This window comes from Staurois parvus, unplaced genomic scaffold, assembly GCF_062004578.1.
Source record: "Staurois parvus isolate SC_StPar_1 unplaced genomic scaffold, SC_StPar_1.0 ptg001190l, whole genome shotgun sequence".
NCBI lineage: Eukaryota > Metazoa > Chordata > Amphibia > Anura > Ranidae > Staurois > Staurois parvus.
Window position 1 is genome coordinate 331,390 of NW_028318986.1, and position 72,089 is coordinate 403,478.

The window sequence follows — 72,089 nt, forward strand, 5'->3', positions numbered from 1 at the left end:
TTCTTGGGTCAGTGCTTCCCAATTCTCTGAGGAACACTGGCCTTATCATGACTTAGGTGAGGAAGGCTACACTTTCGCAGACTGCTCGGCACCGAACTAGGGATGCCTTGCCCTGCTGTTGACCCATAACCAGCACACACCATCTGTCACTGTGCCTCTCAGGAAGGGAGGGGGAAGGAGAATAAAGGATTGAGGAATACTTCTAATAAAAAAAAGGGAACTCCGCGTTCAACTCTGATGAGCAAGTTTGCTACAGTGCCCTCTGCCAGAAAGTTGGCAACGGGAAGAAGGTTCACCTTCCAACATGACAATGAGCCAAAGCACACGGCAAAAATGAGCCCACAGTGGTTGGAGGAGAAAAAGGTGAATGTCCTTGCACTGTCTATCATATTATTGTCATTTTTTTGGGCCGGCTGACACCTATCAAGGCTTAATCCAAGACTATACTATACTTAGCCTGCCCTGTTAGAGACGTGCCTCTCATGATTCTATGGACAGATACATACTCAGATGGAGCAATATGGCGGGACGGCCTTAGAAGTATATTACAATACTTCTCATAGTTTACCATTCTATAACTTATTGGCCCCATGTAGCCCTGCTGGGACATCATTGTCAGGACCGGTGCTAGACTATTTTACACGTCCTAGGCAAGACTTGAAGTAAGGGACTGAGTCTGAGAGAAACACTGGAAGGAGCCGCAGCTCAGCTGCTACACTGGCCCCAGACACCCGGCATCTTCCTCTGTCCTTTCTTCCACAACTTAGCTGAAAGATCATTCATGGTGTGATGGCGCCCCACACGATCATTCAGTATCCGCTCCCCTCTCCCCGACCATTGTCCGCCCACCTCCTCCTCCTGTCACCTCCATGACCCGCTATCCTCTTAGGCTTGGCTCACCATTGATGGCTCCTGCCGGGGTGCGGAGTCCAGGCTGTGGCTCTCATACACATTGGGCCCCAATCATCCTACACATGTAGGGTCAACCCTGCAATCAGAGCACACCTTTACCTATTGATTGGCTGTGTACAAGAAGGTGGAGCCAGCGCTAGACACACCCCTTTTCGGTCACTAGCCGGCTCCCTGTTACAGTGGCTCCCTAAGTGCCAGTGGGTGCACCGGAGATATATGGGCTAATCCTCCGATCAGAGACTGCTGACCACCTCGGGTCCGGGGCTAATGTCATCACTTCCCATCCTAGGGGGAGCCGGCACTTCACTGCTACATGGAATACTATCATGTGTGTGTATGTACTAAATGATCATGTGTGTGGACAGGCTGTGAAACAATTGTGCAGAGTAAAGATACCATCATTCCCTGTGTATGAGGAGAGCGGAACATTGCAGAGAAATAAAGAATTCATGCAAGAGGTCCATAGGCTACACAGAGAGAGTGCTGCGCCCAGGCACCCCTAAGTGGCAGTGTGCCCTAGGCGGCTGCCTAGTTTGCCTAGTGGAAGCTCCAGCCCTGATCATTGTCTAAGTGTATGTAGTACCATGCTTTATGTATGAATGCAGGTTGGATGAGCAGCTTCCTGGGTGACAACACAACATTGTCTTTTTAAATGTAATTGTGGAGGTGGATATTGGTTTTAGCTCTTTATTATATATGTATTCTTGATATGCAGTATATTACTTTTTTCTCAATAAAGCCATATATATATATATACGTATGCTGCTTGGTCCCTATTGAAACTCCCTTTAGGGTTACCATTTACCCTGGTTTGTTTGATTAGCATTTTGTAGAGTTTCGGTGACCACACCAATTTATATAAATGGTGAAGTCAACGGTAGAACGGCTTTGGGTATGGTTACAGATATAAACTGCTTTTGAGACTGTGTGGTCCTCAGCGCATTTTTGTGGGGGGGGGGGGTTCTGTGAATGTCCTTGCATGGCCTAGTCAGAGCCCAGACTTAAAGTGTTCCTAAGCCCCGGAACCTGCATTCACTATATCTGCTCTCCCTGGACCCTGCATTCACTATAGCTGCTCTCCCCGGACCCTGCATTCACTATATCCGGTCTCCCCGGACCCTGCATTTACTATATCCGCTCTCCCCGGACCCCGCATTCACTATATCTGCTCTCCCCGGACCCTGCATTCACTATATCTGGTCTCCCCGGACCCTGCATTCACTATATCTGCTCTCCCCGGACCCCGCATTCACTATATCCGCTCTCCCCGGACTCTGCATTCACTATATCTGGTCTCCCCGGACCCCGCATTCACTATATCCGCTCTCCCCGGACCCCGCATTCACTATATCCGCTCTCCCCGGACCCCACATTCACTATATCCGCTCTCCCCGGACCCCGCATTCACTATATCCGCTCTCCCCAGACCCCGCATTCACTATATCCGCTCTCCACAGACCCCGCATTCACTATATCCAGTCTCCCCCGGACCCTGCATTCACTATATCCGCTCTCCCCGGACTCTGCATTCACTATATCCGCTCTCCCCGGACCCTGCATTCACTATATCCGGTCTCCCCGGACCCCGCATTCACTATATCCGCTCTCCCCGGACCCTGCATTCACTATATCCGCTCTCCCCGGACCCTGCATTCACTATATCTGGTCTCCCCGGACCCCGCATTCACTATATCCGCTCTCCCCGGACCCTGCATTTACTATATCCGCCCTCCCCGGACCCCGCATTCACTATATCTGCTCTCCCTGGATCCCACATTCACTATATCTGGTCTCCCCGGACCCTGCATTCACTATATCCGCTCTCCCCAGACCCTGCATTCACTATATCCGCTCTCCCCGGACCCTGCATTCACTATATCCGCTCTCCCCAGACCCTGCATTCACTATATCCGCTCTCCCCGGACCCTGCATTCACTATATCTGGTCTCCCTGGACCCTGCATTCACTATATCCGCTCTCCCCGGACCCTGCATTCACTATATCCCATCTCCCCGGACCCTGCATTCACTATATCTGCTCTCCCTGGATCCCGCATTCACTATATCCACTCTCCCCGGACCCTGCATTCACTATATCTGCTCTCCTTGGACCCTGCATTCACTATATCTGCTCTCCCCGGACCCTGCATTCACTATATCCGCTCTCCCCGGACCCTGCATTCACTATATCCGCTCTCCCCGGACCCTGCATTCACTATATCTGCTCTCCTCAGACCCTGCATTCACTATATCCGCTCTCCCCGGACCCTGCATTCACTATATCCGCTCTCCCTGGACCCTGCATTCACTATATCCGCTCTCCCCGGGCTCTGCATTCACTATATCCGCTCTCCCCGGACCCTGCATTCACTATATCCGCTCTCCCCAGACCCTGCATTCACTATATCCGCTCTCCCCGGACCCTGCATTCACTATATCTGGTCTCCCCGGACCCTGCATTCACTATATCCGCTCTCCCCGGACCCTGCATTCACTATATCCGCTCTCCCTGGACTCTGCATTCACTATATCCGCTCTCCCTGGACTCTGCATTCACTATATCTGGTCTCCCCGGACCCTGCATTCACTATATCCGCTCTCCCTGGACCCTGCATTCACTACATCTGCTCTCTCCAGACCCCGCATTCACTATATCTGCTCTCCCCAGACCCCGCATTCACTATATCCGCTCTCCCCGGACCCTGCATTCACTATATCCGGTCTCCCCTGGCTCTGCATTCACTATATCCGCTCTCCCCGGACCCCGCATTCACTATATCTGGTCCCCCCGGACCCTGCATTCACTATATCTGCTCTCCCTGGACCCCGCATTCACTATATCCGCTCTCCCCGGACCCTGCATTCACTATATCCGCTCTCCCAGGACCCTGCATTCACTATATCCACTCTCCCCGGACCCTGCATTCACTATATCCGGTCTCCCCGGACCCCGCATTCCCTATATCCGGTCTCCCCGGACCACGCATTCACTATATCTGGTCTCCCCGGACCCTGCATTCACTATATCTGGTCTCCTACAGTACACAGAACATGGAAATTTAATTATTTTAGTAAATATAAACTACTAAATCCCTTTTCACATCAGCAGTCTTATGACTGCTACCAGTGTTCAGCAGAGCACTGGTTAAAGCTTGTAGGAGGAGTTTTCTTTCTGCTCTAGGAGGATGCAGAACCCCTGACCCTCTGTCTGGACAGTTCTGATTGGCCCTGTGCTGATCACATGCACTCTCCCCCGAAAAAAACTTCCTAGCAATACACACCAAACTGAGCATGTGCAGAGTGTCTCCAAACTATATGTCTTATCAGGAGATAAGAGGGGGGCACTAGAAGAAGGGGAGGATCAGAGAAGTCAGGATCAAACAGCTTTTTTACACAATGCAGAGGATTAACCCCTTAGGTTCCACAGTGAGTATAACAAGCATGATTTACTGCATCTACAGACTGATTGTACTGTTGGGGGTTCAGTAACATTTTAAAGCCCACTAAAAATCGGTGGAATGACTTGACGATATGTGGTCGCCATCAAATGTAACCGAACCTGAAAAGTTCAGCAAAGAAGATCGGGTAAATATCGCAACGGCTAGATGTGCGAAGTTAGTGGAGACATCCCAACAGACTAAACGCTGGAATTACAGCAAAAGGGGGTCCAACAAAATACTGACACAACGGGGAGGGGATTCCTTTTTCCAATTTTGTATTTTTTCTGACATGTTGGTGTCATATCTTTCACTTGGATGTTATAAGTCGTAAGGTAAATACAGCTGGATAAAACAAAAGCTGTGTCTGTCTTCATTGCAGGCTGCAAAGCAACAATATGTGATTATTTTAAAAGTGTGTGTATGGTGGAGGGGGGGGGGGGTTCAAGGACCCACTGCATCTCTGTCATAGTAGGACCTGACAGAAGATCCAACCTTTCCACCCTCCGGAGTTGGGCTTTAGCCTGTGACAGAGTCCCCCCCCCCCCCCATCTGAAGACATCCTAGCTGGATTTTCTGTCTACATCTGTCTCCAGTCTGTATGATTGCAGAATCTCACGTAGTCAGCTGCTTCCTCATGATAACGTGTTATTATTTGTCTGCAGGACGGCCCCTGGCTTGAATTCTTCTACAAAGTCGATCTGTGATTGCCTGAGGTCGAACATAAACATTCCTGAATGCTAAACCAATGTGGTCAGACTGGATTTTTAACTCTTTTTAACCAAAAGTGTGACCTCCACAAATAAAAATGGGGGTACTTACTAAATGGTTCGAATCTCAACCACGGCACCACCTGCCTGGAGTTTGTATGTTCTCCCTGTGCCTGCGTGGGTTTCCTCCGGGTACTCCGGTTTCCTCTCCCACACTCCAAAGACATGCTGGTAGGTGAATTGGCTCCTGTCTAAATTGGCCCTAGTATGTGCATGTATGAATGTGAGTTAGGGACCTTAGATTGTACACCCCTTGAGGGTTAGGGACCTTAGATTGTACACCCCTTGAGGGTTAGGGACCTTAGATTGTACGCCCCTTGAGGGTTAGGGACCTTAGATTGTACACCCCTTGAGGGTTAGGGACCTTAGATTGTACACCCCTTGAGGGTTAGGGACCTTAGATTGTACGCCCCTTGAGGGTTAGGAACCTTAGATTGTACACCCCTTGAGGGTTAGGGACCTAAGATTGTACACCCCTTGAGGGTTAGGGACCTTAGACTGTACGCCCCTTGAGGGTTAGGGACCTTAGACTGTACGCCCCTTGAGGGTTAGGGACCTTAGACTGTACGCCCCTTGAGGGTTAGGGACCTTAGACTGTACGCCCCTTGAGGGTTAGGAACCTAACCCCTTGAGGGTTAGGGACCTTAGACTGTACACCCCTTGAGGGTTAGGGACCTTAGATTGTACGCCCCTTGAGGGTTAGGGACCTAAGATTGTACGCCCCTTGAGGGTTAGGGACCTTAGATTGTACACCCCTTGAGGGTTAGGGACCTAAGATTGTACGCCCCTTGAGGGTTAGGGACCTTAGATTGTACGCCCCTTGAGGGTTAGGGACCTTAGATTGTACGCCCCTTGAAGGTTAGGGACCAGGGGTGGACTGACCATTTGGAAACTCGGGTACTGCCCAAGGGGGTCAGTAGGGGGCCCCAAGAGATGCCCCTGGTACATTTTTTATAGGCTTTTTTTGAGTTTGGGCTGGGACACAGGGGCCCCATGATCCCCTATTGCCCGGGGGCCCCATGAGTTGTCAGTCCACCCCTACACACACACACACACATATATATATGCACATGATTTTGCAGTTCCAAGTAGGGGGTGTGGGCCATTACGACTTCACCGAGTATCACCGATGGGGGAGAAGTCTGTATGTAAACAATACAGATCTCTCCCCTGTCATCTCCAGCACACTGCTTTGTATGGCTCTGCATAGCACAGCCATACAAAGCAGTGTGCTTATGGTGTAAAGCACACACACAGCACACATAGTAAAACACACAGCACACGGTTAACCCTTTCATTGTCTCCAGATGTTAACCCCTTCCTGCCCAGTGCCATTAGTACACTGTCAGGGCTTTTTATTAGCACTGATCACTGTATTGGTGTCACTGGAGATGTCAGTGACACCAAGTCAGTTCTCCCCCCAGTGTCAGAATGCCCGCCGCAGACCCGCTATAAGTCGCCGATCACTGCCATTACTAGTATAAAGATTTGTTTTTTAAATCCCAGTGTCTATACCGTCATTTGAAGACTCTATAACTTTCACGTAAACCAATTCATTTACACCTATCAGGATTTTTGTTTAACAAAACACGGAGCAGAATACATTGTGGCCGAAATTTATGACGAAATTTGATTTTTTAAATTTTTTTACTGGACACGTTTAATGGCAAAAAGTCAAAAATACTGTTTTTTTTTTCTCAAAATTGTCGGGAATTTTTTGTTTATAGCGCAAAAAATTAAAACCGCAGAGGTGATCAAATACCGCCGAAAGAAAGCCCAATTTGTGGGAAAAAGGAACGTAAATTTAATTTGGGCGCAATGCTGCATGACTGCGCAATTGTCAGCTAAAGTAATGCAGCGCCGTATCACAAAAAATGGCCTGGTCAGGAAGGGGGGGGGGGGGGGACATCCTTAGGAGGGTGAGGGGTTGAACACGGAAGTGTGGCGTATGCGCATATTTGTGCGCATATGTGCTTTTAAGTATTGCCTGGCAACTCAGATTTTTTTTTTTAAACTGACCTACATTTTATATATATATATATATATATATATATATATATATATATATATATATATATATATATTTTTTTTTTTTTTTTTTTTTTTTTTTAATAAATATTTTAAAATGACATATATATATATATACATATTTACATACCTGTGAAAACAATGATCTACATTTACATAAGAAAACAAAAAAGACTATGAGGGTTGATTTTCAAAAACTGGAAAGTGCAATATCTGGTGCAGCTCTGCACAGCAACCAATCAGCTTCCAGGTTTTATTGTCAACGCTTCATTGAACAAACTGAAGTGAGAAGCTGATTGGCCGCCACGCACAGCTGCACCAGATTTTGCACTCTCCCATTTTAGTAAACCAACCCCCGGTGTGCCTGAAAATACAGCTTGGTGCAGGGAATGTATTAAAGCCGTATTAAACCCAAAAGCAAATATTTATTATATCGCACCTTACCAATTCTCAGGCGTGGTGGCTGCATTCATTTTCCTTTTTAGTTCCTTATCATTCCTTCATTCTCATCTGCTGATCTGGCCAGTAATACCGGTTCAAAAATCGGCTGATTTTTCAGCTGAAGAAATAAAAAAAAAAATATCGGCCGATTTTCGCACTGTTAGTGGGTTAATGGTCGGCCATTTTTCGGGTTTTTTTGCACTTTGAGATTTTCGGTCACCTTGGAAAATTCGCGGCCGATTGGGCGATCGGCCGATTTTCCCGGCAATGATGGCAAAATCGGCCGGTCGTTTTAACGATAAAAAATCAGGCAAGAAGAAGAAAAAGAAGAATTCCAGTCGGCTATTATATTCTATATGAAAAGTCTTGGGGTTGCAACAATGTATCCATTAGTATCCGAATAAAATCATCTGTATCCAAAATAGATACAAATGGATACAAATGGATACATTGTTGCAACCGCAAGACTTTTCATATAGAATATAATAGCCGACTGGAATTCTTAGGGACAGAAGTAATTATGGGGTTAAAGGCCGGCAATAGACGGGACGAAAATCGGCCGATTTTTTTTACCATTGGTGGTAACGTTGGCCAATCGAACGACCGATTTTTCATTTTTTTTTTTAAACGGACGGTTTTTGACTCATCTATGGCCTGCTTAAGTCTGCTATTTTGCAAAAGAACAAGCTCTCTTCCAGTTACAGAGATGAGACAAACCATTTACCATTGACGGAGGGGGGCTTACAATAATCGGATTTTTATGTAAAACCGTTACTCAAAAGAAACAAGACTGTTTCCTCTAACCCTAGGTTCACGCTTACGCGTTTTATGCCGCGTTTTTTGCATTTTGCAGAAACGCACAGCAGTCCATTTAACATGATTTCCTAAGGGACGGGATCACATCTCCGCCTCTCTCTGGGACGGGTTCACATCTCCGCCTCTCTCTGGGACGGGATCGCATCTCCGCCTTTCTCTGGGACGGGATCACATCTCCGCCTTTCTCTGGGACGGGATCACATCTCCGCCTCTCTCTGGGACGGGTTCACATCTCCGCCTCTCTCTGGGACGGGATCGCATCTCCGCCTCTCTCTGGGACGGGATCGCATCTCCGCCTCTCTCTGGGACGGGATCGCATCTCCGCCTCTCTCTGGGACGGGTTCGCATCTCCGCCTCTCTCTGGGGCGGGTTCACATCTCCGCCTCTCTCTGGGGCGGGTTCACATCTCCGCCTCTCTCTGGGGCGGGTTCACATCTCCGCCTCTCTCTGGGGCGGGTTCACATCTCCTCTTCTCTCTGGGGCAAGTTCACATCTCCGCCTCTCTCTGGGGCGGGTTCACATCTCCTCCTCTCTCTGGGGCGGGTTCACATCTCCGCCTCTCTCTGGGACGGGTTCACATCTCCGCCTCTCTCTGGGACGGGATCACATCTCCGCCTCTCTCTGGGACGGGTTCACATCTCCGCCTCTCTCTGGGACGGGTTCACATCTCCGCCTCTCTCTGGGACGGGTTCACATCTCCGCCTTTTCACCCGGTGCGTTTTTTGGAAAGGGTTAGGGCCAGTTCACACTCCATGCGTTTCAGTAGCTTTTTTTCTGCCTCCACAATGCACAGAAAGTAGGTTTTATGGTGGTCAATGTCATAGTTCACATCAGAGCTTGCAGTTCGTGCGTTCCAGATGCAGAAAAAAAAAAAAGTAGAACAGGCGCCATTTTTTCTGCACAGTACTGTACTGGAACGCGGTAAACGCATCAAAAATGCACCAGAATGCTTCTATAGGGTAAACAGGCCCTTAGGCTCAGTTCACACTCCATGCGTTTCAGTTGCTTTTTTTCTGCATCCAAAACGCACAGAAAGTAGGTGATATGGTTGTCAATGTCAGAGTTCACATCAGTGCTTGCAGTTCCAGTTGTAGAAAAAAAAGTAGAACAGGCGACATTTTTTCTGCACAGTACTGTACTGGAACACAATAAAACTCATCAAAAATGCGCCGGAACGCACCAAAAATGCACTGGAACACACGTCCCAATTTATATTGAAGAAAAAGAGCTGAAAAAATTAACTGGAATGCATAAAAAGCATAAAAACGTACTGGTACGTGCCAAAAACACATTTAAAAACGCACCGGAACGCATCAAAAACACATTAAAAATCCCACCGGAACATGCCAAAAACACATTTAAAAACGCACCGGAACATGCCAAAAACACACTGGAATGCATATGTCCCTATTTAAATTGAAGAAAAAGAGAGAGGGGAAAAATGAACTGGATTGCATAAAAAACGCACCGGAACATGCCAAAAACACATTTAAAAACGCATCGGAATGTGCCAAAAACACATTTAAAAACGCATCGGAAGGTGCCAAACACACATTTAAAAACGCATCGGAAGGTGCCAAACACACATTTAAAAACGCATCAGAAGGTGCCAAAAACACATTTAAAAATGCATCGGAACCTACCAAAAACACATTTAAAAAAACGCATCAGAAGGTGCCAAAAACACATTTAAAAACACATCGGAACGTACCAAAAACACATTTAAAAATGCATCGGAAGGTGCCAAAAACACACTGGAATGCACATGTCCCTATTTAAATTGAAGAAAAATTAACTGGAATGCATAAAAACCGCATGGAACGGATCAAAAACACATTAAATAACACACTGGAACATGCCAAAAACACATTTAAAAACGCACCGGAACATGCCAAAAACACACTGGCATGCACATGTCCCTATTTAAATTGAAGAAAAAGAGAGAGGGGAAAAAATAACCAGAATGCTTAAAAAACGCACTGGAACATGTCAAAAACGCATCAAAAAATTGCATGCAAAAATCTGATCCAGTTTGCATCTGTACCGCGTTTCTATAGTGTAAACCGGCTCTCAGGGACTTTTTTGAACGCAAAAAGTTGCATTTTAGGTTCTGTAGACTTCCATGGGAAGTGCGTTTTTGCCGCATTTTGCATGTTAAACCCGCCTAGCAACAAGAATAATTAAAAAAAAAAAAATCAAAATGTGTCAAAAACACAGGCGCAAAACGCACTGCAAAAACGGATCAAACTTCAACCTGCGTAGGTGTGAACCTAGCCTGACCCTTTCCATAAAGCGCGGCGATGTGACTGCGTCCCATAGGAAATCCCATCGGTGTGGCCCTAGGGTCAGCGACTCCACACCAGTACTGACTTCCTCCCATCGGCGTGGTGTGTCCCTTTAAGCCATGATTGCTGAATGCCGGACACACCCAGTCCTCTATAAGATCTCCTGCAGTCCTACAGTCGCCTCTTCCCTGTGCAGACATATCAGAGAGGAGCCATTGCCTGCAGGGGAGCCGCCTGACTGCTGCACACAAGGTATGTCCAGGGGGGGGCCCTGAGCCTAGGCACACAGCTGCTCCACATAATTTTTCAGAAGACCCTGCATAGGTGTGAATGGAGCGTGAGCTCGGGGTCACCCTGATGCGGTGTGGAGTTCTCAGTGTTTTCTGTGCAAATTCCATACTGCATCAGAATCGCACCCCATGCATGTAAAATGATATGGGTGTGTCCATTAACACCCTGAAATCGGTCTGCAAAATGCGATGCGCAGAATTGGATGGCATCGGTGTGAATGTCCATGTGATCCGATTCTAATGTGGACCCAAAAAAAGAGTCCTGCGCCTTTTTTGAGTGCGGTGTGACTTGGGCCATACAAAATGTACGGAAGAAATCGCACCGCACAGGATTTGCGTGTGATTTACAGAGTGCAGCTCCTGTGTGAATCCCATGCAATGCACAAGTGTGAACCCGGGCTAAGTGTTTGACCCTTTCCAAAAACGCAGCAGCGCAAAACAGCATCAATGTGAACGTGTCCCATAGGGAACCATGTTATGTGGACTGTAGTGCGTTTCTGTAAAACGCACTAAGAAAATGCATTGGTGTGAACAGAGCCTCAGGCTGCATTCATATCTTGGTGTATTGAGGATGCGTTTGTGGTTTTTTTGTTTTTTGTTTGTTTTTTTTTATTTGGAGGGGGGGGGGGTGTTTTTGTTTGGGTTTTTTTTTGGGGTGGAGGGGTTTGTTTTTGTTTGGGTTCATTTTTGGGTTTTTTTTGGGGGGGTTATTTTTGGTTTTGTTTGGAGGGTGCGTTTGTTTTTGGGTGGTTTTTTTTTTGGCTTTTGGCCTTATATTTGTGGGGTTTTTTGTTGGGTTTTTTTTTTCTGGGTTGATTGTTTTTTTTTTGGGGGGGTTTGCTTTTGTTTTGGGTTCATTTTTTGTTTTTGGGTGGTTATTGGGTTTATTTTTGGCTTTATATTTGTGGGGATTTTTTTTCCCCCATACATGGATCAAAACTTGGCCGTTCCCTGCTGAAATTTGATCCATACATGGCCAACTATGCACGCTTCCAAGCTAGGGTGACAACACTCCTTGTACTGTATTCTATGGAGGGGCGGTGTTGTCACCTTAGGACAAGACTACAGAATACCACCTTTTCTCATCTCCATGTCATGGCGGAGGGAAGGAGGTTCTGTAGTTCAGAGCTGATCACTAAAAACTTTAGGGCACTGTTGTCCGTTCACTACAGGAAACTCACTGGGTTTCTGATCGAACGATGGCGACGATTCCATGGTTGTAGAGTTTTTACAGACAGAGCCTGGGGGAGCAGACATGTATTGCAGAGATGCACTGCAGGGGCTCGATTACCGGACATATCCTGTTTAGTTTCTAATGGAATTTCGGAAAATATTTCACACAAATGTATAACCTGCACCCTACAGCTGAATCTCTTGAATAAAAGCTGCAAACAGGTCCCCGGTGTAACGTGTAGGTTTTTTTTTTTTCTTCAGATGTCTGAAAGCCTGCCATGCCAGCAATGCTGCGGACTCCTAACGAACAACAAGTTGCCTAGTAAGTTCTCTCTTCTTTGTTCCCAACTTCTCATTCGGCAGGGGACGCGCCCATGATGGGTCAATGGGTCGCAGACCTTGACACTATTCCCTGGGGGGGGCGGACTGACAACTCATGGGGACCCCAGGCAATAGGGGATCATGGGGCCGTGTCCTCACCCACACCCAAAAAAAGCCTATAAAAGGTACTGGGGCATCTCATGGGACCCCTTACTGACCCTGAGCCCGAATGGTCAGTCCGCCCCTGCTATTCCCATAACTAATGGACTATTGGTCCCAGGCCCTGGTGGTGGCTGATCAGGTCCCTGCAGATGGACAGGTCTCATGTTCCTGGGCTAAGAATGGGTGGGACAGAGGTAAACCAGCTTCCAAGGTCCTTTCTTGGGCTAGTATGGGAAACCCTGGGGCCCCATGCCCTCCCTTTCAGGGTGGGGAAGAGCAGATGGATGTTTCCTCTCCAGACTGACTAACTTTCCTCTCTAGGTCCTTCCTAGTCTCCCAGCCTTCTACCAAGGACAGGAGGTACCTTAAAGGGGACCCCACTCTACCACTTGTCTACACTCACTGTCTTGGGAGAGTATTTGTAATTCAGGGGATTACAAATCATGCCTCTGCCTTTGGGAGTCATGCTTGTAGATGTCAATCTTGCAATACCTCATGGGACTTCTAGTTTGGTAACAGCTTGAGGGCCCCCAATCATTCTGGGTGGGTTCTTGTGGTGATGGCATACATATCCTCAGGTCAACTGTTTATTTCTGGTAGACCAGGTGAGAGATCACACCACACCCTGGAGCTCCCTTAAGCCTGCACCATGTTGGGGTCTACTGAGGTCCTCTGGCTTGGCACAGCAACCTGGTTCATGGCCAGGGGTGGACTGACCATTTGGAAACTTGGGCACTGCCCGGGGTCAGTAGGGGGCCCCATGAGATGCCCCTGGTACCTTTTTTCATAGGCTTTTTTGAGTTTGGGCAAGGACACAGGGGCCCCATGATCCCCTATTTCCCTGGGGCCCTATGAGTTGTCAGTCTGCCCCTGTTCACGGCACAGTCTTCCTCGTACCTCCCCTCGACTTGTTCCCCTTGCAATCTGCTCTACCGCTTGGCAAACTGTCTGGAGCTCAGCGCACAGCAGCAACTCCAGTGTTGCTCAGCAGAGTTATGGTTCTCCCTTTTCTGAGTTTCTGGATGCAGTGGTGCTCACCCCTTCCTTCCCCTCCCAGGATTTCTGCTGTTGCCCGTCCATTCTGCTCATGCATCAAGTGTGTAGAGCTCACCCCTGTAGGAGCCCACTCTTTAGTCCCTAGGCTCTTTCCTTGTAGTTGCACCCACAGCCAGGCTCGCAAACAATCACTCGTTTTGGCTCAGTAATCCTTCTAGGGCACGGGTGTCAAACTGGTGGCCCTCAAGCTGTTGCCAAACTAAGTCCCTTGAGGCATGTCGAGATTGACAGTTACAAGCATGACTCCCAAAGGCAGAGGCATGACTTGTTGCTAGTTTGACACCCCTGGTCTAGGGGCCTTGCTGGTGATGTCACACCAGCAAGGCTCCCATCCATCCTCTACACATCTGCATCAGAGGCTGGTCAGTAGCTCTGAGGAAAGGGATTTGTCCCTGAAACGTGTTGGCCATTTGATTGCACTGACAGTTGGAACACCTTGCTTGCCATTGTGGCCATTGTCATTATGCAAATGCTTTTTAGATACATGCTTTGTGAGTTTTTTTATTCACTCCTTTCAATAAACCTTGGATAATGCGCTAGGAGTGTGCGCCACTTTGTTCTCTGTTTAGTGGCTGATCTCCCAGTCTGAGGGCTGCACCCCTGAAGCATTTCCTTTTGGTTTTCGCTGTCCTGGTTCCCTTGGCTTCCCTTTTGGCTGTGCATATCCTGAGGCGCTGGAGAGTACATACGATACCCCTGGTCTAGGGGTATGCTTTTCTTCTGCTTTATTGCAGAATTTGAACTTGGGTAGGTGTAGGATAACTGTGCTATCCTAAGCAACTTTAAGAAGCATGACTACTCCAATCTTCCTCGGAAGGGCAGCAGCCCTCCAGGCTGGGGTCTCCTCCTCTAGGACAAGATCCCCTCTGTTTCAAGCCCCAGGCTATTTATGCTCCCTCCCAGCCACCATCTGAGCACCTCACCCCTGGGATTGGCCAGGGCTGCATTAATAGCTGCTGATTTGCATCTCCCAGCTCACTATCCTCTAGAACTCTTCCAGACAGGTGGAAGCAGTCAACCTTGCAGCCAGTGACATACAGAACAAACCAAAACAGTCACATGCATCTCAACTGATTACAGGAGAGCTAATTACTACATTTGCCTAACCTAGAACCTATCTAGGAGGGTGCTACAAATGGATGGGGTTAAAATCCGGCTGTGGGATGCACTCAATCCAAACCAGTCTCAGGTCCCTGTCTCCACCTTCTCCATTGTCCTGTCTCAATGGAGAAGCAAGCTGCTTGGTGGCCATAGGAATGGCTGGGCGCTGACTTGTGCAAGCCATAGACGGTTTGTTTATAGGCCAATTTTTCATCCAAAAAAGAAACATCATTCGTTCTGTAATTTGATGTTGCCACCAATGATTTCAAAAATCGGTAATTTTTCACAAATTTTCCAGCATGACCAATAAACGAAATGAGGTGGGACCATGACAATTGGCCGATGCCATTGCCCCACGAACAGTGCGAAAATCAGCAGATTCTTTCTGATGAAAAATTGGCCGATTTTTGAACCATCTATGGCCTGCATTACACACCTTAAAGGGCCTCCAGCCAGAGCTACATGCCTAATTTCCTGTCTGGCTAAAACTTAATTTATACAGGAAGTAAAGGGCAATCTGTCAATTGAATATTTTAGTTATGCGTAAAGTGGTGGTTTAAAGTTTGATGGCCAAAAAAATAAAAAATTCTCTAAATGTAGGATACAAGTCACTGGGCGACATCAGATTTTCCTTGTAATAGCAGCAGAATGGAAAATACATTTAGAAGACTTGGTGTTCATGTGGCAGTGGTCCTCAGGACTCTTCAGGGTGAAGCCAGAAGAACATGGAGGCCTAAAACAACCTGGGGGGTTCCACTGAATAAATGGGGAGATGCTGAAGAATCCTTTTAGTGTATTATGTATATAAAAAAATGTGAACTGTGCTTTAGATGTAAGATGAACATAGTAACTTGTATTTAGCAAGGTTGCGGTAACACAACTGAGTAGAACACACAACCTTCCATGGGTGAAAGTCAAGAATATCAATGTCTCCACACAGTTGACCACTCTCGGTGTCTCAGGGATCCACATCTAGGTCTTCATAAAGGATTCAAGGAGGTGATCTTGTTGGAGAGAGTAAAAAACTTGGAGAAAGTAGTAAAAAAAAACTGTTGCTGGTTACAACAGTGAAGACTCCTCTGCCATTTGAACCAATGACAATTTTTTTACTTTCCAACAACATTTAGGAGACTTGCACCAGTGTTGCAACTACAGGCTGGATGAGGGTATGCTGTCATGATTTGGTGGCAATGCATTATTGTAAGGGATTTCCGGAGAGACTAATTGTGAATAGAAACGGCCGGAGAAGAGTGATCGGTTGTGCACACACGGCAAAGATTGGCGCCAGACGGACTATTTAAAGGGTGTCTCTGCCCATGTTGAGTGCTGACTGGTCTTCATTTCCCCCGTGTCCTGCTTGTTCCTGTGTGATTCCCTTGTTGCTGACCCGGCTTGTTCCTGACCGGACTCTGATTGCTCTCCTGATTGATACTGGTTCCTGACTTCGGCTTTGCTTCTGATTTTTGTACCGTGCTGTCCACCTGTTGCCCCTGGCTATTCCTATGACACTGCTCCTGTCTTACCCTCACTACCTGCCTTGTTCTGGTGCACGCCTGGCAATCTACAAGACCTGCTCTGCTTGTTACTACTGTGCCTGAATCGGAGGATCATCAGTCTTCCAAGGTCATCTGCAGGAGCTGCAAACATCTACTGGTGCTCTGGTCCCCCTGGTCCCTAGACACCCTCTGTTCCAAATCCAGTGGGGTCAGGGCTAGTGACACAAGTGAGGCCGACCTCTTTTCAGTCTCCCATCAGGTACGTGACAATTCTAGTACAGTATAGTGAAGGAAGTAAATGCATGTGCTTCTGTATGTCCAGTCCCTCTGCAGGGGATCGTGGCTGACGTCCAGGTGACAGGCTTTGTGGCGGATGTATCGGCGACTCTCAAGTATAAGAACAAGGAAGAAAATGCAGTGGAAGCCATCTTTGTCTTCCCCATGGATGAAGACTCCGCTGTCTACAGCTTTGAGGCCACAATAGAGGGGAAGAAGATTGTAGCCGACCTTCAGGAGAAGAAACAGGTAATGGACACATTGCTAGGGGTGTAAAACTGCATTCCAGGAAACATCACAATGCTCAACAATTCGCTAATTAACTGTCTCTTATGCAATCCCAAACATTGCAGATCTTGACCTGTGCAAAAGTTGTAAGAATGGCTTGTTCCTTCCTGCAGCTCCCTGTTGGTCTGTACATTTTGTCTGCCTCCATGATCAGTAGGATGTTTCTGGAGGCAGGAAAGGGGCAAAACAGCTTTTCACTTTCCTTGCAGAAGTCAATGTTTGCATACTGGCCAATGTATGGAAGTAGGTGGTGGTACCTAACGGCTCTTGCATTTAATCCCCCCCCACTGATTTAATAAACTGATCCAGAGCACTTTTACTTCAAAATGACTGGTTCCAGCTTTACCTCTCAAATTTCAGTAGTTGTGGTTTGGAGAAAATGAAACTGGGCACCACAAGTAACAATTTAAATAATTGTCAGCACTGTATGTCCACGATGTCTTGGTAATTACACCTTTGCATGAGGGAAGGGGGGGATTGGGTCCAATTAGACTGGAGGTCAGACAATCATCTGGTCCATTCATGGTACAAATGGTTTCCTATAGGCTAAAGAACACGTGCCATGCCACTGGAGTGAACAATAGACATGGCTGAAGGTGTTGTCTTGGGCAGGCATCATGCTGGAGAGATGTTTGATGTGCATTATGCCAGAAGTTGGCATGTTGTGTAAAGGCAGCCCTTTCATTTGAATGGGCTGCCCAATGCAATACAAAAGGTGATTTTACTTTGCCATTACCATGTACAGCCCACCACAACGAATGGTTGTGGCAAAGTGTGTTGGGGTGCCATTAGGAATGAACAGCACCACAGTACACCAATGTGAATTTGCGCATTTTCATACCCTGTCCCACAGGTTGACCTAGAGGGCTAGGCTCAGTGTATGGTGGAGTGGAAATTATCAGATTGTGGAAGAGGAAAGTTTAGCACCATCCTCTTGGGGGTTAAGGATTTGGGCCCCCCTATAGTCCTGCATAGCCAGGCAATTTGCATTCTCCACACAAGCTTGCATCCAGAGTCAAAATCAGTCCTTGAGCTTTGTTGTGTTTGGTTTTTTTTGTTTTTGGGTTTTTTTTTTTTTTAGGTTTATTAAGGGGGTTTAGAACTGGGATATGGTAAGGGGGTTATCAGGGGAACCTACAACTGAGGACAAACTTCCTGTAACTATTCACAAGCTTTCTCTCTGCCACAGTCTGTTGGAGGGGGTAGCCAGCATCTCCTTGATGTACCACCCTAGATAAACTTCTCCTCTTCACCCAGCAATCCAGAGGTGTCCCTGAGCAGGAGATCAAGGTCTTATCCCTTTAAATAGGTGAACATTCACTAGTAGGGGGCTAATCTGGTTTCCCACCTGAGTGCTCCTTCCCCTGTTTGCCCAGGGGGGTGTAGGTGTATTCAGATAATCTCCTGTACTGCTTGTGGATTGGTCTGCTCCAGGCAGGCTCCATCCCATTAGGCCTCCTGGCATTCTCCTTCCTCAAAGCCTCAAATCTTCCTCTTTTGCCCAACTTCAGCATCTGAGCCAGCTCCAACACTTTAAGTGTCTCCAGCCCCTTGTCAACCTCTTGTTGGGGATTGGCTACAACCCATCAAGAGTACAACCAGCCACTCCTCATATCCACCCACTGCCTCTAAGGTTTTCATCCAAAAGCCTTAAAGCAGGGAAGATATTCGAGGGGCTGGCCTGCAGAGCCTCAGACCCAACCACAATTTGACCCCTCTCTGGCTATTACACACAGCTGGGGGCTGAGGGGCAGAAAGAACAAATGGCTCCAGAGTCCAGAAGCAGAGCTTTCAACAAACTGGGAGGGGAAAAGGGTACAAAAACTGGGAAGGGAGAAAAAAATATTTACATTTTTACAAATTCTTTAGTAGAAAAAATAAAGAATTCTGTATATGTATAAATTTACATCCTGACTGACTAGACTAGCAGCAGAAAAACCCGATCATGGCACCATAACTGTATGGACAAACCAATATTGGCATAACCATATAGCATGCCCCCCAAAAAGGAGGCCTTCATCATCCAACAAGTCTTGTTCTTCAATGCAGGGGAGATGGCTCTCCTGAGAACTGCAGAACAGGAAACAAAGCAAACTAATTGCACAGTGCAGTCCTGACACTGACTAGGTTATAAGGCACAGCAGCATATTAACAATGACAACATTTGGGCGTGGGTTTTTTTTTTTTCCAGTCCTTGGTTGAGGAGCCCTGCCTTCAGGGGAAAAAAGGCGATTGCAAAAATGGACCCAGACCAGCATATCTGAAATGATGACATAGTCTGTATGCAATACAAAAACAAGCAGCCTACTGGACTGAGATCCTAATACTTCCAGGGGCTGTGCTGTCAGGGAGCCATCAGGAGGCCATGGAGTAGATGCTGCTTGGCTGTCCTTCCTTCAAAACTACCATCTGTTTCCTGTAAATGGCCCAGCCTTTTCTCTACTATGTCCTGAAAGTGGGCCCAGGCTCCTTCCAAGTGAGGCCCTCTCAGGTGTTTGAGAACATGCATATGGTCCCAGATAAAGTCCTCTTCCCATTGTACACAGGATTCCTCAATGTCCATTATGTCTTGAGGGACATATGGGTAATCCAGCCACCACTCTTCTGTTGCAGATGGAAGTAGCTGAGCAGGTTTCTCTTGTGTATTCCCCCCCCCCCCCCCAAATCCAGATTGCACACAAGACTGCGGTGAACAAATGACCCATTCCTGCACTTCAGTATCTCTGGTCCTGGGCCAGGGCGATAAAGTGTTTGGGTGGTGGGGCTTGGGAAGGAATCCTGACAGGCTCTGACCGACAGGAATATCTTGTCAGTGAATCCAGGTCTTCTTTGGTACCCCTTCAGTCCCATTCTTCCTCTGTCTTCTCCGAGAACCAACCCTCCTGCTTAATCTCTAGGGGCCCTAACCTTGCTAGCAGTCTGACTCCCAATCTACCTCCCCACTGCAAACGCTCTCCACTGCCTCACCTGAGGACTGGTCATCCCCTGCAGCTAGGCTCCTACCAGGTAGACAGATCAGGGCAGGTAAGCAAGGCTGGCTGATCCAGGGCATCAACTGGCTTCTGCTGAGTAGCACTTGTTGGCACCAGCCCTAAAGCATCTTCTGGCAGGCAGGACGTGGAGGTGTGCAGCCCTTCTCAAGCTGAGAGGGTCTGCAATGGTTGCAGGGGAGATGTGGTTCTGGGACTGGACCCCGCTCTGTATAGCAGGCTCTGTATAGCAGGCTCCAGACATCCATGGATTTCCTGCAGAAGTAATGGGTCTGGAATGTGAAGTGAAGGAGGCAGACTGAATTGTAGAAGTGGGCAGAGAAGGGTCTGGGTGGTCAGCGTTGAATTGTTAAGATACACTTGCTGCTTTGTGGAACTAAAAACACATTTTTAACCTTTAGCTGTATGAGTGACCTTCCTTCCACTTGATAATTAGTTGGCTTCCTCCAGACCCTCTCCATACATTGTACAGCCAAATTTGTGTTCACCTGGCCATCACACCTACCTATAGGACTAAAGGTATGAGGACCCCATAAAGTGTTTCCAATAACTGGTATTGCTGCAGCATACAAAGATGTTTGAAACAATTGTGTTTTTCCATCCTTGTGGTACCAGTTTGTACACAGGCTTTGTGAAGCAGAAAAGGGTCTTCAAAGTCAGTTCCACATGGTTTGGCCAGTTTCTGTGGAGAAACGTGGATGGCCTTCAGAGCCCTGTTCTCAGCCCAACTGAACAGAGCTCTGTCCTAAATCCTACTGAACACCTTTGGGATCAGTTGGAACCCTTGTGTGCTGGACTGTTCCAGATGTCTTCATACCCATAGACCAGCTCTGGACATGAGAATGGCAGGAACAGTCCACCACTGGATGTGGGGGGGGGGGGGACTCTTTTCTGAAGGATTGAAGGATCAGCTGGGTATAGACTCTGTGCACCTCCTGGACAAAACAAGCCGTTTACTCAGTGCAGGCACAGCCCTTCTGCATTCTGATTTAATGGCATGAATTACAGAACCTAAGGCTTTTATGGGTTTTACAAAGCAGAAAGGATGAGTAGAATCCTCGAGGCCTGCATTCATTGATAACCTTTACTGCCATCATTTATCTGTCAGGCTAAAGAAACCTACGATGAGGCCATCAGCCAGGGTAAACAAGCCTTCCTTCTGGAGGAAGATGGGAGTTCTGGGGACATATTCAGCATCAGTGTTGGGAATCTTCCTCCTGGTCAGGAGGCTGAGGTCACCATGAAATATGTGAGGGAGCTGTCGGTGGAGGCAGATGGAGCCGTGCGCTTTGTTTTACCTGCTGTGCTCAACCCCCGATACACCCCTAAAGGTAGGAGCAGATTTCTGTGAAGTTTAAAGGTAAGGCTACCAAAAATGTATTCCAAACCCCAATAAAAATCCTTTTAAAGTCTTACTTTTTTTTTTGATTTGTAACACCTTGAAGCGGATTTACTCTGTATGTTCAGAAGTAAATTCAAGAATACTGTAACTACTCTAGTGAATGGTAAGTAGAGGCAGATTATGGACTGAACTATCCAGTTACTTTTTGTGGGGCAGCATTAAAGTTGAACTTCAGATATCTCTATATAGCTGTTCTCTTTCTAATCTAAGCATTGAAAGTGTGATCTCTGTAACTTACAGTTGTGATGAGATGGTGATAACTCCAATCTTGGTTGAATAACACAGGCAGTGACTCGATCCAGATGGCACCTTGTAGATCTTTTGATGTTTATTCCATAAAATGAGAATCTTACAACAATGAACATTTGATAGGTCAAAAGATCATAATGTGATCTACTTCCATAAGACATGAGGCTTGACGCTGAAATGCATTACTGGGGAAAAAGGGTGGGCTATCTATACAGCAAAGGAAGGGGAGGAGCAGAGACAAAATACAAAACACTTAAAGGCATATGACCGTCATGTGAGACATGACAATAGCTTTATACTCAATAGTACATCTAAATGTTTGTTTTTAACCTCTTGATGTCCTCAAAACACATGTGCAGCGGCAAAGAGGTCAGGCATCCCTATGCACTGGACATATGCATCCACGGGCAGCAGGGCTTTCTGCGCTGAGCACACCTCCAGCATAGTGACCGAGCTACAGTTCTCAGTCTCTAATGGTCAGTAGCCAGCAGAATCCGCTCCCAATCATGTGACAGCCAGTCAGTGATCACATGAATCAGCTGATCCTCTGAACCCCCCCCCCCCCCGGAGTTGGGACCCTGTTAAAGGGATGTGGGGGCTGGTGTAATTACATTAATCTGACTTGACTTCAACCTCTTCCAATCCCCTGTACAGCAGAGCTCAGACTGAAAGAAGCAGCACAAGGAGCCAATCGGCTGTCATGAAGTGCTCATGGGCTGATAATGGACATGCTGGTAGGAGAGAAGAGATGAGCGCAGTCTGCTTCTTTTCATTATCCAGTCACAGGCTGGGGAGGGACAAGATCTACAAGGTTTACCTTCTAGTTGCCTTGGTAGACGTGCTGTGTAAATCTCAGGCCTAAATGGAAAGTTCTTTGGCAGATGGAACCGCCTCCTAAACTGGAACTTTAATCAGAAAACTTAGTCTTGCTAGATCCCTTCAGGCTGGTGGCTTTTTGCAGGTATAGCTATGTAAAACATTTAAAATGGGTGTCTATACTGTTTAAAATTCCAGTAATGCCTCACCCTGCTCTGCCCATTCTCATTTGTTTGCTATTTTCTGCAAATTTGTAAAGGCCGATTTGCTGACGGCTTAAAGATTTACTGCTGCTCAAGGGCTAAAGGTTTTGGCAAAATGTCAGCCTCTAGCAAGAGGAAACAGGAGCAACGCTAGAGGCAATTTACAGCCCATACCAATTTTGGTAGAATAAAGTCGAATGTATGGTTCTTGCTAAAGAAATAAATTTTTTTAATAAAGTAGTTATGGGTGAAGTTCCACTGTATGTGTCATCTGTTTGTTAGTGGCTTTGTCTGGAGCTTTGGGTTGGGTATATTTGCATGAAACTCAACAAAGATCAAAGATGCCTTGAATTCTTTGTTGCAATGTATTTGCTGATATTTACTTTTGGATCAATGGTTAGTATGATGGCCTTAGTGCTGAACAGAGTTCATTCAAGGACTGCTACTCATGGAGCCAGAATGGCCTCAATTCATGAAAATGCTGTTGGAAGGGCTGGGACTGATGTAACTACATTGGTGGTTACTGTACAGCACTGCAGTATGTCAGATATAAAAAAATGTATAATGGTGTCTGTGGGGCGACCATTGGAGTGTAAGCTCCTCTGATTCAAATAAGTTGTGTTCTCTGCAGTATTTCAGAGCTATATGAATGTATAATACCAATAGTGTGACTGTAAAGGGGGGGAGTGCTAGAGTGTAAGCTCCTCTGGTGCAAAGACTGATTGGCTTGGTGTTCTCTGTACAGCAGTGTAGTATATGTAAGAACTATAGTATATAAATGTATAATGGTCAGTTGGAGGACATTAGTGTAAGCTCCTCTGGTGTAGTATATGTAAGGGCTATATAAATGTAGAATAGTGTCAGAGGGCATTAGAGTGTAAGCTCCTCTGGTGCAGGGATGTGAATGGCTCAGTGTCAGGAGTATGGCCCTGACATATGTTGGCACTATAGTAAAATGTTTTATTTTACAGAATAGGTAGAACCATGAAGATCAGTTTGAGCCTCTAAAGGTGCCTACAGTGTAATGCTCTTAGCACAGATCTACAGGCACAAACTGACTAGGAGCAATTCCTCTACCAACATATTCATTATAGGAGACCAGAGGAAATACAAGCTCAGGGAGGACATGCCTAAGGCAAACCATGTGCTTAAGATTTCTGTAGACGGGTGCAGTCTGCTTTATTTCACTGTAGATGGCGCACGACCAGAATAATGCTGGAGAGGAAATCCCGGTCCCTGGAGGCAGTGTTTCAGTTGGCTAGGCCGCATCAGTGACCCTGGTGGCCATCTTGGGTCAACAGCCTTTCCAAGGGCCTACCGCCAGGCAGAAACGGTCAAACCAATCCAGCACACTGCAAGTTTCCAACTCTCCAATTAAATTTCTTATGATGGGCATGGATCAGGGATAGATGGTCATGCAATGAGAAATCCTGCAGCTGTCAACATAGATCCATGAAGCGCAAAGACAAAAGTAACAATAGTGCGAGACCTCCATCTGCATATGTCACACATTTATTAGAAATATAATCGTAGCACACTTGGGTATTAACACATGTTCAGCACAGAGACATACTCAGCTGGTGGTGCAAGGCCGCAGACTAGGTTCCTCTCCTGTTAGTGGGGAGTGTTTGATCTGAGAGCGGTCAGACTTGCCAGAGCTCAGTCCTAGATTGCTGTAGTTGGCCTTGTGGTGGTTCCTGTGTGTGCCTGGGAGAGGTGGGCAATGTAGGTGGTGGTAACGCGTTTCAAATGGAAATCCTCCTTTGTCAAAGGCTTTCCCTTTGAAATGTTACCTCCTGTAATGGCAAATGCTACGTGCAAGAACTAAAGTCCTATACATGCACACAATGAACACTAAATCATGCAGGTACTTTTTTTTTTTTTTTTAAATCAGCATTTAAACCATTACATATTCTACGCATGTGAAAGACAATCTACAAAATGAACACCTGCCCTGGCACATGGCATTCACCCAGCACTCCAAGAAATAACAAAATCCAACTGCAATATTCTTGCACTGTCAAAACCTCCTTTTTTTTTTTTTTTTTTTTTTTTAATCACATGGCACTCAGGAGGATATCCTATAATCATCACAATCTGCATAATACACACCAATGTGAGCATTACAGCATGAAATAGACACATTTGACAGCGTCACGGCTTAGAACTAATACATTACCAAAGCTATGTTAGAGGCTGGAAGGAACAAATCCCATTGGAACCATACTGCCCAGGGGCTCACGGGGAAGCCGTAAGCATGACCCAATCGATGAGCCTTGGCAAAAATCCCAGCATCAGTGCCCCCTCACGCATGGAAAGGCCTCCATTGATCTCGCTTGGACTTCTGGCTTTTAAACCATTTTTTGGAAGCTTTCCAATAGTGGGTGGGTGCCACGCCCACCACAAGAGGAGCTAGCAGAAAGGTTCCATGAGAATAACCATCACATTCTACCACCATATTGATCCCACATCATTCTCTGAAAAGTCACTTTTGCTTATCTACCCTAAACTTCTTCCCATCTACCCTAACTTCTCAAGCAAGTAGATATCTTTTAAATAGGTTTTTATCTCCTAATGTGAGGTTACTAGATGTCAAACATGTTCCATTCCAGGGGCAGACTTACCATTTGGAAACTCGGGCACTGCCCGAGTGCCTGGGGTCATGGGGCCCAATGAAATGCCCCTGGTACCTTTTTTTTCATAGGCTTTTGAGTTTGGGCAAGGACACAGGGGCCCCATGATCCCCTATTGCCCGGGGGCCCCATGAGTTGTCAGTCCACCCCTGTTCCATTCCATAAACAAGTTTTTATCTTTCAGCAGAATATCTTGTGACCGTTTCTTTGACTTGGAGAAATGACATCAGTCCCCTCTCATACCCCTGGCATTTGGGCAACAATACTTTATTGTAAAAATTACCCAAGAAACAGTGTCCAAAGCAAACACATTTCATAGGCATTACACTGCCCAACTCTCCCAGGCACACATAGGGACCACCATGAGGCTGACTACAGTGCTGTAGGACGCTGAGCTCCAGTAGGCCTCTGAAATCTGTCAGATCAAATGCTCTCCCCTCTAGCACAAGAGGAACCTGCTCTGTGGCCTTACACCACCAGCTGAGGATGTCTGTGCTTCCCCTGTGCGTAACATGTGTTTTTAATGAAAGTGCTGTTTTTACTTCTAGTGTGACATATGCTGATGGTCTTGCGCTGTTGCCACGTTTTTGTCTTTGTACCCCCAAGATTTGGTGTGCATTTCTGCATAATCGTGTAGGGAAAGTGATTAGCAGCATGGAAAGGTTCTGGATGAGTAGGGACAGGCTAGACACATGCCAACTTTTACTGCAGTCCTTGTTGGGCTCATACTGACCAGGCTGCACTCTGAGATAGACGCTGTTGGTGCATCAGAACCGGCTTCATTCTCAAGTTGCACTCTGTTCTCCCAGAGTAGTGCCCTCCCACTGGGCTGTTTGTATATTTGGGTCTTTCCTTTAATACAAGCCTTATCTGCAGCTGGACTCTGTACAACACTGGAGTGTATTTGCTGCACCTACCGCATTCTGGTTGCAAATCATCCCAGGAGCCCAGTACTGCATGGCTAACCACTTCTCAATGGACTGGCTGCATTGTTTTCTACCCTCTGTGGTCCCATCCCTCCCCATGTATTGGGGCAGTGATACCACTTTTAATGTCATAACACAATGAAGGAACAATGTTTTGGGTTTTTTGATAGCTACCCTTTTACACTTGCTCATGGTTTAGCCATGCAGTGGTGCCAGTAAAGGGATATCGTAGCAGTCTGAATTTAAAGTCTGGTCAGATGAGGCAGTGCATCAAATGAGGTTGTAAGTGATTATTTGTGACGTGGCCTTTGCTACTTGTTGCATTTCATTACATTTCTTCTATAAGGCGAGAAGGAAAGCATTACAACAACTCTACCCAACGTGCCTATAAGTGATCTCCCATATACACTAAACCTGGAGGCTCAATTCAAATCTGCCTATGGCATTAACAAGATCGAGAGTCCATGCAACATCACTCCAATCCAGTACACCAATGAGGACAAGACTGAGGCCAAGGTGAGGGAACCAATCGCTTCTGACTTGCACTTGCTGTATTCCTTCAGAGTTTAGATTTTTACATTGTACTACCTCTATCCTGTGCAGTGTTGTCTAATACATTTTAGAATGTACTACTGCTAGGCTGTAACCAAATGAGCTGTTTAATAATTTTTGGATTCAGTAGGTTCCCTCTAAGCCTGGTGGGTTGATTGATTCAGCATGTTGATGGAAGGAGGTTCCGGTAGTAGACCATGTGGGAAGGATTAACTAGGTCAGGGGTCTCCAAACTTTAAAAAGGGCCAGTTTTACTATCCTTTAAAACTTTAGGAGGGCTGGAATGGCCAGTAGGAGATGAAAATGTTCTGGTATCGCTGGGAGTAAACCATGGCATAAGCGTGTGATGGTCAATGGGAAGAATAGTGCCTCATCAGTGGGAGGATCTCTTCCCATCAGTGGGAGCAAAGGGACACATCTGGCCCACTGGCTAGTTTTGAGACTCCTGCACTAGGTCCTGAACCTTTTATCTTCCTTGATGCCTGATGGCATTGAGGAATGATTTTAAGGTGGTGGGGTCATGTCTGGCCTGGTGTGTGTGTGTTTTTTTTTTTTTTTTTTTTTCTTCTGACCCTCAGCTAGGGTCAGTGTGGTATTAATGTGTGATTGAGGATTCAAATCAGCAGAGGCTAGGGCATTTTTGTCTGCTTACCAGTGGTCTCCACTGTGGCCTAGTGGGCTGGATGCAGCCCTTTGTTTGAGGAATAGGGCCTCAAGGGCCATATAAAAAGGCAAACTCATACGAGATATTATTCGTCCCACTGACAATGGGGCAGAATTCCTACCACTGGCCTCAAAAGTGAGGCACCATCCCTCCACCTTCTTTCAAAGATGGGGCACTGGTGACCAGTCTGTCCCCCTCTAAAGTCTGAAGGACTATGAACTGGCCTTTTTTTTTTTTTTTTTTTTTTTTTTGGTTTAGAAAGTTTGGAGACCCCTGGTTTAGGACAAGTCAGATTCACCATCAAGGAAACAGACTGCTCTCAAAGCATCACAGGCTTTTCTGAAAGTTCTCTGTCCATCAGCTTCTACTTTTTTAGTGGTTATCATAGGACCTACTGCCAATTCAGCATAGCTGTTCTGTGCTTACTTGGGGAACCTGCACCCCGAAGCCCTCCTAACAGTTAAGGGAACTGAAATAAATGATTGTCAGAGGTATGTTGGTGAGCTTTTGGCTCAAGGCAAAGGGCAGGAAGCCACGGGACAGGTAGAACCAAAATACTTCCAGCGGCTCCCTAGGGAGCCTTCCCTACAAGGGAAGGGGGTTTACTTCTCCACCATCATATTGCTAATACAGACCATCTCCCTAAAGTACTCCTTGTGAACTGTTCTGTGTGAAACTGACTTTTCGTTCCCCTTTTTTACCATAGGTGGCGCTAGCAGAAGGTCATAAATTTGACCGAGATGTAGAAATTCTGGCCTACTACAATGAAGTGAATAAGCCCAGTGCCACTCTGGAGTCAGGTCTTCCAGATGCTACGGAAGGTCAGTTGATCAGAAGGGCAATTTATACAGGTTTTTTCCAGCATGTTGATAAATCCCTGCATGTCAGTGTTTAAATTTTTTTTATATTTTATTTTTTTTTCCATTTGAACTTTCACTCTATGAATAAAATTGAGTCAAACTGAGCTTTCAATTTAAACTTGCTAAATAAATTTCAGATGCATCAAATCAAAGTCCTTGCCATTCATTTTCTGTGAAAAGCAGCCAAATCCTGAGTAGAAAAGCCTATTCCCTGCCAGCATGCTGCAATGAAGAACCCTTGTGCTCTGCGCAGAGGCAGCAGTTTCTGCGCAGAGGTCCAACCTGCCGGTTCTAACAGATCAGCAGGGTCATGCACTTGATGGAGAGCTCTAAATCAGCAGTGGGGGTGTAGTGGACCTTTGCAGAGAGACCACTGCTTTAATGCAAAGAGCAAGGGTCCTTATCTGCAGAATGATGGCTGGGGAAAGGCTTTTTTTACTCAGTCTGTGGCTGCTTTCTAAATAACCATCTATGACTTAAACTGGTAGTTGAGTTTGGCTTATAGTCGAATTCCAACCATAACGGTTTGCCTTGTATAAAGCAGGAGAGAGGACGTCTAATGTTTGTTCCCAACTGTGTCCCCATTGGGGAGATTTCTGATCATTGCCCCTTTGAAGTATATCCATCACTTCCTGTCCATTGTGAATGCAGACTAGAATAAAGCATTTTTGGGAAAGTGGGTGAGTGCCTACGCATTTTGGTCTTTATGATTAACCCACCACATCCCGTTTCCTCTTATGAAAGTTTCAAAGGGATGGGACTTGAGCAAAAATCTCCCTGATGTAGTCTATTGCTGTTTTTGTTCCTCTTGAGCTGTGTGGTAATCATTCCTGAGGTTTGATGGATCACTCTCTCTCCCATTAAGGTTCTTTCATGGCGTATCCTGTTGCCATGTTGAATTTCTACCCCAGCTTTCCCGAGACCCAGGAACAGTCGAAGTGCGGAGAGTTCATATTTGTGGTGGACCGGTCTGGCAGTATGGAACTTCCGATGATCTCTGAGCCGAACGCCCCAATGCGCATTCAGAGTGCTAAGGTCAGTGTACGGCTCCTTTGTTCATGCTTGGGAGTCATTGCAATGTAGGGTACACAAGAGCAACTATCAATGTCCAGTCATAACTACTCTTTCCAACCAAGGTCTCCCTTCTAATGTCTTACCTTTCTTACTCCTTTGTGCTCTAGGTTGTCATTTTTGAGGTGAACAGTGGGTCAGATTAACTGTCCCCAATGGTTGAGAGGCCACTTTTTGCATTCTCCAAAGTTTAAAAAAAAAAAATTAGCAGGTGCAGTCTCTACTCCCCACTGTAGATGGTGCTTGACCAAAGCAGTGCAAAGGAAGTTGAGGAACATGGTTTCTCTATGGTTACTGTGGCCCTGATAGAACGGCTGTCTAATTGGACCTTGTGACCACATCAGCCATCTTGTGTGAGGGCACAGCTTATTTAATTCCCTGGCCCCCTGATTTGGTGTGCACTTTGAGTGGCCAGTGTAGGGACACATTCCCCATCTGTCAGGGACAGCACTTGGCAACAGGGAGATGCTCCAGAGTAGGAAAAGTGCAGGGGTCTCCACTTCAGAATCTTCCCAGTTGTGTCGGACTGGCCAGGCCACATCCTGCTCCTCATTGAAGAAGCTGTGTGCAGAATTTCAAGGTTCAGAACCACTGCTACTCAGTCTCCAGGTGGTTGCGCTCACCCACCGGGCCTAATTGTAAATTGTTGGGACGTTCTACAATATACAGTTTATATTCTGTCTTTGTGTGATCTCCACTGCCGGCTCACCACACTGCACTCTGCTTACAAGGAGGTTGACTGGAGACTTTCTTGTCCCCAAAACTTTCTCCTATTTATTTTGGTGTACACTGCTGCATAGGCACTGTACATTACTGGTATCCTATAGTAGGACGTGCAGAAGTTATATCAGCAGCCACCTATGGCCAAAGGCAATGGACTGAGAATCGGAGGGCAAAGATGGTTGCAGCGAATAGGGCAGTGACAGCTCTGTGGAGGGCAAACTTGGAGCTAGGTTTGCAGTAACTATTTTTGGCCTCTTACACATTTTGGCAACACCCCACCCCAGTTCTGGATGTTTAATCCAGCCTTAACCACCTGTGAAGAGAATGAGACCTGGTGGCTCCATGCCAGTATCTCTATAGGTAATGGACAGAATATGAATGACCCGGGAACTCTTGGACCCCATTCACATGGTGATCTAAACAGATCCACCTGTCAGGTTTTCAGGTGGATCTGATTAGACCATCCATTCACCGCTATGGACCAGTGGGTGTAAAATGTATTTGCATCCTCCAGTCCAATCCAGTCTGCTTAAATAAAAATATGGAAGGGGATCCAGCTAGGTAGATTGGATTGGAGGGTAGTTATATTTAAACAGTCTGTTTACCCTGGCCACCCATAGAGCAAAGCTGGCTTTGTTCATGTCTGTCTAAAATGAGTGGACATGGACCTGTCATCCGTCTGCTCTGATCAGAGCCCACCCCATGTGAAAGTGGCCTCCAGTGAACTTGACATATTTTTAATGAGGGAAGGCTAGAACCACTGTTTGTATGTATGCCCTAATAATGGAAGAATATTTTTGGCCTGACGTTATCGGTGCCCAATGGCTGAGTATTTTTATAAACCAACCTCTGTTTATCTATCATCCCTACAGGAGACGTTGGTTCTTCTATTGAAGAGTTTACCCCTCGGATGTTACTTCAACATCTACGGCTTTGGCTCCACGTTCGAGTCTTTCTTTCTGTAAGTATAACCGTGTTGTGGAGTAAAAGGGGAACTTCCAAAAAGGTCTTCTGGGGCAGCACAGGAGAGCTGGACCAATGTAAATATGTATAAATATCTACATATACGAATAATTTTTTAGATTTAAACACTCTCCTTGTAAAACCCATTAAAATTGGAAATGAGCAAAAATGTGTATAGATATAAAAAGTGGGGGGTGTTAAGGATTTTTTTTTTTATAGGAGTGATAACCCATCTGTTCTCAGCTGCATAAAGAGGAGATGGAGGAGAAATGGCATTATACTGGTCTTCCCAGTGAATGACTGTGCATGGGGGGGGGGGGCAGTAAAAGTCTGATCTTTTGGAGAGCAGGCTGAGTTCCCAGCACATCTAGAGGATGAACTAGTGTGTTCTGTTTAGTGTAGTCAGTTTGTAATGGAAAGCGAAGAGGCTGGCAGGAACACCAGGTAGGAACACCAGGGATTTCACACAAAAGCAATACAAAGAACAGATTACCTTTTTTGTACATGGTACAGCAGGCACATTTTAGGAATATAAAATGTTGGGTTTACATATTCAAAGGGTCATTTTGGCAATGCTGTGTGATCAACTTTTTTTTTTTTTTTTTCTCTCTAAATGTTAGGTTGTATGTGGGAGACGGTCAATATCTGCACATCAGTGCTAGTTAGAACCAAAAACTGAGACTTGGGCAGAAAGCTTTAAATTCCCCTCCCTCTGGAATCTTGCCCATGTAATTTTATATTAAATTCCGCTACTGCAACCCAAATGGTATTCTTGAATCTGTCTCCTCATTGAAAAATTGTGCAGTACCTCGATTGGAGAATAAAGGGAGTGGTGGTGCCATAGGGTTCTAAAAACTGCCTCTACATGATTGAGCTGAGGGGTTTCCAGTAAAGGGCACGGTCGGGGCCCAGTTACAAATTTGCGGTGCATTAATAGGCAGCATGTAACAACCCAACGTGCCTAAAATCACACAACCTTTTTTATGTAATGTACAATCATGCATTTCCACACATTGTGGTGTGCTACATTGCTTTGGTGGGTTGCAGCACCTTTTGATTTGGTATTGCGTGTTACCAAAATGCCGAAGTGTGAATCCTGCCTTAGTGCTACAGCATAAAGACATTTTAGACCAGTGTTGGATTTCAACTTTGTGGCAGCAGTTAAGGAAAGTCATCTTGTTGTTCCAGCATAACTCTGCCTTTTGTACAAAGCCAGCCTTATAAAGGCATGGTTTTTGGCAAATTTGGTGTGGAGGAACTTTAGTGTCCTGCATGAAGCCCTGACCTTAACCCTACTGAATGCCTTTTTTGCTCCTGGTTGGATCAGTTTGATGTAGAATAACTCAGGTGGTCTGCACTTGACTGATCTCAGGCCTACTGAATAACTTTGCTACATAGTCGTGGTTGTACCAGTTTGTAGTGGAACAAGAGTGGCCTTCACGGAGCCCTGACCTCAAGCCTGTGGCCTTCACGGAGCCCTGACCTCAAGCCTGTGGCCTTCACGGAGCCCTGACCTCAAGCCTGTGGCCTTCACGGAGCCCTGACCTCAAGCCTGTGGCCTTCACGGAGCCCTGACCTCAAGCCTGTGGCCTTCACGGAGCCCTGACCTCAAGCCTGTGGCCTTCACGGAGCCCTGACCTCAAGCCTGTGGCCTTCACGGAGCCCTGACCTCAAGCCTGTGGCCTTCACGGAGCCCTGACCTCAAGCCTGTGGCCTTCACGGAGCCCTGACCTCAAGCCTGTGGCCTTCACGGAGCCCTGACCTCAAGCCTGTGGCCTTCACGGAGCCCTGACCTCAAGCCTGTGGCCTTCACGGAGCCCTGACCTCAAGCCTGTGGCCTTCACGGAGCCCTGACCTCAAGCCTGTGGCCTTCACGGAGCCCTGACCTCAAGCCTGTGGCCTTCACGGAGCCCTGACCTCAAGCCTGTGGCCTTCACGGAGCCCTGACCTCAAGCCTGTGGCCTTCACGGAGCCCTGACCTCAAGCCTGTGGCCTTCACGGAGCCCTGACCTCAAGCCTGTGGCCTTCACGGAGCCCTGACCTCAAGCCTGTGGCCTTCACGGAGCCCTGACCTCAAGCCTGTGGCCTTCACGGAGCCCTGACCTCAAGCCTGTGGCCTTCACGGAGCCCTGACCTCAAGCCTGTGGCCTTCACGGAGCCCTGACCTCAAGCCTGTGGCCTTCACGGAGCCCTGACCTCAAGCCTGTGGCCTTCACGGAGCCCTGACCTCAAGCCTGTGGCCTTCACGGAGCCCTGACCTCAAGCCTGTGGCCTTCACGGAGCCCTGACCTCAAGCCTGTGGCCTTCACGGAGCCCTGACCTCAAGCCTGTGGCCTTCACGGAGCCCTGACCTCAAGCCTGTGGCCTTCACGGAGCCCTGACCTCAAGCCTGTGGCCTTCACGGAGCCCTGACCTCAAGCCTGTGGCCTTCACGGAGCCCTGACCTCAAGCCTGTGGCCTTCACGGAGCCCTGACCTCAAGCCTGTGGCCTTCACGGAGCCCTGACCTCAAGCCTGTGGCCTTCACGGAGCCCTGACCTCAAGCCTGTGGCCTTCACGGAGCCCTGACCTCAAGCCTGTGGCCTTCACGGAGCCCTGACCTCAAGCCTGTGGCCTTCACGGAGCCCTGACCTCAAGCCTGTGGCCTTCACGGAGCCCTGACCTCAAGCCTGTGGCCTTCACGGAGCCCTGACCTCAAGCCTGTGGCCTTCACGGAGCCCTGACCTCAAGCCTGTGGCCTTCACGGAGCCCTGACCTCAAGCCTGTGGCCTTCACGGAGCCCTGACCTCAAGCCTGTGGCCTTCACGGAGCCCTGACCTCAAGCCTGTGGCCTTCACGGAGCCCTGACCTCAAGCCTGTGGCCTACCTTTGGGATGAACTTTAACATTACTTGCAAGCCAGGTCTTCTCATTAAACTCCAGTATCTAAGCTTACATAGGTCAGGTATGATTGCATGGGTGCACACTTCCAGACACATTTTAAAGCTGTGGAAAGCCTTCCTAGAGGTATTAAGGCTATTCTAGCCACAAAGGAGAACAGCTCCATATTAATAGCCATGGTTTTCAATGGGATGTCCAACAAGCTCATAGGGGTGGTCAAGTGTCCACAAACTTTTAGCAATATACAGTAGTCCCCAATATTTTCTCTGTATACCAATTTTGTTCCAATGACAATGTACTCAAAAAAAGAGAAAAATCGCAGGACTTATCAACAAACTCAACTGGTCTCGCTCATTTAACCTAGGTTCTGATCCCATTTGGTGCAAGACAGCCAGGTACAAGGTATCTTTCTGAGCCAGGTGCGCAGCTCTATTTCTCACAAGGAACAGGCAAATTGTTTTTATATTTTTCTGGGGTTTTAAGACTTGTAGAACTGGGATGGAGAAAGGCATGGGGCATTGGGATACTCAAAACTAGACAAACGTGGACACGATTACATAGCTAACTCCTATGGAACCATATTTTACATGGAATATTATGTACAGCTTCATTCAGGGGGAATGCCACAGTGGCAATAACCCTGGCAACAGGTATGGAACAGTCCCTCATAAAATGCGTGGAAGCCATGCAGGAATCTGGGGGGGGGTGATGAGGGTAGTGAAAATGGGTGTGTTGGGGGTATCAGGGGTAGTACAGCAGTCAGAGCTGAGTGGAAATGAGATTTAGATGGGGAGGGGGGGGGGGGGGGGATGGAGAGGTATGGGCCTGTGAAAGCTGAACCCTGTACTCTATATGGGGTGTACCCTTGAACCCTGCACCTTGTACATTGTGGACCTCTGATCCCTGCACCCTATATGTAGTACACTCCTGATCCCTACACTTTGTATGTAGCACAACCCTGAACCTGCACTCTATACATGGCGCACCCCTAATTCCTGCACGCTGTATGTAGTGCTCTCCTGATCCTTGCACGCGGTACATAGCGCAGCCTGAACCCTGCATTCTGTACATAGAGCACCATTGAATCCTATGCTTTGTACATGGCGCACTCCTTAACTCTGCACCCTGTACTTGGAACACCGCTGAATCTTTCACTGTGTAGCGCAACCCTGGAACCTGCACTCAGTACATGGTGCACCCCTGAACATGAACTCTGTATGTAACATGCTCCTCGTATTTAATGCCCCTTTTAAAACCCTCCCAATGCAGTTTGGTCACACCCACCATTTGGTGTGATTTGGCGGGAAGGGGGGGCATTGAGTTCCTGCACCTATTCTTTAAAAGCCCTGCCTACATATTGGCACCTAACTAGGAGGGTGCTACACTTGTATAAGTTAAATAAAATATGGCTGAAGAATACCATGTATTAAGACTGGAAAGGGTATGAAAGGAGTATTTGCTCACATAAAACAAGCAGGTGAAGATGTCTGGCTTTATCAATGTTTGCTTTGGCTCGGTCAGTGGTTGAAGGCACCAAATCCACTGGATCAGTAGGACCTTCCTTAATAAATCCTGTGTAAGAATAATAGTGCTGACAGTTTGCTCAGCGCTTTACAATATAAGGGAGACAGTACAATTACAATAAATTTCAGTACAGAAGGAATAGGAGGGCCCGGCTTGTAGAGCTTACAATCTAAAGGAAGTAGGTGGTTCAAAAGGTGATAGCTATAGGCGATTGTTCTGATGGAGGTGACTCAAGTACAGTTCTTAGGTGGAGGTGGCGTAGGCTTCCCTGCATAAGTGAGTTTTCAAAGATTGCCTAAAGGCAGACAGGGTGGGGGCTGACAGGACATACTGCTGTAGGGAGTTCCAGAGGATGGGAGAGGCTCTGGAGAAGTCCTGGAGGGGAGCGTGGGAGAAGGTGACGAGGAAGCTAGAAGGCAAGATGTTTTGGGAAGAGTAGAGCTCTTCTAGCCTCCCTTATACCCCGATATACTGTGTGGTAAGTTTTGCCACCTCCTGTGTGCTCCCCTTATACCCTAAGTGTAGGCTCTTCATTCTGTATCCTGCCTTATATCTAAACGGGGACTCCATACTTTCTAAACAAAGGGCCAGTTTATGGTCCTTCCAACTCTGGTGGGGGGAGCTGCACTGTGGACAGTAGGACTAGAAAATTTCCTAGCATCAGTGGGAATAAGCAGTGTCCCCTAGTTATCAGGGGGGAATAGCGCCCCACCATTGGTGTTAGTGTCCCATATCACTGGGAGAAATAATGCCCCAAGGACCAGATAAAGGCAAGCAAAGATCTGCAGTTTGGAGACCACTGTTGTAATGAATTTTAAGCTTTCACCCTCTGTATCCTCCCTTCCAACCTAATACTGTAAGCTTTTACCATCTGTATCCTCCCTTATACTCTAATAGATTGTAAGTTGCTCTGTCTGTTGGGTGGAAGAGCTTAAAATCTATTGGGGTATAACTGAATGCAGAGTGTAATACCTTCATATTCCCCTTTAATACACCAATACACTTTTCTTTTCCATTCTACATCGGTTACTTTTTACCTCCTATGTATGAAAGGTAGTCTACTTATAGACTTGCATATAAAATGCAGATATTGTTTGGCAGGGAAAGTATGGAGTACACACAGGAGACTCTGGAGGCAGCTGTTAATAAGGTGACCCAAATGTCGGCGGACTTGGGAGGAACGGAAATCCTGGAGCCCCTAAAGAAAATCTACAAAACCAAAGGAAGACCACAACACCCAAGACAAGTAAGAAGCCTTTCAGATCCAAAAAGGAAACAAACTACCTGGGTTTTGAACTTGTACCCTTATCACAAATATATTTTGTGATTGAGTTTCTATTGGGGGGTTTCTTTCTCATCTTGTATTAGTGGGCAGCTAAATACATATTTCTTCATGCTCCAGCTGTCCATCCAGATACATCCTAAATATGAACCCATTTATCCAATTGTCCATCCAGAGAATCTAGTTGTGATTTTTGCCCTGAATTGGGCTCATTTCACCCAGGATGAGCCCATCTGCTTGTGAACTTCCAAGTGGACAAGCAGACCACTGCACTTTAGATTCCTGGACTGAGTGAATTTACCAGTTTATGGTCTGCTTTTATATATAAGATGTCCATATGGTTACACCATACAATCTCATTCAGTAATCATTCATTGGTCTATCTTCTGTGACTGGTGGTCAGTAGGTCTTGGGGGAAGACCTGTGCTCCAAGAGATCCCTTTGTCAGTTCACCCTTCAGCTTTGTATTTACAAGGGCTTTTCTTTTTTTTTTTTTTTTTTTTTTTTTTTTTTATGGTTTGATGCTCAGATTTCAGTAGCATTTGTCCTAAATATTGGGTGTTTTTTTTTTCTCTAGGTCTTCATCTTCACAGATGGAGAAGTGGGTAACACAGAGCAGGTGATAGCAGAAGTCAAGAGAAATGCACACAATCACCGGTAATTTTCTGTTATCATCTCTTCTATGTAGGGAAAATGTCATATCCAAAGTCTCCGACTTCAGACTAGTGATGTCTGCTGTTAGTCAGTTATTCAATAAAAAAAACTAACTATGGGTATTATCCTGGAGTTGAATGTCATCATTCTCTGCACACTGTTGGATTTATAATTTTATAGGTGTTTCACCTTTGGAATTGGTGAAGGAGCCTCCACCGCTCTCATTAAAGGCATGGCCCGGGCAGCAAGCGGCAACTATGACTTCATTACTGGGGAAGATCGTCTGCAGCCAAAAGTGAGTTTCTAAAGGATTGATACTCAAATGTTCAGATGTACAAAGAATGAGTGTGGAAAACAGTCTGAGTCCAAATTCTGAAACCTGAACAGCCAACGCAAGGCTCCATTCTTTGGCCCCCGCTATTCTCTACACTTCTTCCCTGTGTCAATTGATATAACCTCCCTTGGTTTCCAAAATCTACACCAAAGACACCCAGATCTCTCTACTACCAGCTCATCCCCTCGATCTTGTGTCTCACAAATTTACAGGGTGACCTTTCATTATGGATGTCACACCAATTCTTCAAACACAATATTTCTAAAGCTGAGCTTGTAATATTTCCTCCTTGATCTTCCCCCTCATGACTTTACCATTGAGATCAGCAGCACAACCACTGGTCCCTCCACACATGCAAGGGTCTTGGGTGTCATCATGGACTCTGATCTCTTTTGGACCCCCCACATCAATCACTGGCTAAATCCTGCCACCTCAACTTCTGCAACATTTCCATAATTCACTCCTTTCTAACGACACCACAACTTTTCCACACCTTGGTTATATCCCACCTTGAGTACGGCAAATACTTCCTCACTGGCCTACAATTTGATGATTTCCCCCTTCAATCTATTATGAATGCTACTGCTAGACTTGCCTTACCAACGATCCATGACTGCTGCCCCTCTCTGCTAATCCCTTCACGGTTTTCCACTAGCCCAACAAAATGCTAACCACGATGTGCAAATCCATTCACAACACTGCCCCAGCTCTGTCACCAACCTCCTCTGCGAATATCACCCATAGTCCTCTCCGCTTCTAAGACATCCTGCTCTATCTCCTGCGTCACCACCTCCCTGTTCTCTAACTCCTGCGTCACCACCTCCCTGTTCTCTAACTCCTGCGTCACCACCTTCCATGCTCTTCTCTAGAACCCCTCCATCCTCTGGAACTCCCTACCTCAGTATGTGTTGACTCCCACCCTGTCTGCCTTTAGGCAATCCTTAAACTCATTTATTCAGGGAAACCTACCCCACTTACCAACTGTACTTGAGTCTCCTCCATCAGATGTTCCCTACAGCAATCACCTTTCTGTTCCACCCCCCCATTCCTTTAGATTGTAAATGACACGAACAGGGCCCTCCTATTCATTTTGTGTTGTATTGTAATTTTACTGTACCCCCCTCCCCCCATGTTGTAAAGCGCTGCACAAACTGCCAGTGCTAGATCAGATTTTCTCAACTTTTTTTTTTTTTTTTTTTTTCAGTCAAGGCACCCTTTAAAATTATGGACAGTCTTGAGGCACTCCATTCCAAAATGGGGTGCCTCTAGATTGTTTTTTTTTGGGGCCCCTATACTAAAATGTATAAAACTATTCTAATAGTTTTATATAACACAGCAACATCCACATACATGGGACACCCAACATTAGAGATGCTATATTTTTTTTTCCCAACTCAAATATACTTTTGCACACTGGTACTGACTAGTATTCCAATGTTTCTCTTCTCCCTCAGTTTTTCTCACTGAGATAATGTGACCCGCCCCGTCTGTGCTGTGGGGAGGGTCAACCAAGAATGCTGTGCAGGCAACATTCATCAACTGACATCATTGGTTGTCGGTACACCTGAGGCTAGAAGGTCCTAATGGTGCACAATGAACCTGTGGCTTTGTGTAACTAAAAAGCAGGCTTGTTTCACCCGCTGGCTTGTAAAGAAGTTCTGGCAATTTTTAGACCTTGTTGCCAAGGCACCCCTGAAGAAACCTCAAGGCACCCAAGGGTGCCTGGGCACCCTGGTTGAGAGGCTGTGCTATATGACTCCTTAATGGGATCATAATTTTTTTTTTTTTTCTCCCAGGGCTATAAAACAGGGCAGCCTTTCTCAACCAGGGTTCCATGGAACCCTATGACTCGCATTTGCTATGGCCTCTTTAAGCAAGAGGCAATTTCTGGCCACTGAAACCATTGACATTTTTAGCTGTTTCTAAGAGGGGAATTGCCATTGACTACAAATGTAGGTGCAATTCTTCTGCTTGACAATCGGACTAATATACAGTGAGATTTAGTAATTGTCAGCAGGGGTTACTAGAGACCAGAACATTATCTAAGGAGTTCCTGGATTAAAAAGGTTGACAAAAGCTGATTTAGAGATGGTTGTAAACAAATTCACAGGTTTGTTCAATTCATATTGGGGTATAATTTTCTGTTACACTAAATGTTTCTGGCACAACCTGCTCGTTCTTGGCAGCTCAGCATGGTGATAATCTAATGAGCCCTATAATGAATAATTGGAAACGATGAGTATGCATTTTGTATATCTGAGGAATTTCATTGGTTAGACCATGTGCCAAAGTCAAACCACCCTCTGTGTGACCACCTTTTTAGCTGGTTTTACTACACAAACCAAATGCTTAACTGTAGCTTCCATAGAGTTCAGTGTGGAAATACCTGCTCTGCTTACCTCTGCCTCCTTTCCCTTCCAGGTTCTGAAAGCTCTGAAATGTGCCTTACAACCCACCATAAAGGAAATTTCCTTAAACTGGACCCTTCCTCCCGAGGTGGAACAGAATTTGGTGTCTCAGGCCCCCACTGTCATCTTTCAGGGTCAGGCATCCATTGTCTACGTCCAGTTCAAGGGAAAGGTGACTAAGTATTCTATTTTTCAAGAGTTCAAATTCAATGTGAAAAGGGGATCCACACCTAGTTCATAAAATCCCATATGGGCTGCAACATGTTGAGCTTTTTTTTCAAAAGGTTTCCAATCCTAAGTATTTTGTTAAAAAAATCCCTGATCTTGCCATGAAGGTTCATGGTGAGGCACTTCCTATTATGGGGTAACAATGGTTTCCCTAGTTGTGCTTCTGAATTTTCCTTTATCACATACTTAATAGGGACTACAAGCAACCATGCTGATTGACTGGGCATGGCTCACCACTGTCACTACCAGGATGCCAGTCCTGAGCAGTGAAGGGTAGGCATGAGCCAATGGTTTGGTCAAACTTTGGTTTAGGCTGAACTTTTTAGATAAATATTAATCACTCCAGTATATAGCCTTTACAGTAAGGTGCACATAGAAGGGGCTTTGCACATTTTAACCATTAGACTGCCTCCTGCCTTTACTGTGGCAAGGCAACTCCACTGTGCTGGATCCCATAAATGTACATGATCCAGCATTTCTCTGTAGAAGGCATGCATTTTCCCCCACCACCCAATCTGTGCTGATATTCTGTACAGCACAAGTCCGCCAGCAGGTCCCAGCCAATAAGTTTTGCTGGGGCCTACTGGCTGGCTTAGCAAATGACAGTACAAAGCCCTGTGTTTTACGAACACTGAGTTCTGTACGAAGATCAGCAATGAGACCAATTTCTTTCTTTTGTTTGTTTTTTTTTTTTTTTTTTTTTTTCCCCCCTACTTTGCAATCACATCGCTTAATAAAGGCAAAAAACATTTACAGTTAACCCTTTGCCCCTAGATGACCCCCTTCCCAGCCAGTGCCATTAGTACAGTATTATCACCTATCACTGTATTGGTGTCACTGGTGGTGTCTGTCAGTGCCACCTAGCTTCAGTTAGTGTGAGATTGCCTGCCACACTCGGTCCCACTAGAAGTTGCAGGTCACAGCCATTGCTATTATAAAAGTGTTAGTGCTATAACCTTCACACAAACCAATCAGTATCCACGTATTGGGTGTTTTTTGTTTACCAGACATTTTACCAAATACATTTTAACCTAAATTGATGAAGAAATGTTGTTTATGTTTTATAGCAGAAAATATTTTCAAAATTTTCGTTTATCATTTATATAAAAAAGTGGTGGTCCAAATCACCAAAAAGCTCTTTAAAAAAAGATACATTTTAACTTGGGTACAGTGTTGCATGATTGAGCAATTACCAGTTAAAGTAGCACGGTGCTGAATAGCAAAAATATTTCCCGGTCATGAAGGTGGTAAAAAAAAAATCTCTAGAAGTCAAGTGGTTAAACGGAATTTCCCAGCTGAACTTTGGATGTTCTGGTGTTCAAATGAATACCCAAACTTTTGCATGCATTTGTTGGGAGCCAAACATTCCTAAGTTGTGGGCAAAACCGGGACAAGGGTTGGGCGGGAGGGGCGGCTGCCCTGGGCGCAATAGTTGACTGTAGGGATGAGGGTGCCTTCCTTCTGTTAAAAGGCTGACAGTAGTAGTGATGGCAGCAGTGATTTTATCAAGCGACTGCTGGGTGTAGGATTCCCGAAACATGCACATCATGAACACACAAATCACTGTCACCAGGAATACCCTTCTCTTAACCAAAAGGATGGGTATGACAGTGACATCACCGCTCGGATATGGCCACTGGTTTTAGGCAACGTCCTTGATCAAATATGGTAATGGGTTTTCAAAAGCATTTGGTACACACTGACTTTAAATATACATCCATGGTGGCTTTTGGAGGAATACTGTAAAGTTTTTTTTTTTTTTTTTTTTTTTGGTTTTTTTGGTTTTTTTGGGTGCCCAGAGTTCAGCTTTAAGTTCCGATAATATAGTGGCACAGAATGGAGTAGATCTCCATTTAGAAGACTTTAGCCTTCTTTACCATAGTCCTTACTTTTTGTGTCTTCAGCTGGAGGAGAAGGAAGTCAAGGTCTCTCTACAATACAACTACAAAGATGAAATTGTCACCAATGAACTGAAGTTTCCTCTGAAGATGGGCAACGTAGAGAGGTAATCCAGAGACATGGAGATGGAATCCTCAATTAGGCACTTGTGCTTGGGGGGGCCAACAGAAGATGTGAGTTTACAAGGCAGAAATTAATATTGTGGGAATAATGACTGTTGGATGTCTGAGCAATTTAAGTGGATGTTAAGCCAAGACTACCTCTGGGTTTTAGATGGAATGGGAATGACTGGAACCCCTGTCAGGTGTTGCCATTTGGAGCTCTCTAAAAGATTTGCCCTTCACTCTCAATTTTTCCCTCTTCTGTCTAGAAAAACATTGTTTCCCTTGTATAGTTCAATAATTAACCTGGCCATACACTGGCAATATTGTGATTGAAATTTTTGTTTTAAGAACATTGGTTCAGTTTTCTAATCCTTATTGGGCTCAAAACTATTTTATTTTTGAATGATGAGAGTTCGGAACAGGGAAAAGTCATAAAAATTCTTATTTCAAAGCGCATGTGGTTTTCAATCGGTCCACTTCATTCCAGCATTGAATGTTAAAAGCAAACAAAATTTTTAGCAAATTTTGAGCTACATTTGCCAAGCCATTGAATGTACGAAGAATTTTCATATTTTGTACTTGTACAAAACAGTCTAATCCTTTACCACCAGTTGATCCAGAGGAAGACCACAAAACCCCAGTAAATCATGATCTACGGGGAGGGAGGGATTCCTTCCTGATTCCCCCAGGAGGCAATCCGATGTTCCCAGAATCAACAATTTAACAAGATTTATATGGCGTCAACAGTTTGACTGCTTTCCAATATAATGGGAGACCATACAGCAACAATACAATATAGTGGGAGACCATACAGCAACAATACAAGAGGGATAGGAGGGCCCTGCTCCTTGGAGCTTACAATTTAAGAGGGAGGGGCTGGGAGTACAAAAGGCAATAACTGTGGGGGATGGACTGGTAGGAGAAATAGAAGATTCCATTTTTAGCTGAGGGCATGATGGGCTTACCTGAAGAGGTTTTCAGAGATCACCTAAACATGAGCAGAGTAGGCGATGGTCTGATAAATTGGGGTAGAGAGTTCCAGAGGATAGGGGAGGCTCTGGAGACTAGCATGGGAGGAGACAAGGGAGCTGGAAGTTGTGCGAGGAGCAGAGTACGGTTTGAGTGATATTGGGGCAGAGTCATAAATGGCTTTATGTTAATGTTTTGAATTTTATCCGTTGGGCAATGGGAAGCCAGTGGAGGGATTGGCAGAGAGGGGTGGAGGACACTGAATGGAGGCCAGCGGAGGGATTGGCAGAGAGGGGTGGAGGACACTGAATGGAGGCCAGTGGAGGGATTGGCAGAGAGGGATGGAGGACACTGAGTGGAGGGATTGGCAGATCTGAAATGGCTAGTAAGGTGGAGTCTGGCAGCATTCATGACAGACTGAAGAGGGGATAGCCTGTGATGAGGTCAGCCAATGGGGGAGTTACAATTCTCAAGGAGAGGGATAACCAAGGAGTGAATAAGTTGCTTGGTAGTTTCAGAAGTTAAAAAATGGGCATATCTTGGAGATGTTGTGAACTACCCCTGGTGTTACCTCCAAAATAGTATCCAGTTATTTTGTAGGTTTGTATGCATCCAGCTTTTTTTTTTTTTTAAATCTACTGACCTGGCCAGAACTAGATTTTGAGGGAGTCCACATTTTCACAGCTTACGGTGAAGAAGCCTTTCTGTATGTGGCGGTAAGTTACTTCCTGTCCTAGTGACAATCCTTTTACCAGACAGGAAATCAGTTGTCATTGGAACAGGAAGTGAAAGGACAGAAAGTATGCCAATATAGGGCAGAGAATTTTCAGTCTTAAGGGGTGGTCATACCCATTTTCACATCTTGTGTGAAAAGGTGATCAGGCAGTTCTTCCTATACCCTGGATGGAAGGACCCTGTTTAAGGGATGGCTGCATGGTAAGAGGTTCAGCCTTTGCTCTCTTGTGTCCCCTCTTGGTTCTCAGACCAACCATCCATAGACTGGCTGCCAAAAATCTAATTTCCTTCCTGGAATCTGAAGAGGAGTCTGAAGAGGTGAAGAAGAAGATCTTGGAGATCAGTCTGCAGTCTGGTGTTGTCTCCTCTCTCACATCTTATGTAGCCGTCAACAAGGACACAAAGACCCGTGTGGAGGGTCCTCCTGTGCAGAGGTTCATGCCTCCCATTGGTAAGTTGTGAAACCAATGTGAATGTACATTGTTTTTCCTGTGCAATTTAATGTTTGCTTTACAGCCGTGCCATGGTGGTGTCCATCACTTGTTTCCTAATGAATATTCTTTGTGTTTACAGCCATGGCCTGTAACATTTTACCTCAACCGGTATATTGCTACGCTGCCCCTTTACGAATGATGGCTCCGGATCCCATCTATGAACTGGCCGGTGAGTTCAACATAGACAATCCATATCAGTCAAAAGGTGACTTGTATGAGCATGTACCGCCAATATGTTCAGAACTGTTATAGAGCGGTCACGGCAGTCTCTGCACCCAAGGAGCTGGTGGTGGTTTTTATTTTCGGGGGGTGTTGGTGATGTTCATTTATATAGCTCACCTATTTCATAGTGCTATAGGGAACACTGACCCAGCCATCCATCTGAGCACTAGAGAAGCTAACCTGCCACCTGTTTAGTGATTGAACTCTACTTCACTTGGTCACTAGTGCATTAGGGCCACTACAATATATAGCTTTAGCCCAATGAGGTTCAAATCCCAGGGAAACCCACAAAGTACTGGAATATTTTTACCCATTAGTGTTTGGGCCCTATTACCACTTTTAACAGTGCATTGACCCTTTAGGGGCTCATGTGCTGTAGAAAGAGCAGTATTGACACTGCACAGTTTATGATGGGGTCGATGGGGGTATGTATTGCATTGGGGTCATTGTGCTTTTTAGATGGGTGGGCATGTTGAGGGCCTCTTAAAAATGAATGGGTTTTTCCCACAAATTGCATGCACAATAACTAATTCCCATGCATAGGATAGAGGACACAAAGGTAGACCATCACAAAGGGGCTGCTGTTCAAGACCAATTCTGGGGTTCTTCAACTTCCAGCCAAGTAAACACATTCACTGTGTCAATTGACAGCTAGATTGAATGGGCCAGGACTAGGTCTTTGACAATTGGCTCCCAGCTCTCGTCTGCTCCACATTTACTACAGCTGAGTCCTTTAAGATACTCGGAGCTCTGACACCTATAATATGGTAAATGCACCCCTAAATGAGAGCACATGGATGTAAATGCACCCTCTTCTATCTGCAATACTATATGAAGTCCTGGGGAACAGGCTTTGGCAGAGAATATTTTGGTTGGTGGGCTTTGTGTGGATAGTCCATTTTTGTATCGGCTTTACCGCTTATAATTTGTGTGCAGTCTTCATGCAGGAGGACTTTAACCATGTCTAATCTTCCAGATGCCACACTTGGGCCAGACCTAGCTGCTCTATCTCTATCAAATGGAGTCCCACAAGGTAATCGAATATACACAACACTCCTCCTGTGTTTTTATAATGGCTGCTCATGAGCCAACCTGCCACAGTAGTGTCTGTTCTGTGATGTGGTTAGGGATCCCTTATCTGAAAGTCTTAGGGAGGGGGGGGGGGGACACCAACCCAAAAGCCATGAATTGCCCCCTCAGATTTGGGTTGGGGACCAAAGCACCTGTAACTGATCTTTCTGTTTAATGAAAAGTACTTGCTGGAAAATAGGTAATGACAATATGTGCCAAGTGGGAGACCATGATATACAGGACACTCATGTCAAGGTCCTACCTTTTCCCAGAGACTGCGGCTTCATGTGCTGGTGTCCATCTTGGGTTTATGCAGATCATGGTGGGAGTCTTTTATGCCTTCAGGTCTCTGAGGGCCATCCCCCAGAGGGGTGTGGCTGAGTACATATAAGCCTGTGATCCGCACATGCTCTTTGCACTTGTGTCTTTGTGTTGCTACAGCTCTGTGTATACTCTCGTGACTCTTCTGGTATCTGACTCTGCTTGTGACTAGACCATTCTGTGTTTTTTTGTTCTTTTGGTTTTTTTTTTTGGTTTTTTTCCTTTGATCTGACCTTCCGTTGCTGAACCCGGCCCATGACCTGTGATTCTTGTCTACTGTTCTGTGCCGTTTTTGTCCCGTTGTCGACCCTGCCTGACTACGCTATTGTCATTCTTACCAGCTACACACCATTTGCGGTGGCCATTACCACAGCCGGGGTGTCTCGGGGGCAGTGACCTGGTTCCTGGCTGCGTCAAGTCCACCCCCACCATCAGGGGCCCTGGTGAAGGGCAGCCTGGGACTTAGACTCCGCGCCCTGAGGGACTTCGGTCTGTTGGTGGTGGTTGTCAGTCAGTGCGTTACCCTGCCACTAGGCCTACCTGTCCGTTGCACAGCCCTGACAACTCGCTGGTCACTTTATGAAGTACACCATGCTAGTACCGGGTTGGACCCTTTAATTCTTCTTGGCATGGATTCAACAAGGCATTGGAAACATTCCTCAGATTCTGGTCCATACTAACATGATAGCATCACATAGTTGCTGCAAATTTGTTGGCTGCCCATCCAACTGATACAAGGCAGGATGGATCCATGCCTTCATGTATATGCCAAATTCTGACCCTTCCATCTGAATGTCGCAGCTGAAGTTGACTCATCAGACCAGGCAACTGTTTTCCAATCTATTGGCCAATTTTGGTGAGCCTGTGCGAATTGTAGCCTCAACTTCCTGTTCTTGGCTGACAGGAGTGGCACCCTGTGTAGTCTTCTGCTGCTGTAGCCCATCCACTTCAAGGTTAGATTTGTTGGGAGTTCAGAGATGGTATTCTGCAAACCTTGGTTGTAACCAGTGGGTTATCTGAGTTGCTGTTTTTTTATCATGTTGAACCAGTCTGCCCATTCTCCTGACATCAACAAGGCATTTTGGTCCACACAACTGCCACTTGATATTCTTTTTCAGGCCATTCTCTGTAAACCTTAGATGGTTGTGCATGAAAATCACAGGAAATCAGCAGTTTTTCAAATGCTCAGACCAGCCTGTCTGGCACCAATAACCATGCCACATTCAAAATCACTTAAATTCCCTTTCTTCCCCATACTGATTCTTTATTTGAACTTCAGGAAGTCGTCTTCACCACACCTAGATGCCTAAAGGCATTGAGTTGCTGCCATGTGATTGGCTGATTAGCAATTGTTACAAAGCAATTGAAAATGTGTACCCAAGAGTGGCCTGTGAGCAGGGGCAGACTGACAATTTGGAAACTCGGGTACTGCCTGAGGGCCCGGGGTCAGTAGGGGGCCCCATGAGATGCCCCTGGTACACTTTTTTTTTTTTTTTTTTTCATAGGTTTTTTGAGTTTGGAAAGGACACAGGGGCCCCATGATCCCCTATTGCCCAGGGCCCCATGAGTTGTCAGTCCGCCCCTGCCTGTGAGTGTACATTCTTCAGGAGTTGGCAAGAAGGTCTGCCCTGGTTGGCAACTGTTGACTTTGTACCAGTGACTCCTACTGGAGACCCAAGTGAATCCTCTGGCACCACTAGGTGGTTACTTTTCAGAAGGGAGAGGCCATGCAAGCGTTCTCCTTCCCAATCCCTGACCTTATCACAAGGACCTGGGTCCCAGAAGAAAGATGGGGGGGGGGGGGGGGGGTTTTACCACTTTTTTTTTTTTTTTTTTTTTTCTGGCTTTTGAAATTTTACAAATACAGACATTTAGAAATTGAAGGAGAAGTTTACCACTGGCAAATACTTTTTTGAAATGTCTAAAAAGTACGTTTAATATACAACAATATAGATCAGACCAAAATGAGGGCAAATGAAGGAAAGAGGGACAGGGGGACTTGATTACAAATAAGGGACAGTTGGGAGCTATGTCCACCACCACTGCAACCAGACAAGAGGAAGGACCTGTGACATCCCATGAATGTAAGATGCTTGCCCTAAATTTTTATATAAAATAGGATCTGGTTAATGTGCACGAGTAAAGTCATGGTGTCCCTAGATTGCTCGTCTCCTTCCGCCAAACTTTAACTCATCCCTAATGGAACCATGATTCCCTGGTGCACTGCTCCTTCTCGCACCTCCAGCCTTGTGCAGCTGAGTACACTTCCGGCACTTGACCCCACACCATTTCTTCATGGTTTCTTGCTCTTTTGCAAGCCCATGCTCCCTGGCACATCTGATGTCCAGTTTGGTAGTTTCCTAGCAAACTCAATTTTCCAAAAAAACATGCTTCTAGACTTAATACTGTTATTGATTTGATTTAGTGTTTTCAGTTTAGGGCTGGTTCACACCAAAATCAGTAACCTTCTCATGTAATTCCCAGATGGTGTGGAAATGGCTCCAGAAGGCGCACAAAAAAACACGTACCAAACTGCATGGTACTTCAGTACTATGCGACTTGAAGCACGCAAATGCACTGCGTTTGCAATATGCGTTTGGGGTGCAATTTAATGTTTCATTGGCACCTGCATGCACATCACAAGGACAGGGCATTTGAGTGCGGTGCAGAAATCAAGCTTGGAATGTGCGTTCATTGCGTTCTGGCATGAACCAGCCCTTAATACACATCAGATGCTGCTCTACGAAGGATGGCTTTCTTTCTGCAATCCTGATCTGTAAGGCCAGCTCATGATCTCTAAGGCCAGCGCTTCGGTAGAATCCAAAAAACTCATAAAATTTACTGAGGGCCAACACGTTTCGGCTGTTAGGTGTTACTCATGACTAAGGCGTAAAGGCTGAAACTCATTGGCCCTCTGTGTAACTTATACATCCTATATAAAAAGGGCTATCTGCTTTTGGATTCTACCAAAGTACTGGCATTTCTTCAAGATTTAGGTTCTATGGTTCTTTAGGCAGCCAAGAGCTTGAGCACCGGTGAACACTCCACATAAGGGAGAGGGAGGTAGCAGCGCTGTCTCAGTTCTAAGGGCCCATTCACACCAGAACACTCAAACGCACTGTCCTTGTGATCTGCATGCAGGTGCCAATGTATTAATGGAACCCTAAATACAGTGCATTTGTGGACCCCAAACTGATGGTACCACAGTACAATGGTTTGGTTTGGTTTTATTTTTTTAAAAAGTAGTGCATGTAATGTTATGAAGCTCGCTCAAATGAATGTGACATCATACCGCATGGGAATGTCACACTTTCCTGTGCAATTCTGGTGTGAACCAACCCAAAATGTGTTTTTTGCAGGTAAAAAAAAATAGCCAGAAAATAGGTGCTGGTTGACATTAGGAAGGGCTGGGGGAACTTAAAACGGTTCTACAAATGCCTGAAAGCCCAACTCTGACTTGACAAACATTAGTTTACCTTCACTTTGAGGAGGGATCCTCTTTGTTTCCAGGACTGATGGGGGGGGGGGAGAGAAATGTTCCTACACTTATAAAAAGTGAAGAAACTTGTCTAGGGATAATACGATCAGCTTCTTTAACACTTTTTTAGCTGCTATACAATCATTTCTTAGAAAAGCACCAGTGTTGTTTTAATTCTTGCATATTTCCTACAGAACCGTTGACTCCTGTGACAGTGGAGACTCCTGCCCTGTACAGACTAATCGCTCTCCAGAAAGCAGACGGCTCCTGGGAAGCAAACTCTGAATTTGCCAACATATTGGAAATACCTGAGAATTTTGCAGAGCATTGTCCTGTTTCGGTAATGTATAAATGCTACAATACTGTAAAAGGAAGTTGTGAATTGTTGACTTAGACTGGATATCTCCTAAATATAGAGCCATTTATCCAACTGTATACCCAGAGCCTCTGGTTTATAGACCGGATACATCCTAAAGAGCAATTTATCCCACTGTCCATCCAGAGCCTCTGGTTTATAGACCGGATACATCCTAAATATAGAACCATTTATCCAACTGTACACCCAGAGCCTCTGCTCCATATTTAGGTTGTATCCGGTCTATAAACCAATTTGTCCAACTGTCCATCCAGAGCCTCTGGTTTAGGACCAGATGCCTCTTAAACATAAAGCCATTTATCCAACTTCATCCAGAGCCTCTGGTTTATAGACCAGATACATCCTAAATATAGAGCCATTTTTATCAAACCATCCATCCAGAGCCTCTAGTTTATAGACCGGATACATCCTAAATACTCACTGGGCGTGAGTATTTCAAATTGGAAAACAGTGTGGCCAGGCAGTGGGGGAAGCAAATAGAATTCTAGGATGCATCACTAGAGGTCACCAGCGGGAGGAAGGAGGTCCTGATTCCTCTATCTCAGATCACTAGAGGGGTCACCAGCAGGAGGAAAGGGGTCCTGATTCCCCAATAGAGATCTTTAGACCTCATTTAGAATGTTGTCCAATTCTGGAGACCTCCCGTACAAAAATATTGATTAAGATAGAATGAGTCACAGGTAACAAATGGTGAAAGATCTGGGGGATAAAACATATAAAGAACTACTTCAGGAGCCTAACATGTACAGTCTAAAGGAAAGAAGGGAATAAGGAGACTTGATTGAAAATTTTAAATAAATCAAGGGAGTGAATAAGGTTCAGGAGGGCAGTATTTTCAATACAAAACCAAAATCGGGAACATGGGGGACATGTCCTCTAACTCAAGGAAAGTTCAAAACTAATCTTAGAAAGTACTAGAGTAGTTTATGCTTGGAATAAACTTCCAGCAGAGATAGGGGGCCAGTCAACAGTAAATGGCTTCAAAAAAACCCACAAAGGCAGACTCTATGGACCACTCTGGCTTTCTGCCGCAACTTTTCTATGTTTCGAACCATGCCATTTTCAGTCAGTTAAATCCCCCTTTCTCCCTTTTCTAAAGCTCAGTTTGAGCTTCAACATGTGGTCTTCACCACATCTAAATGCATTGAGTTGCTGCCATGTTTTTTTTTTTGTTTTTTTTTGTTTGTTTTTTAGCTTTCATTTCAGGATGTGGGCATGGTGGCAGAGGGAGTAATCAACAAGAATGAAAAAACAGCCAGGCTGTTTTTGGGTTCGCATAAAAAAAAAAAACTTAATCAATCACAGGTTCTTTTAAGTCATCTTAAAGAGAACCTTTTTCCACCCATGAGTAGAAGACTGCACCATACAGGAGTACTGTAACATAACGTGCAGCTGACAGAGCAAAAGGGTTACATCAGTGCAAGGAAAAACATAAACTAAGTTAACCCCTACAAAAGCCAAGCTCAACCCATATGGCAGGTGCATAGAAGTAAAAGACTGAGGTCTCTGCTGTAGGCATTTGTTTACCTGGACTCCAAGACCTATGGCCAAGAGGGACAAGTCATAAAATGCAATCGCCAAGGATGTAGCGAGTACCCAAAAATAGTACAAAAGAAAAATGAAATCAACTGAGTTGCTCAACTAAGGTTGGGATGTTGAGTAGTAAACATAGGCAGCAAGTCTGATCAAGTTATAGGCTTTAAAAAAAAAAAATAGGTTAGATTACAGACGAAGGCTGTGAAAGCACTGGCAATGGAGGCTGCGTAGTCTGAGGCCTCTGATTTATAGTGGATCCATGTGGCCCAGGTAGCCTAAAACTTGTTATACCAAGCTTTACGTGTGGCCTTTCATTCCTCTTCCTCATATTCACCAGTTTCAGCCAGTCAGCATGACCAGGAACCTGAGACTAATAGCTAAGAGGAATGGAGGGTACATAATGCCAAGCATCAACTTGATTTGGAGTTTAATGTTCTGCCAGAAAGGTCTTATCTTGGGACACTCCCACCATATATACAGGAAGATACCATGATGGTCACAGGCTCTCCAACATGAACAAGATAAAGCGGGGTAAATCCTTGCCAGTCTAGAGGAGACTCTATTCCAGCAAGAGGTAACTTAAAACCAAAACTAGCAACATAAAATGTTACAACAATCCATAGTTGTCCTATTGAATTTTTTTTTAGTGTATATTTTAGGTCAAATTGCCATCCAGTGTTAATCTTTCACTTTTTGCAGAATGTGGAGAGGCCTGTGTGGGCAACAGTCCTAGCGGTGATCTGGCTTCATTCCTCTTGTCTGGATCATAGGGATGAGTGGGAGCTGCTGGAGGGAAAAGCTGTCTCCTGGGTCAAGGCCAGTGCAGGTAAGATGACCACAGTGGGAACTGAGCAGGATGTGAGACAGGGAAGACCAATTACCTTTCAATTCATCCCAAAAGTTGATGTGGTTGAGTTCATGGCTCTGTTCAGTAGGGTGGAGGTCAGTGCTCTGGTGTGGAGGAACTTGAGTGGCTTACACAAACTGGTTAAACCTTGTCTTTATGGAGCCTACTTTGTGCACAGGGGCACAGTCATGCTGGAACAGGAGGCTTTTTCCACTTTCCAAAAGTTTAAAAGAGCACAGTTGTCTAAATTGTCATTGTATGTCATTGTATGATGTACAAGGCCTGACATTGTTCTAGGGAGATCTTAAGCCAGATTGTGGTTCAGCCCACCAGACCTGTCATTGCAATATTACCTTAAATATAAACAACTTCATACAATGCATTTGGTAGTCCAAGCAAACTGCCCATTTGCGCAGAAAATCCCTTGCTACAGAGGTCTTCCAGTGCAGCTACATTTGTCCAATGCAGAGGAGCACTGATGACCTTGCAATGGTGGCACATTCTACAGCGCATATTGTGATGCAAAAGAAAATTGTCTGGATCCTTCTGAGGTACATTCCACATCTCTGTAAACTGCTGGTCCCATTTTGGACTCTAGAAACACTTCCTTTGTCTTTAAGAAAACTGTTTCCAGTATGGGCCTTGGAAGGCTGGACTACAGCCTTCCTGTGGGGACAATGGAGGAGACTGGCAGCAATGTTAGTGGGGACAGGGAGTAGGCTGAGGGACCCCCTGGCTGTATACCCATGGGCCCAGGAACTGAGCAGAGAACCCAAGCATGACAACTTGTATGGTCCCCAACAATATGCATGGCCCTGCTAGCCATAACTTTCTATCTTGTGCACTTTTTATTCACCTTTTTTAAAGAACATGGACTATATACCATTTTCCATGACTTGGTGTCACCCATTCCAAATTGGAGCAAGGGCAGTGCTTTATAAACCTTTAAGCTGACACCATTCCTGTATATTTTCACTATGTATTGGGTATCTTTTAGATGGTGAAAAATTGCTATGCTCAGATTACTGTGAAAGGTTCACCTAAACCAAGACAGTTCCTTCACTTTGAAGCTCTGTACAAGTTGTTCGCTAAGAAAGGAAGCTGTTTGAGCCACTCCGTTAGAGCTTACACACAGCAGGGTTCTCCATGTGACTGTATTGGCTCAATCGATGAGCACCAGCTTGGACACATGTTGCCCTTACCTGAAAATACAGGATAATTTTTTTTTTTTTTTTTTTGCTTTGAGTGGTGTGAAAGCAAAAAGGAAAGCATGTGCTGTTAGGAAATCCCATTAAGTTGGGTCTAAACTTAAATTCTAGGTCTAAAACTAAAATCTCATACAAGCCAAATATTTAATGTGTTTACATTTTTTGTAGCTTTTATTGAAATCCCAACATCCCAATTTTTTTCCTTTTGTCAGTCGCATGCATTCCTGTTGGAGACTATAGGCTGCGGTGTCAACGCATTACTCAGGCATGACCCATCTTTAACTAAAGCTAGTCATACCGTCCCTGCTGACCTGGCCAAGATTTAAACCATGTATGGGCAGGCTGATTGTACCAGAGTTGATCAATCAACTTGGCAATCACATGAAAAATCTGACATGCTGGTTGTACCCAACAATAATAGCCATAATCAATGTTCTCCTGTTAAGGACAGCTCCCCATAGCCCCCTTTACCACCATACAATAGCTCAGTGGGAGGCATTCCCCCATCAACAGTCAGTGAGGAGTGAAAAAATTCTTTGTGGGAAAAAATTTCTCCATCTGCGGCTGGCTTTCAGGAGATCAATCCATGTACAGCCAATGTTGGAGTGATCTTGTGTAGAAAGTAAGTGGCTGGGGGAAAAATTATTGGAAAAATGAATACAGGGCAATCCATGCCAACCAATTTGGGTTTTGATGTACTTTAGACAGCATGTTCATGTATAGAGAAGACAGGTTTGGTTTAGTGAATGTCCACTGTTTCTAAATGACCTTCTGTAATCTGAGGGGAAAACCCTTTTTGTCTTAGGTTCCTCTCTGGCAGAGGTGGTCAAAGCCGGGAACGAGTATTTGAAGTTATCGGTGGATGTTGCAGTTTTTGGTCTCTAATTTGGTCTCGAATTGTAGCTGGAGAAGCTATTATGTAATAAAAGCCATGGTACAAAAAATCTAAGCCTGTGCGTCTTCTTATTCACTCGTGTTATCCAACGGTCATTGTTTATCTGTCATGGTTTTTGATTTTTCCAGGACTTTCTTCAAAGCAGAAACTGACTTGAGGCCCCCCTGCAGCCAAACTGCCTTAGGAAATATTCACAAAGAACAGTCTAAATCAGTTATTCTCAATGAGGTTGCCAAGGGCAGGGCTGTCTTTAAGGCAGGGCAAAAGGGACAGCTGCCTTGGGTGCAATTACTGTTGGGGGGGACCCAAAGCAGCTGCCACTTGAGCCCATGCTGCCCAGGGTTGCCAACAGTATATTACTGGAAGCCACTTCCACCAAAAGACATCAGCAGGGCTGTGCAGGCTTCTGGCTGTAGTAGTGCTCAGCCGCATTTGCTGAGGCTGCTACTCTAGTCCTGCAGCCCTGTCATGGTGGTGTGATTTATCCTTTGCCTCTCACACAGCTTCACTTTAAGGGGGTGCTGGGAGTCTGGGGCTGTTCACTTTCTTGCACCCCATGCCCCCTCAGCCACACTGTGACAGGTCTGTGCCTTTCACCACATGGAAAGCATCCATGCCACACTGACAGGACTGATTGGCGCCTGCTATGCAGGAGGGGCAAGCCAGACTGTGCTCAACATAGCTCAGGTGAGATCACATATAGGGCACTCACTGGGTGGGCCATGAGTTCCTGCACTCTGTGCTGATATACTATCCCAGTGCCTTCCATTCTAATGTCACCCTATAATAGGAGGGGCTCCAGGACTGGAGGTGGCGGCCTCTACTAGGAGGGGCTCCAGGACTGGAGGTGGCGGCCTCTACTAGGAGGGGCTCCAGGACTGGAGGTGGCGGCCTCTACTAGGAGGGGCTCCAGGACTGGAGGTGGCGGCCTCTACTAGGAGGGGCTCCAGGACTGGAGGTGGCGGCCTCTACTAGGAGGGGCTCCAGGACTGGAGGTGGCGGCCTCTACTAGGAGGGGCTCCAGGACTGGAGGTGGCGGCCTCTACTAGGAGGGGCTCCAGGACTGGAGGTGGCGGCCTCATCAGTGGTTCATATAGTGAACTCGGTGTAGTTGTTCCCCCTGAGGTCATCACAGAGGACAAGGGGGTGATCTTTACGTCTGAAGGAAAAGAAATGTAATCTCCAAACACGGAAAGGTTTCTTCACAGTAAGAGCTGTGAGAATGTGGAATAGACTCCCTCAAGAGTTGGTTGTGGCCAGCTCAGTGGATTGCTGTAGGAAAGTCCTGGATTCTTTCTTGGATACACAGAATATAACTGGATATAACATTTATAGGTAAAGTAGATCCAGGGAATATCTGATTGCCTCTGAGGATCAGGAAGGAATTTTTTTTCCCCTGCAGGAGCAGATTGGATCGTGCTTTGCTGGGTTTTGCCTTCCTTTGGATAAACTGTGGGTGTAGAATTATAACTTTTCTTTATGGTTGAAGACTTTTGTCAGCCAGACTAATTATGTAACACACATTATTTTTTTAATTCAGCTGTATTCTGATTGAGGAATCTCTTGCTGTGGCTCTAGTATTCTGACAGCTGGATCATTGATCTTTGGATAAGAGGTTACTGTACAGGGTGGATTACCAGCAGTGTGCAGCCCTGTGCCAGTGATCTTTCTCCCTATGGCAGATTATAACTAATAGCATACAGTAATATAAATTTTATAAAGTAATGTTATATAATTGTATCGTATAACTAGGTGGTGTTAGGATTTTAAAATTTGAACCATAGTGACAGTTGTAATAGTTTGTTTGGATCAGCTTGGCCTAAAACCAACTTACTTTCACTAATAAATGCTCCAGCTGTCAGCACTATATAAACTGGGGATCGTAATCTACCCATCGACCGTAGGTAAATGTCAAGCACGCCCCTGCTTTGCTAACCCCTCTGCCTCCAGTGCTCTCATCTTCACTGCAGCGTGGAGGGCGGGAGCTGCCTCAGATAACCTTTCAAGTTAACAAACCAGTAATTGGTTGCTAGGATGCTGGGTGGTCTTAGCAGCCAATCACCAGCTTGTTCATGAAAAGTTAACTCTGGCCGCTCTCACTCCCCCCTCTTCATCCAGGACTGTGCTGCCTCCTACTTTCCGCTCTGATGTACACATGCTGTATGGTAGGAAAGTGCTACCCACACCCTGCTGTGTGTATGTGAAGGAGACAAAGGACACTGGTGGGGGGTAAAAAAAACTGCAGTGGGGGTGATTGGGGGGGGGGGGGTGCAAAAGACACCACAGCAGGGGCAAGAGGCAGAGGACAATACAGTGGGGGGTCTTGATGAGGTGCAAAGGACATTGCTATGGGGAGGCCAAAGGATACTACAGTGGGAGATGGAAAGAGGCAGAGGACAATATGGTGGGGGTGTTGATAGGGTGCAAAGGACACTGCTATGGGGAGACCAGAGGACACTACAGTGGAAGATGGAAAGAGGCAGAGGACAATACGGTGGGGGTGTTGATAGGGTGCAAAGGACACTGCTATGGGGAGACCAGAGGACACTACAGTGGAAGATGGAAAGAGGTAGAGGACAATATGGTGGGGGTGTTGATAGGGTGCAAAGGACATTGCTATGGGGGAAGAGGGTACTACAGTGGAAGATGGAAAGAGGCAGAAGACAATACGGTGGGGGTGTTGATAGGGTACAAAGGACACTGATATGGGGGGGTGGGGTGGAGGATGCTACAGTGGGGGATGTAGAGGGGCAAAGGACAATACGGAGGGGGTGTTGATGGGGGGCAGAGGACAAAACCGTGGGGAGGGTGCCAAAGGACACTACGGTGGGTGAAGTGAAGGGGGCAGAGGACACTGCTATGGGAGAAGAGGGGAGTGGAAGGGGCTGAGAACAATACAATACAATACAGTGGAGTGGGGGGGGGGGGGGGGTTGGAGCGATTTGAAGGGAGTGAGAAGTCTCTGCTATGCAGGGGCAAAGGACAATACCATAACAGGATAAAAAAACGGAATGCCCTAGGCTGAAAATAAATAATCTAGGGGGGTACCAATCAGAGTAGCCCCTCAATTACAACATTAGAACGTAGCCAACTCACCTTCAGTAAATAATGTGGTGTCCTCAGAACCTATAATGGCACAGAAGGAAAAAAGGAGGGGGACCAAGGGAAAGAGATCCCTACAGTCAGGGATTCCTATGAGGACGAACTGCGGCTTGCATGAAAAAACAAAATGAACATTATTTATTGCAGGATATATAAACCGGCATATAAAATGGCAAAAAAAAAATGGAAAGACCTCACCACCACCGAGAACAAAAGATGAAGGATGGAGATGACACCCTACACAGAGCAGTCCTGGCACCACAGTGTGGGTAGTGATACCAGTGTAGAATCATACACTATGTGAATGTGAACAAGAGGAAAAGGAATCATGTTAGTAAATAGGTACATGGCAATTTACAAGATAATGAATGCATGCAAAAAAAGACATGAAGAGGATAGGACAATCAAGTGATAGTTAGCCTCGAATGAAAGCAATAGTTAACATCTGCAGGCCATGGAGATGGTGGTGTTCATGTGTCCATAATTCTTCTATAGGCTGTAGCAATTCCATATAGGCAATCTGGATGGGGGTAGTCCAGTGAGATAAATAATGCAGGCTCACCCTAAGATTGCTAAGTGGAGATGGGACCCCTATAGTGGAGTCCATTGGAATATCATAGATGACTAAAAGCAATGTAGGGTACACACATTTCCGGCTCGTAAATACAGATGAAATTACATATGCATGATGTGTAACTGAAGTATGAACTATCAGTTAGTAGATGAAATTGGTCTCGCCAACATGGACCCACATATATCATGGGGACACCATCCTGCACCAACATGGACCCACATATATCATGGGGACACCATCCTGCACCAACTGGAAATGTCTGCTGCTGATGATTCAAAAGTGGTATAATGCATGCATTTTGATTGAAACAGCTGTAAGAATTGCTGATATAGGATATGTAGTAGTGCAGACCATATTTTCTCATAGTGCAGAGTTTGCAGCAATGCAATTAATGAAGCGTACTGTAATGAATATAATTGCTGTATCGGGTATCAATGATAGAGAAGATATAATGGATATCTGCTGCTGGTAGTTCCAAGGCAATTAGATACACATATATATTGAGCAGCTGTAGAATCGCTGATATGAAATATACAGTATAAGCCAGTCTTAGATAATGCAGAGTTTAGCAGCTGTGCACGGAAGTACTGTGGTAGGTATACATGCTGTAATATGTGTCATTGATGCAGAGTATACAGCAGTGCAGATCAGGTTACCGGTATGGAGACAGCTTTGCAGAGTCTGCAGCGATAAGATCGAGCAAATGTACAGTGGGGATCGAAAGTTTGGGCACCCCACCTAAAAATGTGTATTAATGTGCATAAAGGAGCCAAGGAAAGATGGAGAAATCTCCAAAAGGCATCAAATTACAGATTAGACATTCTTATAATATGTCAACAAAAGTTAATTTTATTTCCATCATTTACACTTTCAAAATAACAGAAAACAAAAAAATGGCGTCTGCAAAAGTTTGTGCACCCTGCAGAATTTATAGCATGCAGTGCCCCCATTGCAAAGCTGAGACCTGCCAGTGTCATGGATTGTTCTCAATCATTGTCTGGGAAGACCAGGTGATGTCAATCTCAAAGGTTTTAAATGCCCAGACTCATCTGACCTTGCCCCAACAATCAGCACCATGGGTTCTTCTAAGCAGTTGTCTAGAAAACTGAAACTGAAAATAGTTGACGCTCACAAAGCTGGAGAAGGCTATAAGAAGATAGCAAAGCGTTTTCAGATGTCAATATCCTCTGTTCGGAATGTAATTAAGAAATGGCAGTCATCAGGAACAGTGGAAGTTAAAGCAAGATCTGGAAGACCAAGAAAAATATCAGACAGAACAGCTCGCAGGATTGTGAGAAAAACAATTCAAAACCCACGTTTGACTGCACGATCCCTCCAGAAAGATCTGGCAGACACTGGAGTTGTGGTACACTATTCCACTATAAAGAGATACTTGTACAAATATGGTCTTCATGGAAGAGTCATCAGAAGAAAACCTCTTCTACGTCCTCACCACAAAAATCATTGTTTGAACTTTGCAAATGAACATATAGACAAGCCTGATGCATTTTGGAAACAAGTTCTGTGGACCGATGAGGTTAAAATTGAACTTTTTGGCCGGAATGAGCAAAGGTACGTTTGGAGGAGAAGGGGCACAGAATTTAATGAAAAGAACCTCTGTCCAACTGTTAAGCATGGGGTTGGATCAATCATGCTTTGGGGTTGTGTTGCAGCCAGTGGCACAGGGAACATCTCACGAGTAGAAGGAAAAATGGATTCAATAAAATTTCAGCAAATTTTGGATGGTAACTTGATGCCATCTGTGAAAAAGCTGAAGTTAAAGAGAGGATGGCTTCTACAAATGGATAATGATCCTAAACACACCTCGAAATCCACGGGGGATTACATCAAGAGGCGTAAACTGAAGGTTTTGCCATGGCCTTCACAATCTCCTGACCTCAACATTATTGAAAATCTATGGATAGACCTTAAAAGAGCAGTGCGTGACAGACAGCCCAGAAATCTCAAAGAACTGGAAGACTTTTGTAAGGAAGAATGGGCAAAGATACCTCAAACAAGAATTGAAAGACTCTTGGCTGGCTACAAAAAGCGTTTACAAGCTGTGATACTTGCCAAAGGGGGCAGTACAAGATATTAACTCTGCAGGGTGCCCAAACCTTTGCAGGCGCCATTTTTTTGTTTTCTGTTATTTTGAAAGTGTAAATGATGGAAATAAAATCTAACTTTTGTTGACATATTATAAGAATGTCTAATCTGTAATTTGATGCCTTTTGGAGATTTTTCCATCTTTCCTTGGCTTCTTTAAGCACATTAATACAAATTTTTAGGTGGGGTGCCCAAACTTTCGATCCCCACTGTATATATTAGGATAGAAGACTATACATATGTATACATCTGAGGATAAATGCGCACAGTGGGGATACAGTGATTACATAATAAGATAATGAGATAATTGCAGAAAAAGACATAATCAGATATATCAATTTAAGAATCCAAAAATATCTGGAGACTGCATTCATTATTGAGACCAACCGATGCCAGGGATCCCAGTTTGAATATCCACTCCTTTTCCTTATGTAACAAAATAGTGTCAAAATCACCCCATCTTGAGGAAAGTTTTAAGGCATATATAGCTTTTACACGTAATCCAATGGAAGAAGATCGACGCATCGACGCAAAATGTTCGGCCACTGGTGTACGATCGTGATGATTATTAATGCTGTTGATGTGTTCCCCTATGCGAACTCTTAATGGGTGTTTGGTTTTGCCTATATACATCTTGTTGCAAGGACACAACATGTAAATCACTTTTGTCGTCGCACAGTTGATGAAATGTTTAATATGAAAAGAATTTGCACCAGTAGTGTCTGTGAATGTGTCAGTGCGGTCAACATACTTGCAGATAGAGCAATGACTGCAGGGATACATTCCTTTTAATGGGGCCAAAGAGTTAAGCCAAGTTCTGGAGGGGGTGCGCACAAATTCTGATTGTACCAAGTTGTCTCATAAATTCATGGCCACCATACGTGGCCTAGGGCCCACAATAGAGGCCAACTCTGGTGTTTGGGTAAGTATGTACCAATGCTTGGTAAGGACTGTGCGCACTGCTTCCCATTGAGTGCCGAACCTTGTGATTATCCGCACAGGAGCAGATTTCACTGGGGGAGGCTTATCCTCAACTGTGGTGAGGAGTTCAATACAACTACGCCTAGATGCTCTAGAGTGAGATCTCCTAAGGTTTCCATGAGAGTATCCACTCTCTCGAAATCTCCGATAGAGATCTCAAGATTCATCTATATAGTCCCCTTGGTCTGTACAGTTGTGGCGAAGCCTGACAAATTGACCTGTAGGTATTCCTCTAATAAGTGATTAAGGGTGATGGATTGATGCCAGTAATAGAGTATTCGCCGACGTTTCCTTACGGAAGGTTTTTGTGGATAATCTGTCATCTTTGATGGATATCAGCAAATCCAAAAAGGAGATCTGATGCCCATCAATGGTATAAGTCAGTCTAATATTTCTATCATTTTGATTCAGCTCAGTCAAGAACAGATGGAGGTCAGGTATGGTACCTGTCCACAGTACCAATACATCATCAATGTATCTTAACCACATTGGCACATAACTGCGATAGAATTTGGACTGATAAACTACCTGTTCTTTCCACCACCCAAGGTGGAGCAAGGCATAAGCCGAGGCCCAAGGAGCTCCCATGGAGGTACCCCGTACCTGATGGTAGGAGACCCCTAGGAACTGAAAGAAATTAAAATACAAGGCAAACTCCAGAAATTCGTTCTGGGTACTTGTAAGGAACCACTTGGCGGGGGCCTCTAGTAACCCATGGAATAGGATTCCCCAGAGCGCAGAGTCTAAGTCCCAGTCTGCTTGTTCACCAGGGCCCCTGATGGTGGGTTACAGACAGACAGAGACCAGGTCGCGGCCCCTGAGTACACCCACCTGTGGTAGAGGAATCCGCCAGAGGTATCCACAGGATGAGAGCCTGATATGAAGAGGCGGATGGATCCCAGCGGGATGGATGACTGAGCAGAAGCGAGGTCAGACAGGCCGGGTCGGTAACTGTGGGGACAGCGAGGTACAAGGTGGCAGGCAGGGAATAGTCGGGTCACTCGCTGGGTCAGTAACAGAAGATCAAATCCAAAGGGGGGCATCCGAGAGAGAGGTCAGGCAAGTCAGAGGGTCAGAGCAGGAGAATTCAGCACAGTCAGGAACAATCCGGGTCAGCAACAATCAAAATACAGAAACTTCAGGAACAGGAACACAGGATAGACCATACTGCAACCAATGTCAGTGCAGAGCGGATTTAAATACCGCGCCCTGCACTGTCATTGGTGCCAGGCGCGCACCCGCGGGCTCAAGTGCACATGCGTGAGTCCCGTCGTTGCCGCGGCCGGCCAGGACCTAGTGCCCGCACACCCGTGCGAGTCGGCACACTGCGCCTGCGCCGAGCCACACGCCGCCGCGGCTCCTGACAGTACTCATATGTTTGATCAAGGAAGTAGGTCACCGCCTTGATACCCCAATCATGGGGAATAGACGTATAGAGCAATTCAACATCTATACTGACCAGAAAAGTATCTGGGGGTACCGTAATCTGTGATATTTTAAGTAGAACATCACGGGTATCCTGTACATACGATGGGAGTTTAAACATCATTTCCTTAATCAAAGCATCAAGATATTTGCCAATACGTTCCAAAGGACCTCCTATAGCAGAGATGATGGGTCGTTCAGGGGGGGTCAATTAGTCTTTTATGGACTTTAGGTATGCTATATATGGCCGGGATGTTATAGTTATCAACTTGTAGATAATTACATTCCTTGGTAGAAATAAGCCCTGCTTCACAAGCCAAGGTAATTTCCTATTTAGTGAGGGTACTAGTTTCGGAAACGGGTTAAAGTCTAGTCTTACACAAGTAGACACATTCATAAGTTGACGCCTCATCTCGCATTCCTAGTTAGTAGTGGTCATCAAGACCACATTGCCTCCTTTGTCGCTGTGCTTAATGACGAGGTCCCCTGCTCTTCTTAGTTCATTAAGTGCACGACGTTCATCACGAGTAAGATTGTCATTACCACTCATCTCCCAATCCATGAGGGCAAGGTCCCTTTGAACGAGATCCAAAAATACACTTATCCATTTCTTCTTTTTAAATGGTGGCATCTTTGTGGATCTAATAGTTAAACCAGCTGATCTACAACAAGGGTGGTCAGAATATACCTCGGTTTCCTGACTAGATGGTGTTTCCTCCAGAAGGGACATCAACGTGTCCAAGACCTGTTGGTCAATTCCCTGTAAGGAGGAAGTGAGATTGTCACCTTCCGTGGTGCGGGGTGTTTGTTGATGCATCGATCTAAGATAGACCTTCCTCAGGAATAGATTGATGTCCTTATATACCTCGAAATAGTTCATGGTATTAGTGGGCGAGAATGATAGCCCCTTCTGTTTATCCACTAAGGGGAATTGTGAGAGGTTAATAACCTTAAGATCCGCTGTCAGTGGTGTGAGTTCATCTATTGTGGATGTTATCGACGTTTCTGACTGCGGGTCTCGCGTCCCTGGTTTCTATCTCTCTCTTTGTCTTTTCCTTTTCCTCTTTCGATTCCGTCACTTTGCTTTGTTCCTTTGTATTTGTCGGTTGTTTTGAGAATGCTGCTGTTCAAACCAACGGCATCCTTGTCTAAAAAACCGACAGATTTAAAATCACCTTCCTCACTCTGAGACGAACTAGTCCTATTGAAATTCGAGGAATGAGAATGAAAGCGACGACGAGATCGACTGCGATTACGGGTATTGGTGAGATCAAAGATCTCCCCTCGGGCCCAGTCATCTAGGTCACGTTGAAATTTGGTCTGTTTAGTAGCTCGGAGATTCCGCTGTACTTTATCAATCTCCTTCCTGAGGAGGTCATTCAATCATGTAAATTCTATATCATCCTTATACAGTTCTAAAGCCTTAGTACTCTCCTCAAGAGCATTCTTAAGTTCCCCAAGCTGTATATAGTCTTCCTCTACTATCAATTTCATTATTCCAAGCCCACGTTGAATACATTTTTCTTTCCATTTGGAGAGAAATCGATAAGTCTGCAAGTGTTCAGCTGGAACCACCTTCTCCCGCAACCCCCTAGGGATGACGCCACCATCAATATAGGATTCTAGGGAAGAGATATCCCATTTATGATTCAAGTATTTGATATTCAGTTTTTTGTGATGTTTAACCATTAGCCGCCCGGCCAAGGGCCGTTTGGCGGCTTGAAAAGTGTTCCTGCATTCCGGGTGCACGCCATTTGGCGTGCTCCCGCACATGCGCAGTTTGCGCTAATGCAGAGCGGCGCAGCAGTGCGATCTGTCACCGGCCGTGCACCTCGGACACGGCCAATGACAGATCCGAGTACCGGCTCCCGTTGCTGGTACCATGTGACCTGCTGTGACCAATCACAGCAGGTCACATGACAGTTGTATACAATGGATGGCTTCACTCATGATGCCATCCATTGTATTCTACTGCCTAGCTGTGAATGGTCACAGCTAATCACATGCACATGTCATGTGATTAGCTGTGACCAAATCACAGCTAAGCACAAAAAAAAAAAAAAAAAAAAAAAAAGCTCAATGAATCGATGTCATTCAGGTAAATGCTTGCTTATAGCAAAGTAATTCTTTGCTATAAGCAAATTGTGTAAAAAAAATAAATAAATAAATAAAATACTGATCACTTCCCAAAGTAGTACAATGTTACTATGGTAACATTGTACTACTTTGGTCATAGTAAAATATGAAAAAAAAATCTTAAAAAAAATGTAATAAAAAATTAAATATAATAAAAAAATTAAAACAAAATTTAAAAAAATATATATATTTTTTTTCATACTGTCACCAGTCAGTGTCCCTGTTCACCGCCATGCCAGTTATATGATGACGCTGTACTGCACTGGTGACAGTATGTAAAAAACAAAATAGTGAAAATAATTTTTTTCATTTTCCGAAAAATTATGACAAAAAAATACAACTTCAAAAAACTCGCCATGCCTCTTATGAAGTACGTCGGACTGTCTACTCTGCAAAAAGGGGTCATTTGGGGATATCTGTCCTGTCCTGACATTTGGGGGATATCTGTCCTGTCCTGACATTTGGGGGATATCTGTCCTGTCCTGACCTTCTTGGACCTCAAGAAATTAGATTGGCTGTCAGTACTTCAGGATTGATCAATATTCAGATCTATACCATAGTTTGTGAACTCTATAACTTTCCTACAAACTAAATAATACATCCTAATTTGGGTTATTTTCACCAAAGACATGTAGCAGAATACATCTCGGCCTAAATTTATGAAGAACAATTATTTATTTGTAAACTTTTATAACAGAAACAAAGAAAAATGTGGTTTTTTTTCAAAATTTTTGGTCTTTTTTTGTTAATTTAGCAAAAAATAAAAACCCCAGCGGTGATTAAATACCACCAAAAGAAAGCTCAAGTTTTGTGAAGAAAATGATAAAATTTTATTTTGGGTACAGTGTTGTATGACCGCACAATTGTCATTCAAAGTGTGAGAGCGCTGAAACCTGAAAACTGGCCTGGGCAGGAAGGGGTAAAATTGCCCGGTATTGAAATGGTTAAATAGGATTTTTATAGTCTCTGTCCCGGGGGTGGCTCCATCCCGGGGATGACGGGAGAAGGTGGATCGAATTTCAGCCTCTATATCCTCACCAACAACGTAGGACATGGGGGGGGGGGGGGGGGGGAAGGAAAAAAAAAATCCCAAAAATAGTTATATGCAAATGGTAACTAATAATGGTTCCCCACTGTGCGCATACCCAACTTGATCGTGACAGATCGTTCCAGCAAGTTAAAAAATAAAATAATAATAGCCCTGAGGTGTAGGTGAGGTCAATAATCCATAAGTGAACAAGGGTCTGCTATCCTGCAAAAAAGAGAGACACGCCTCGGGCATCAACCGATTCAAGACAACTCCCGAGAGGAGTCAGTAAATCGCATATCATAACAGGATAAAAAACCGGAATGCCTTAGGCTGCAGATAAATAGAAATCTAGGGGGTACCAATCAGAGTAGCCCCTCAATTACAACATTAGAACGTAGCCAACTCACTTTCAGTAAATAATGTGGTGTCCTCAGAACCTATAATGGCACAAAAGGAAAAAAGGAGGGGGACCGAGGGAAAGAGATCCCTACAGTCAGGGATTCCAATGAGGACAAACTGCGGCTTACTCACTGGACTACCCCCATCCAGATTGCCTATACGTCGGCCTATTAGGAATTGCCACAGCCTATGGAAGCATTATGGACACATGAATACCACCATCTCCATGGCCTGCAGTTGTTGGCTAGCCTCAAATGGAAGCAAAATAGTTATCACTTGATTGTCCTATCATCATCATAATCGTCTTTTTTTTTGCATGCATTCATTATCTTGCAGATTGTACCTATTTACTAACATGTTTTCTTTTCCTCTTGTTCACATTCATATAGTGCATGATTCTACACTGGTATCACTGCCCACACTGTGGTGGCGGGACTGCTCTGCGTAGGGTGTCATCTTGGATGACCATGTCATCTCCATCCTTCATCATCTTTGTTCTCTGTGGTGGTGGTGTGGTCTTTCCATTTTTTTTTTTTTTTTTGCTATTTTATATGCCTGTTTTTACAGTTGCAAGAAAAAGTATGTGAACCCCTTGGGATTACGTGGAGTTTTGCATGAATTGGGCATAAAATGTGCTCTGAACGTCATCTAAGTCCCAACAATAGAAGAACACAGTCTGCTGAACATAATACTACACAAACATTAGATGTTGCCATGGTTTAATTGCACATAACATGTAAACATTCACAGTGCAGGGAGGAAAAAGTATGTGAACCTTTGGACTTAATAACTGGTTGACCCTCCTTTGGCAGCAATAACCTCAACCAAACGTTTCCTGTAGTTGCAGATCAGACCTGCACAACGATCTGGAGTCATTTTGGACCACTCCTCTTCACAAAACTGTATATATCCTGCAATAAATGATGTTCATTTAGTTTTTTCATGTAAGCTGCAGTTTGTACTCATTGGAATCCCTGACTGTAGGGATCTCTTTCCCTTGGTCCCCCTCCTTTTTTCCCTTCTGTGCAAAGGACAATACAGTGGGGGGGGTGATTTGAAGGGGTCAGAGGTCTCTGCTATGGGGGGGGCAAAGGACAATACAGTGGGGGGGTGATGTGAAGGGAGTAGAGGACACTTCTATGGGGGGAGAGGTATAGGACACTGTGGGGGGGGAAGAAGACACTACAGTGGGGGAGGGGGGTGATGTGAAGGGGAGCATAGGACACTACAGTGTGAGGGTGATCTGAAGGGGGCAGGGGACACTACAGCGGAGGGGGGGGGTGATGAAGGGCAGAGGACACTACAGGGGAGGGGGGGGGTGATGGAGGGCAGAGGACACTACAGTATGTGGGGGGGTTGGCTTGAAGGGGGGCAGAGGACACTTTAGTGGGTGGGGCATGATGTGAAAAGGCAGAGGACACTGCTATGGGAGGGAGAGGGGCAGGGGACATTACTGGGTGGGGGGGGGGTGATTTGAAGGCGGACCGAAGACACTCCTTTGGAAAGGGGAGAGGACACTACTGTGGGGGGGGGGGGTGATGTGAAGGGGGGCATAGGACACTACAGTGGAGGGGCAGGGGACGTTACTGGGTGGGGGGGCGGTGATTTGAAGGGGGACCGAAGACACTACTTTGGAAGGGGGAGAGGACACTACTGTGGGGGGGGGGGTGATATGAAGCTATGTGAAGTGGGGCGGAGGAAACTACTGTGAGAGTGGAGTGATGTAAAGATAGAAACAGAGCTATAAGTGCGAAAAGTGAAAAAACATAAATACAGTGCTCAGCATAAATGAGTACACACCTTTTGAAAAGTAAGATTTTAACCACTTGCCCTCCAGAAGATTTACCCCCCACCCCCCCCCAGGCCATTTTTTGCTGTTCGACACTGCACTATTTCAACTGGCAATTGCTCGGTCGTGCAATGCTGTACCCAAATGAAATTTGTCCTTTTTTTTTTGTCTTTTTCATACAAATAGAGCTTTATTTTGGTGGTATTTGATCACCTCTTGCAGTTTTTACTTTTTGCGCTATAAACAAAAAATGTTGAAAAAGAGAAATTTTTTTACTTTTGGCTATAAAAAAAAAATATCCAACAAACTCAATTAGTTATAATTGTAGGCCAAAATGTATTCTGCTACATGTCTTTGGTTAAAAAAAAAAATTCTCCATACATGTATATATAAATGAATATTTATCGCTTTGCGTGAAAGTTTTACAGCATCTACAAACTATGGTGTGTGTGTGTGCGTGCGTGTCCTCTAAAGCAATTGAAGAAAAGTGAATATTAGACGGTTCAAAAAAATGGCAGTGTTTGTATTCTTCTTTACAAACTCAAACATTCACTATATAAACTGAGAAATGTTTGAAGATTTTGCTTTCCTTTGAATGACTTCATGAATATTTGGTTGTAGTCGCACTGTTTCTGAGAACTGCTGTACATCTGTGTTGCATGGAGTCACCCAACTTCTGGCCCCTGTGATCAGGTATTCCAGCCCAGGATGATTGGACCACATTCCACAGTTCTTCTCCATTTCTTGGTTTTGCCTCAGAAACGGCATTTTTGATGTCACCCCACAAGTTTTCTATCGGATTAAGATCCGGGGATTGGGCTGGCCACTCCATAACGTCCATCTTGTTGGTCTGGAACCAAGATGTTGCACGTTTACTGGTGTGTTTGGGGTCGTTGTCTTGTTGGAACACCCATTTCAAGGGCATTTCCTCTTCAGCATAAGGCAGCATGACCTCTTCAAGTATTCTGATGTCTTCAAACTGATCCATGATCCCTGGTATGCGATAAATAGGCCCAACACCGTAGTATGAGAAACATCCCCATATCATGATGCTTGCACCACCATGCTTCACGGTCTTCACAGTGTACTGTGGCTTGAATTCAGTGTTTGGGGGTCGTCTGACAAACTGTCTCCGCCCACTAGACCCAAAAAGAACAATCTTACTTTCATCAGTCCACAAAATGTTGCGCCATTTCTCTTTAGGCCAGTCAATGTGCTCTTTGGCAGATTGTAACCTCTTCAGCACACGTCTTTTTCCCAACAGTGGGACTTTGCGGGGACTTCTTGCAGATAGCTTGGCTTCACATCGGCGTCTTCTAATTGTAACAGTCCTCACAGGGAACGTCACACCTTCTTTCATCTTCCTGGAGCTGATTGTTGGCTGAGTCCACGCCATTTTGGCTATTCTTCTATCCATTCCAATGGTAGTTTTTCCCTTTCTTCCGCGTCTTTCAGGTTTTGGTTGCCATTTTAAAGCATTTGCGATCATTTTAGCTGAGCAGCCGATCATTTTCTGCACTTCTTTATATGTTTTCCCCTCTCCAATCAACTTTTTAATCAAGGTACGCTGTTCTTCTGAACAATGTCTGGAACGACCCATTTTCCTCAGAATTTCAGAGAGAAATGCACTGTAACCAGCATGTCCAACATTTGCTGCCTTCCTTCCTTAAATAAGGGCAATAATTGCCACCTGTTTTTCAAAGAATGAATGACCTCACTAATAGAACTCCACACTGCTATTATTTTGAACACGACCCTTTCAATGAGTGATTCAATGACACAGAATCAGCAGCATGCATGTCATGACTGTCGGGTCTGTTGGATTTCTATTACTCTACTACACCTGATAGGAAATTATTTGCCATGTAGAGATATCATTTCCACCAAAAACAGAGATTGATCCGGTTAGTGATGTCTGACTGCTATTATTTTCAACACAACTGTATATAGGAATTTACATAGCTTTTACTTTCTGACTGCCTATCACATTTCTTGAGGTGCTAAAATACCAGGGCAGTACAACCCCGACCCCCCCCCCCAAATGACCCCTTATTTCCTCCTACCGCTTCCCCACTACCTGTCACAGTTTTGGAGGCTTTAAAATGCCAGGATAGTAATAAACCCCCCCCCCCCAAATGACCCCTTTTTGGAAAGTAGACACTCCAAGGAATTTGATAAGAGGCATGGTGAGTATTTTACAGATATCATTTTTGGCACAGGGTTCTAATAAAGAAAAAATACATTTTTGTTTACTTCATTTTCCAAAAACATATGGCAACAAATAAGATCTGCAAAACACTCACCGTGCCTCTTAGCAAATACTTTGGAGTGTCTACTTTCCAAAAAGGGGTCATTTGGGGGGGGGGGGTGCTTCTATCATCCTGGCATTTCAGAGCCATCATTAGAAGCTTATGCTACACACAGGGGCGGACTGACAACTCATGGGGCCCCTGGGCAATAGGGGATCATGTGGCCCCTGTGTCCTCGCCCACACCCGAAAAAGCCAATGAAAGGTACCAGGGGCATCTCATGGGGCCCCCTACTGACCCCGGGCCCTCTGGCAGTGCCCGAGTGCTCGAATGGTCAGTCCACCCCTGGCCACACACCACCCACGCTTGAATACCAAGCCTTTCCTGACACTTTTTTTGTTCACATGAAAACAGTTTTTGCTAGAAAATCGCTTTGAACCCCCAAGCATAGCGATCACATGATCACCGGGTCTCATTCACTGGAATCTTCATTCCGCTGTGTCCGCTGGACACAACAGTCGCAGGACGTGCTCGGATGCACAGCGCCCCCCGCTGTTAGTACAGCCCGAGCAATGCCTATAGCTGCCGCACAGCCACAGTACATTGTGGGCGAGCGGTCAAGAGGTCAAGAAGTGGTTAATCAATATCTCAGTGACAACAAGAACAATTTTCAAAATTGTGACAAAACTGAGTTTTTCAGAACAATTGTTCGGATCATTACATGAAAGTAAGATTACTAATAGAACTTAGATTACAAAATCTTCAGTTTTACTCAAATTAGTTGATGCAAAAATGAATCCACCCCACAACAAAAACTCCTCCATCTAGTATTTTGTATGACCTCCATGATTGGTAAGGACGGCACCGAGTCTTCTAGGCGTGGAATGAACAAGTTGGTGACATATTGCAACATCGATCTTTTTCCATTCCTCAAGAACAACTTCTTTTAGAGCCTGGATGCTGGATGGAGAGTGATGGTCAACTTTTCTCTTCAGAACTCCTCATAGGTGTTGGATTGGGTTCAGATCAGGAGACGTACTTGGCCAATGAATCATTTTCCCCCGGTTCTTCTTCAGAAATGCAACAGTGGCCTTAGATGTGTGTTTTGGATCATTGTCATGTTGGAAAAGTGGATGATGACCGAAGGCACAGAGTGATGGGAGCATCTTCTCTTTAAACATAGAGCAGTACATCTGTGAACTCATGATACTATTAATGAAATGCAGCTCCCCAACACCGGCAGCACTCATGCAGCCCCACAGAAGGACACCGCCACCACCATGTTTCACAGTTGGCACCATGCATTTTTCTTTATACTCCTCACCTTTGCAATGCCATACAGTTTTGAAGCCATCAGTTCCAAAAACATTTATCTTGGTCTCATCACTCCAGAGTACAGAGTCCCAATAGTCATCTTCTTTTTCAGCATGGGCCCTGGAAAATTTTGGTAGGCTTTTTTGTGCATGGGCTTTAGAAGAGGCTTCCTTCATGGATGATACCTATGAATGCCATTCCTCTGCAGTGTACGCTGTATTGTGTCACGGGAAACAATCACCCCAGTTTAGCTTTCTACTTCTTTAGCTAACTGCAGTGAATTTTCATGGTGATTTTCTTTAACCCTTCTCATCAGAAGACGCTCCTGTAGAGGTGTTAACTTCTGTGGATGGGCTGGAAGTCTCTGTGAGATGGTTCCAGTTGCATCTTTGGTAAATGTTTGTATCACTTTTGCTACAGTTTTCTGACTGATAAGTAAAGCTTGGCTGATCTTCTTGTAGCCTTCACCTTTCTTGTGTCAAGAAATTATTTTCTTTCTCAGGCCTTGTGACATTTCTCTTCCATGTGGTGCCATTGCTGACAGCATGAAATGGGAGGAGTTTTCTTGCCCTTAATTCCCTTTTATAATAAACTGATAAACACCTGTTTAATGAATAA

At 45.3% G+C, this 72,089-nt stretch overlaps 1 protein-coding gene across 1 annotated transcript; it reads left to right on the top strand.

Moving 5' to 3' along the window:
- The first annotated feature begins 10,799 nt into the window (after positions 1-10,799).
- LOC149438486 (von Willebrand factor A domain-containing protein 5A-like) lies at positions 10,800-54,420 on the top strand. The gene is made up of 19 exons (XM_089659786.1): positions 10,800-10,940; positions 12,413-12,473; positions 16,610-16,812; positions 20,950-21,172; positions 26,417-26,586; positions 27,993-28,107; positions 29,012-29,181; positions 30,813-30,901; positions 36,407-36,551; positions 37,165-37,244; positions 37,422-37,536; positions 39,997-40,155; positions 42,116-42,216; positions 44,167-44,369; positions 44,492-44,581; positions 45,611-45,667; positions 49,699-49,844; positions 52,116-52,242; positions 54,277-54,420. The coding sequence occupies exons 2-19, from the start codon at positions 12,413-12,415 to the stop codon at positions 54,354-54,356; spliced, it is 2,334 nt and encodes a 777-aa protein (XP_089515912.1). The 5' UTR covers positions 10,800-10,940; the 3' UTR covers positions 54,357-54,420.
- The last annotated feature ends 17,669 nt before the right edge of the window (positions 54,421-72,089 follow it).

Excerpts from the sequence above, each read along its gene's own strand:
- LOC149438486 (XM_089659786.1), top strand. The coding sequence starts at position 12,413 with ATGTCTGAAAGCCTGCCATGCCAGCAATGCTGCGGACTCCTAACGAAC. Across the intron at positions 30,902-36,406 it reads ACGTTCGAGTCTTTCTTTCT|GGAAAGTATGGAGTACACAC; the intron begins GTAAGTATAACC and ends ATTGTTTGGCAG. Across the intron at positions 45,668-49,698 it reads ATCAAATGGAGTCCCACAAG|AACCGTTGACTCCTGTGACA; the intron begins GTAATCGAATAT and ends TATTTCCTACAG.